Source organism: Nicrophorus vespilloides, unplaced genomic scaffold (assembly GCF_001412225.1).
Source record: "Nicrophorus vespilloides isolate i.1.1-1 unplaced genomic scaffold, Nicve_v1.0, whole genome shotgun sequence".
In the NCBI taxonomy this organism is placed as follows: Eukaryota; Metazoa; Arthropoda; class Insecta; order Coleoptera; family Silphidae; genus Nicrophorus; species Nicrophorus vespilloides.
In genome coordinates, this window is record NW_017100089.1 from 552,138 (window position 1) to 624,226 (window position 72,089).

Sequence of the window (72,089 nt, forward strand, 5' to 3'; positions counted from 1 at the left end):
ATTTGTTTGCCGTCACTATATTTTAGTTATTAGTAGTTCAATTTGTCAATGTGTCGAAAAAAAAATGCGTTTCATAAATGAAATCGTTTCACGTGAATGGGAAATTTTAATGAAAAATTGAAAAAAATATATATATATATATATTGTGAAGTAATTTATCGATGTAAAAGGGTATTGACGTCAAGGAATAATACCAAGAGGAACAGGAATAAGTGGAGCGTGTAGCGTGAGGGCGTAAACGGAAGTCGGAAGTCTCCATTCGCATCTTTCGCTATTGTTTTTAGCCGACATGCACACTGGATGGATGGATTCTATTTGCGTCCCGTAGTTATTTCCAATCAACCCCGAAGCTCCATCGAACCGCGACATCTATAGTGTCTGTCTCTATAGTTCGCTTATGATTGGCCCGAACGTTTGTTCCTTCTGTCGCTTCCCAACTCAAACAAACGTATTAGTAAATGTGTGTAAAGGGTTAACCCCCCCCCCAAATACGTAACATAAAGTTTAACAATCAGAAAGTTTGATTATCCTCGAGTCAATTAATGTTTCTAGTATTGGAACGTATCGGTCTGACGTAAAGAAATACATGACAACTCAAACAATATAAAATGTAGAAATTAGTTATAATTTCACTGAATAAAATTTATTAATAAAGCGCAATACAGTAATGCTAAATTTTAGTAGTAAATTCGCTTAAACTAGTGTTATGTATAACCGTTATTGTTTATATTATGTTAGCACTTATTATTTTATACATTTGAATCTAAATAAGTCATTATGACTTAGTACAAATACTACTTAGAAAGATCCCATAACTAATCATTGTGTAACGACTATTGTTAATCAACATGTTGTGCACAAACTCAAAGGTCCAATCAAGAATGACCACTAATATGTACATCTGACTAATCACTTAGTAATTAGGGAAAGTTAAGTACTATCTTCCCTTACCAAATATTGTACTCCCACTATGCTAAACCAATACTATATAATAGAATGTTTATATAATGCAAGAGAGTCCTAAAGAGTCAGAGTCCAAGTCATGGATAGTCCTAGTTCAAGTTAGTTTTAGTCTTAGAGGAGAGCCCTCTACACATAGAAGTTATTAATAATCTTATAGTGAATAATAAAATGTTTATTATCATAAAAACTCCAACTTCACCTCTAGCATTCCTTATAAACTCCTCTAGGACTCCATAACAACATAACTACGAGATATTCCACAGTGTTGAGAGAAATTTGAATCTCGGGACACGACACTAGGTCTATATTTTTAAAACACAAATATGTATCTTTATCAAAAAAAAAATGGATAAGCGGGTGTATTCTTTCGTGAAAAGTAAAGTTTCATAGTCAAACACATATCTTTTAAGTACCTTAGAGTAGATGTAACAATTTTTTTGATAATATTTTATGATTTAGTCAAAATCATCATTTGCCTATTTCGACACGATTGCAAAAGCGGTTTTTATCCTACCGTGAACTGTTGAAAAATCTATTTATTTCGTATATAACGCTATTAGAAGGACAAAAAAAAACTTCATTTTAATAGATCAAATAGATCTCGGCCATAAATATGGTATAGTTCAGTGATGGTAAAGCTTTTGGGATATGTGTGTGAAAATTGGATACATATAGTGTAACTTCCAATATTTTTTCATATGTGATAAAAATATCTCGCTGTGTCACCTCTAATACTCGTTTAATAGGTTCACTATCACTGGTATAGTTGATGGTTACTTCGCGTATGCGTTTATAATTTAGAAGAAAGTTGCAGGAATATACATATAATAATTACATAAGCTAAATCGAAAATAAATTACATTTTTTTGTTGTGTTACTTTAAAACTAATTTATCATCGGTTGCCTTTGAGCTAACATGTCGTATTTGGTATCGTTTTGAAGCTATGTTAGTAATTTTTCTGTTTTTATTCGCACATATTGGCATCTGCGATATTTATGAAAACATTTTGAATCCTCGAAAGTATTTTAGATTTGTGATTCTCAAATTGTGGGTCACTAAAAATATTTGGGAGTCGCAGAAAAAATGATAACAGAAGTTTTTCTACACATTCTTCGGGTGTCGTAGAAATTGTTTTAAGTGCAAAAGGGGGTCGTGGACCAAAAATATTAAATAACACTGCTATAGATGATTCACAAAAGTTCCAAAATCGTTATAGGAAGTTCAAGGACAACCCAAAATTAGAGAAACCTCTTAAGATCTATAATGACACTTTAAACTCATTGATGGAGTCCGATCCGCGTAAAACCGTCAAGGAATTCTCACAAGACATTGCTGGTCGATGGTCAACAGCGAAAGATCAGTTGAAATGTAATAATTTGATAAATAGACAAGAAATTTCGATGTCGCACGAACTTTCTGCAACTGCATTAAAACAATAATATGTTTTCCACATGTGAAACTAACCCGTTTCTTAGAAGAATTGTTACTGGGTATAAACTGTGAGTCTTCTTCAGCAATTCGAGGATAAAAATGGGTTTCACATTTCTTGTCCCTTCCCCATTGACTTTGAAAAATGCTCTTCATTTTTTGTTTGGTGTGGGGAATAATTCATTTTGAATTACTAAAACCTGATCCGACTATTATAGCAGAGATTAAAGTAAGATTGAAAGCAGAACTGCTTAAAAACTATCAGTTTTAGTAAGCAATGAAAGAATTCTACTGGATTTAGAAGTTCTGCATCATTCCACCTTTTTAAATCGAGGAAACGTTTCTCTTTGTTAAAAAAAAATACAAATGTTGAACAAGTCTAAAATCACTTGGAGTCATAAACATTTTATTAATTAAAAACTACGAGAATTTTATGAAAAGGGTATTAAAAATCTGCTCATTCTCTATATGATAATAAAGTATTTAACTTATTAATATTGTACAGTTTTACTTTAAATAATTTTGTGAAATTGTCATTTCTTTCCGCTTTATCTTATACAATAGTTGATAATAGAAATGAATGTGGGCAACAATGAAAAGTAATGATAATAATACGTGAATAAATTATGTAATTATGTTATATATTCAAATTAAAAACGAAGGTTGCACATGCAAATCTCATTCAAATAAATGCTCTTTTGTTTGTTTGTTTGAAATCTGGATTGTTATATAAGTCACTGCGCTGCATTCAATTGCAATTCCATTTTTTCGAATTATTTCTCGCGCACGGTTACAAAAAAAAATATACTGAATAATGTTATAATACGTATGTCGTTGCGCAATTGATGCATAATAGTTGGGTTTGTTTTCATATGTTTATTGTTGTTTACGTTTATTTATTTCGTTTTATGTGGAGATCGTGTTCTTCTCTCTTTTTGGCTTTGGTAACGTACGTCAGCGGTGAACCAGAACCGCTGCTGTACGTGTCTGGATATGCTCCAGTTGCTGGCTTTATCCCATACGCCGCTCCCTTCGTCGCCTATGGACATTATGGGACCCATTATTATTGAAAACACTTACAACATCGACTGATACCTACATTATTATTTCTAAATTTATTTTAACGCTACTTTATCAAGCAATAAAACAACTATGTTAATTGTTACCTTATATAACATATCGATTTCCTTACCCTAACAAGTAGAGGTAAGTGCACAGCAAACGAAATGTATCAAGTTTCTTATATTTTTTTATATTTCATTAACAAACATTATAAAACATTATAACTTTATAAATGTGTCTTATTCTATCAATTAAATGAATATCAAATGAATATAACTGTGTCATAAATTGATAAATCATTAGTGTCAAATTCAGTGATTGTCAGTCGAATTGCAGCGATTTTTTCTAGGTGTCTAGATGTAACAGTTAAATGTATAACTACTGAAATTGACTGAAAACTGCGCCATCTGGCATCCATTAGAAAACTACATAATTTGACACCTCATTAGTGTCAAGTCCAGTGATTGTCAGCCGAATTGCTGCGATTTTTTTTAAATATTGTTTATTAAATGTCTATAGGTGTATAGATCTAACAGTTAAATGTATAACTACTGAGATTAACAGTAAACCGCGCCACCATCTGGCATCCATTAGAAAACTAGACAAATTGACACCTCATTAGTGTCAAATCCGGTGATTATCAAACGAAGTGCCACGATTTTTTTAAACTATCGTTTGAAAACGTCACAAATTGACACCTCATTAGTGTCAAAACAGTTGATTGTCAAACAAAGTGCCACGATTTTTTTAAACTATCGTTTGAAAACGTCTCAAATTGACACATCATTAGTGTCAAATCCGGTGATTGTCAAACGAAGTGCCACGATTTTTTTAAACTATCGTTATAAAACATCACAAAATGACATCTCATTAGTGTCAAATCCGGTGATTGTCAAACGGAGTGGCACGATTTTTTTAACATATTTTTTGACAGATCATTAGTGTCAACTTCAGTGATTCTCGAACAGAGTGTCGAGTTTTTTAAATATCATTAATTAAATTTATAAATGTCTACCTGTGTCTAGTTCTAGCAGTTAAACAAATACCAACTGAAAATGATTGTAAACTACACCATCTAGCATACACTTTAGTAATTTATACTACATTAATGTCAACTCCAGTGATTGTGAATCGGAGTGCCGCGTTTTTTTACTCTATTCATTAATTATATTGTTATCAAAATTTAAGTTTTCCGTGAGATAGAAAGAAAGTTGAAAAACCTTCTATCTTCATAACATTCATAACGGTTTGAGAAAAAAAACTATAAATTCGTAATAAGGAATAAAATTCTCTATGAGATTTCGCTCAAATTCAAAGTATCCAATGATTTTTTCTCAATACACAAATAAATAATGAATGTTTAAAAAAAACTGCAATAATTTAATATATAAATGTTAATAATTGTAGGTCAAAGTTGATTTAAAGGCACGTTTCTTGCTGCTGCATCTGTTGCCGCAACGTCACACGGAAATCTTGATTCTTTCAGTCTGCTCCTATCGATTTTGCCGTCTTTCCAACAACAGTCCACGTTCCTCGAACTTTGTCCACGTTTACCACAAGTTTCCCCGTTTTGTAAGTTCAATGCAACACGTTTATATTTTGCACGACGTCCCTTCTCGTGTTTCATCTAATTGCCGATTATGGTCACCTGCATGTGCACATTCCTTCGCCCTTCGCACACCCTTGGAATTCCCGCGCCGCACATTTTCTGCATTATTTAATTCTATTACATCATCCATTAAGGACTTTTCTTTAGCCTTGGCCTTACTATTATCTTCCTCGTCGTCCTGTTACTATGCTCAACTGCAACATTGGAATTCGTGGACGATGACCGACTTTCGACAAATGCATCACAAACTGTGTCAAACATGTGAAATATTTCTATTGCACCCTTTTACGTCCACATCTTACAACTGGAGTACTCTTGATTGAACGTCACTAATGCAAAAATCAGATCTGATTCCTTCAATTCGTCAAAGATCAAGATCAACTAAGCCAAATAAGTCAAAAATCAATATTTAGATACAAAAAAACGCAACCAAATTTACACAATTTTTAATTAATTTTACTTTTTTTACGTAAAAATCTATAAAATTGAGCAATTAATACGAATTAGACATCAACAAATTAAATGAGATCATCTCATTAATTTAGATTAATAATTTATTACATTTAATTTTATTCACAAATATGAGATCACGAAATCAATGTCTCTTTAATCCGGATTATTTACTAGATTTAGATCAGAAAGATTAAGCAAAATCGCGCAAAAGCAGTCAATATTACGTGAAAAACGTAATAATTCGTCCGAACATTTTGCAGCATAAGAATTATCCGGATTAATTTAGTGTATAAAATGTAAAACATATATTTTCTATTTCTTTTCTTTAATCTGTAGCAAAATAAAACATCCAATTTACAAGATAAACATAGTTGTTCTCTTTTATGTATAATATCTTTTAATTAGGATTATTAGTGTGCAAAGTGTATATCTCGTCAATTTGCAAGAATACATTTATTGGAAATTATAGAGATTATTATTTACTGATTATTAAAATTAAACGGCAATTTGTATTATTCGAAGAAAGAAGCAAATTATGATTTATTTGTGGGAATCTTCTTTGAGGAATAATGTAATGAAATATCGCTGTGAGAGAAAGTAACATTTCATACGACTCTTTATTATCATAATTCATCCAAAATTAAACGAGAATTATTAAAAGTGAAGTACAAAAATATTACATTTCAGGTCGGATTATTAAATTGTATCAGTAATTAAAATATAATTGTATATTGCAACTATATTTTTATTAAGATTATAATATTTATGATAATTATACTTAGTTATCTATATGAAATATTTGTGCAAATTCAAGCGTCTGTATTTTTATTGAAAGTGTATATAATCATGTTTCATGGATTCAATCAAATTCATTGATGATATCGAATAAACTAAATTTAATATTGCTAGATTACTTCCAATATTTGTTTCTTATTATTTGTACAGTTGACTTGAAATATTAAGTAATTCTACTATTAAATTTATATGTTTTAATATACTTAATGGTAGTTTAAACATGTTGTAGGAAATTTCATCTTTCGATTGTCGTATCAATAATACTTACCGATTTTTGCTGAAAAATGATAGAGGGAAAAGTATAAAATGCAAACAGAGTTTATTTTTCATATTATTATGTATTTATTCATCAGATAATGTTTTTCCTCATGTAGTAGGTATAGTGTTAATTTGTTTCGTACATTATTATTATTATAGGGACAAATGCTACAAGGCACTAACAAGGAGAATATCGTGTGAGTAAATGGGTGCAATCTGTACGAACGGAAACGAGGAAAAAATCGAAAAATCCAAAAAAGTTTTAAACGTACAAAGAAGGGAGAATCTTCTCTTATTCACATATTACAACATATTATTACAGTCGACTTATATATCAGCATAAAATGTAAATAAAATGCAGTGCAAAATCTTCCTGTATATAATTTACAATAAATGTATATAATATATATATAATATAAGATAGATATACATAGATATATATGTTTTGTAAAGAGCAAGAGAAAGAGATATAATATTTGTTTTCATGACCTATCCTATTATTATTATTTTTACAAATAATACCTAAAGTTAATGAAATGATTATTCTTCTCTTTATATATTTTTTTTCTTCTTCTTCGTCTTCTTTGGAACTTACACACTTTACAGAGTGTTTACATGTAAAATTGATTGAGTCCCCTTATGCGTGTGTTCGTTACTTCTTCTTTTTTTTTTCTTCTTCGTTCGCAACAGTTGTTCATGGTAATTTTTACATAGAGTGATAAACATTTACTTAATTTTCTCAATACATCTTTTTCTTTTAATATTTTCATATAAAAAACGTTGATTTATTTACAATAAGTATACAAATAGCTCGTAATTCTTAGGGGGCCAAAATTAAATGGTGTACCCTAAATACAACAGTCTTATCAGTTCTTCATTTCTCGTATTCAGTTTAAACTTAGTCTATTGCTGCGATCACCGATGATGGGGAAAAGGTACCATCACCAAAAACTTTACCAGATCAATGGGAATGCCTATCGGTTGAGGGCTGCCATGTGTTGGACGCCGCAGCCGCAGTTGCTCAAGTACACGCGACTCTGGTTCTTGGGAATCCTCTGGGTGGGCAGACCGGAAAGCCCTTTTACGTACGTATAGGTAACAGGAGACCGGAGGATCTTCTTCGGCGGCGTCTTCTTCGTGTTTTTCCTCTTGTCCTTACTGCTTTCCTTGCTGCTGTTGTTGCAGCTCTTCGAGCGGACGTTCACCGTAAGGTTCTGGAACACTTTGCGGATGCTCTCCGCGGACGTGGAGTGCGTGTGTCTCGGCCTGTCGCTTCCCGACTCGCTCGAACTGCTCGAGTGATGCGGAGATACGGACCCCGATCCTCCGGAGCAGCTGTTCTCGAGCTTCTTCCTGGAGCAGTGCGTCGAGCTGGAGGAATCCGTGCTCGATGATCGACTGTCCTCTTCGCATGTTAAGTCCTCTTGGGATCTTCTGGCGAGTTTCCTGCTGATCGCTCGGAACAAGCGGATGCCTCGCATCTCCCTCGACGGCGATGGTGTCAACGGGGAAACACTTCGGCTCTCCGGCGAAATCGTCATCAGCATCATCGCGTTTTCACTCACTGACATGTTGATAGATTGTTTACGTGTCTTTTGATCGGACGCTTCAACTTCTTCACTAAATTAATAGGAGGATGAGAAGTAGGTCTTTCTGATCACTTTGTATTTACGTGTGTATACGTTTTGCGTTTAGGCTGTATGTGGGGTTCGCAGTGAACTGGAGTTGCGATTCCCGCGTTCACCCTTATATAGGGTGCTCAACGTGCGGCCAACGACGACGCGCAAGTCCTCACGTGAACTTTGCAAAACCCTCGTTGATTTATTTTCATTCGGTAGGTCTTCACGTATAATTCAATAACACCTCTCTCTTTCTCTGTCTCTCTCCACATCCCACTACAACTTTTAAGCTAACATTTGATTACATTCAATACATTGCAAATATCAAAAACTTTACTCATCTGATTTCAGAAAAAAGATTCAAAATAAGAACTTCAAATATTTTTTTAATTAAAAAAATCCAGTGTTTTGATTTTAACGTGTTTCTCCTTAATTAGCTATTATTATCATTCTTTTCATTATTAAATTTAGAGAAATTTCTACTTGCTGTTTTATCGAGATTAAAGAACAATCTGTATTATTAGAGCTTTTAATACATAGAGAAAATTGTGTTTTATTCAAATCATTTGTTAAAAAAAACAAATTAAAATTGTGGACAATTAATCCAATTATTTATAGATTTACAAATATGCGCATCATGTAGTTATTATATAAATCTGAAATATTTATATCAATTGATCAAGTAATGGCAAAAAAAACTACACATGTCAGTCAGAGTAAAGTTGATGTTTGACAGCAAAAAAAATGATACAACTTTATTCAGTTAGTATATAGATGTATGACTTTTATTACATGGCTTATATATAAAAATATGATATTCATACATATTTAAATGTTGAATTAAATAGTATTTACATTACAGACATTACAATCAATATACGAAAATGTTATTGTCAATAGTAATATGAACTTTAAATGTTCTAAGAGTAATGTAGACATGCTGAAAAATCGTTATATACAATAAAAAAAAACAATCTGAACACAATAAACTTGAGGTTGTTGGCTTCCTGTAAAAGCCGTAGGACAATTGATATTTTGCACGCATGTTTCCATCCATCAACCCTCGCGATATGTACATTTTATTTCTCTAAAACTTCTTTTATTTACTTCTTCGTTTCGCTTTGCTTTGCTTAAACAAATCCGCAGAAGAAAGTGCGAAATTCCACAATGGATTGCATACGGAAAGTATTGCATTATTCACTCGCTGGAAGCCCTGGGATACTCGTGGCTTTTGTGCGAGCGTTCGAATGTGCAAGTCTGGATTGGGTGGTGAAGAAGAGATGGGCTGTTGAGGGGTTTTGCGGTGCGAGGTTACGTTGAGAGAGGAATGGGGTTTTGCAGGCTTTGGTAGAGGGGTGAAGGATGCGGTGACGGCGAATCCTGCAGGATGCGGCGGGTCGACGACCCACGGTGAACTGCATTGATGATGCTCCGATGCTGCTGCTGCTGCCGCTGCTGCCACTGCAGAGCCCTTCTGGCCCATCCTACCCTACGCCTGCTCCCGTTCCAATGCATGCAGTTCGCGAGTACATTTTCACGATGTGGGTCACATGAAAAATTCAATGCGGACCCAGAGCGTAACGAGCAAATTCTGCACATTAACTCATCCGACCGACACACACACACACACCTACCCATAGAGAAACGACCCAAAAACTGTTAAAACTGGGAAGAAGTTAAAAGTGGATGAGGGAAAAAAAATGGACGAACACGATGCAAATGTAGGCGGAGCAACGACCCCGCAGTTATATGAAAGTCCATGAAACCGTGCATATTTGATTATACAATTACAAGTTTCACAATTGCAACTGCGAAAGCTTCAAAACTAATTATAAACATTATATTAATAGTTAATTGTTTCATTAAACATTTCACCAAAAACAAATACAGAATTTTAATTTATAAAAATGTTATAATATAAATTCTATTTACTGTCATTTGTGTTTGACATGACATTTAATAATTAATTTGTAAAATAAAAACAACTACAATTTATGATATTTGACAACTATGAATTGATGGTTATGAATGGAAATAACCTTATTTAATTAGATAATTTGACATTAATATTTAAAAATTTGCTGAAAAGTACTGAAAATGCAAGTTTGATACTAAAACTGTTAAATAATTATTAACATTTGGCAATAAAAATTTGAACTTACAATGTAAATTTTATTTACTGACACATGATTTTGATATTGCCATGACGTTTGACAACAGGAGTAATTGTTATTAAATGTCAAAAACGTCATTTATATAATGAAAAGAAAATTATATTTGAAGTAGAATAGTAAATTGAATTTTTAATTTGAATTTTGTAATATGTGACTCAAGAATAGTCAAATATTTATTTACAAACTTTAATTCGAATTACATGTATTTTTCGTAAAAACGAAACTCATCAAGTAAGTTGTACAGGTACCTGCAATAACGTGCAGAAAAAGAAAGTTGTGAATCTGAAAAGACGTTTCACGTAAAGAAACAAATAAGCACCCATCCTTTCTTTGTTAGAATAACCACACCAGTTCTGGTAATTTTATACCTGGAAGGGTAAACATTAAATAATTGACTTAATCATCATTAGTATTTAACTATATTTTTTACAATTTGGAATCCACTTCAAATTGGCAAAGCTGTCAAACGTAACTTTTTTTTTAAATTAATATATATATTAATATCAGCTGTTACTTCAGGACTACCTGCCAACTATCCAAAATGATGTAATGTGAGGGTTGAAAAAAAAAACAGTGGTTGAGAAATACAAAAAAAAAAAAACTTTATTTTGTGAATTGCCAGAAATTATAATTTTGGAAAAAAAAAATGTGTAAAAAGCGAGAGAGATGACGCTGATAGAACTGTAAGCATGTGTCAAATTAATTTAGTGGTTGAGAGTAACTCGTGCATGTGAGCTGTGCGTGAGATGTTAATTAGACGACGAACGTTTCGCAACCTTTAGGATTGTTTGTCAAGTACGTGGTCGGAACATCGAGGATCGCGAAACCCTTCTAAATCCTTCCACTTATCGCGGAATATAACATCTGGATTGCTATTCAATATCACGTGTTTGCAGCACCGAATTGCGATGTTTTCCTTATACAAATCGACGTTCAATGACAACATCAACAGCACTCATCACATTACACGATCAAAATGATTTTTTTTTCAACTTTATCTATCTGTAGTTAACTTGTAATGAAAATATATGGATTTATCTTAATTTAAGGCACGGTTTCACTCATAATATATTTGTTATATTACAAATATCTTTCAAAAACTCTATTACATTTGATCATCTTATCGATGGCCTCCATCAATTGTGGAAACAGCTTGTTTATTACTTCAATGACCTTATTAAAGGCCATCGAGAAATAGTGAATCGAACGTCTCTTAAGACTGTTCAGATAATTCTGAAGTTTGGTCGTTTCCAATAAGCCCATCACCCTCAATTCTTCGTTCCAGCGCGTATAAACTGCGGTCCTAGGATCACCGTCGATTTGCTTCATGTATTGTTTGAGGATGCAAACGAATTTCTTACACTCCATCCGCAAGTAGACCAAGTCCAAATTCAATTCCTGTATAATGTCGTTCTTCGACATCGTCCTCCATTTGTTCAGGGTAGTGTAAATATTCGTTTGCGACGTGATCACCTTTTCCTTCAATGTGTCCAACGGAACGGTCAAATTCTCAACTGTACCAATACTGCATATTTCAATTACTTCCATCTTGCAATCTTATCCACCTTATGCTAAACTCGGGACCGAACTGTATTTGAAGACCGACAATTTAACACTGGTCAAGTTGAAACTTGCAACTTTAAGCGACCATTTGGACATAAAGTACCTGCACCGACCCTCAGTTACAATTGGTGTACTTTTCCCAAAAATTTCTAGCAAATGCCGTTACCGAGAATTTTGGTAATAAAGGTTTTTACTTAATTGAAAACTTACCTACTACATAGTAATTACTATGAATTACATCACAGATGCAAACTATTTCATATTTTTGATATTTTATTATCGTAACTACGATCAAATGTAAAACAATTACTACCTATGGGTCAAAATGACCCGTTTATTAAATATTTAGAAAATACAGTAAAATATTAATTTTTATAATAAAAACAGATTAATTCTTATTATTTAATGAATTTAACATCATTTAAAACTGATATTATTTCTCTAGGTATTTTTTTTTTGAGCAAGTAGAACAAATTGGCCTTTTGCATATATCACAAAACGTTGCTGTTTTGTTGTCGCTCTTGCTTGGACACAAAATATACCTATTTCTTTTCCTACTTGTTTTATCAAAAAATACTTAGAATTCTTCTTTAGAACACATTTGCTATAGACTCTACAATAAAATAAGCATCTCTCGTCGCGTCTATTTTGCTCCTATCGAAAAGTGCACTAGAAAATACTGGAATAGAGAGAACAATTAAATTACAATAAAAAGCGAATCAAAACAAATATCAGATAGATCACTTTGACCCATCCGCAGTACTTACAGGATAATAACGATTTTTTTTTAAATTCTTTAAATCCGCAATTTATTACATATTTACCATAAAACCTAATCTTTGATTTTTCAATTATTTCAAATTTGAAGGATTTCAATTTATATAAAATATTTTATCAGCACAAATTGATTTTTCGTATAACTTAAATCAAATTAATATTGTTTTTAGTAGTTTTTCTAATATTTATTAGTATATATTAATATACTAACATCTACTTGTAATTATTTCATTTATCATACAATAAGCTTAAACGTTAGAAAATCAAACTTTAGAATTATAAGAAAGAAACCTAATATTGTTAAAAACGTATATTTTCAATTGGAATAATATTATTATTTATTGAAATTCGCATTTTCCTTCGTTTTTTTTTTAAATAGTAAAATTAAAATACAAGAAAACATATTGCGGTTTCGATTTGTACGGATTCAATATAGTACGGTTTGAAAATTTCAAAACAAACTAAATTTTAATTGAGAAAATTATGTTTTTTGTATAAAAAATGATGATTTTAAAGTTCTCGATTAGTACGGTTTCAAACAGTGCCGGATAATGTCGGAACCGATTACCAATTTTATAATATAATTTTCTGTCTATGTAGAATAGGATTAAAGTGTACGTCATTGATGAAATTTCTCTTTGTACAGCTATAAACATGAATGAATGGGACACTATTGAAGCGTATTTTGTATTGAAATTAATAGCGTTTCTAAATATACTAAAGGGAATAATATATTAATTACACGTTGTCGAACAATTTCGACGTTGTTGCGTTCGCACGCGTTCATCCATTAATCGCACAATAATAGACGAACTGAAAGGGAAACAACAAATGAACAACATTTGCGTTCTTCGTTAATAAACGAAACGATAATTAGTGGCAACTACGTAGTCATCCGTTTATTGCGTAACCTCACCTCAGTGTTGTCAAACACGCGCCGAATTTAATGCCCTTTCAGGTGCTTCTCCTGTAAAGCCCCAAGACTTCCCCACTCGACGATATCATTATTATTTTTTTTTTATTATTGTTCGCGTCGGGGAAATGCGGAAAAATGAGCGCCCGTGCGTGATGGAATATTTCAAAGCCGCTTTCCCACATCGCCGGAAGAAGAAAACACAGAAAAAAAACACAGAATGGAAAACTTTTTAAATAAACTCTCGAGAAACGAATGAATGCATCCTTCGCAACTTACTCATCTCATACCATACGTGCTTATTCATAAAATCTTATATATAAAATACCTCTTATACGTAAAACTTCTTAAACATGAAACTTTGATTATGCTTTATCAACGTTGCTTATAAAGAAAATGTGTTAAAAAAATAATATTTCCAACTTACTAATATCTAACAAGAAAGTTCATATAGTGCGGAATCATTATAGTACAGTTTGAAAAAACTACTTTTTATAAAATGAAGTCTCTTTCTGTGATGTTTATTTTTATGCGTTTTTTAAGTCCTCAATTAATCCGGTGAAACCTGTTACACCCACTATTCCTTACATTTGTTAATCAATCACCATTAGAATTGATTTGAAATGAGTCTTTCATAATATTTTAAAATGCGCCATCTATTATGTAAAATTTGACCGAAAGACCGTCTATTGAAAGGCCGACGTTCGAAATCCCGACTGTGTATTTTATTATTATAATTTCTACAATAACATTTTATATTATTCTACTATATTTTAATAGGTAGGACGGATACTAAAAAAAATATTTTTAAGACTTAGGACGATGGATCTTTTGCCCGATTATTAATTGTTGTTATTTATTCTTAATAACAATAAATAATATTAATTATTATTGTATTTTTTTTTCGTTGACTTATTCATTATAAAACTTAAGAATAAGAAATATTCTATAATAAAATTAGTTTATGTTATTAACAATAAATAACAAAAATTAATAATCTTATTAAGTTTTAGATGTCGGGATTTCGATATAGTCGGGATTTTGATATATTCGGGATTTCGATACAGTCGGGATTTCGAACGTCGGGATTTCGATACACTCGGGATTTCGAACGTCGGGATTTCGATAGACGAGATTTCGGTTGTCGGGCTTGCGATTGCCACCGGGTGTAAACTTATAGAAATTTTGGAAATCGTCTTCCCGCTCACATATAAAAAGTAATCTCAGAAAAAAGAATGGAATTATAATAACAAAAAGTTTGGAAAACGGAATATATACACATACTACAAAATACTTGTAAAGTAACATGTCAAGTAAATATTTACAAACATTAATACAAGTGTGTACCCGAAGATTTGTAATTAATTTGTACTTAAGAATGTGAATCGATGTTGGTAATACTGTCTCAATTTTTAAATTAATTAATTTGATTTAAAATTAATTTATTACTTATTAATTAATTTCTTTCTACTTACGGTAAGATTTTGATTCACTTAAATCTGTTATTTTGTCGCTTTGTTAAAAAACAATGTTTATTATATAAAAAAGAGCATCGATATTTTGAAATTAGCATGCCGTGCTGGCACTTGTACCAACTTGAAATTAGTTATGTAACTTCATACAGTTGTTTTGTGTCACGTTGTTGATTAGCAATTTGCGTAGTAACGCGTTGTTACCATCTTTAGCACATTGACATCCTGATTTACAGTAAATAGTTCAAATCAGTTGACGAATTGCATCAGACCAGAGACTAACTTAAATTGGTTGAAAAACGTCCAGGATTAAGCATTAAAAGGTAAGGTCGACAAGTTTATTAAATTTCAATCAGAATTATAAATACTATTTTTGAAGAATTTTGATACACAAAACAATGTGTTCTGTTAGGTAACTAATTTAAAAAAGAAGAGAGTGCTTAAAGTACTATTGCTTCTCACATTCTTTATTAGATTTGATACTTAATTAAAAAAAAAATACAACGCAAAGTATATATTTCTTCTGCTTGTCATATTTGACAATCATATTGTTGTATACGTTTCATACGTCAATTTAGAGAAGAAACAATGGTTTTACATTACAAACCCGGATCAAAGATCACCTGGATCAAAATACAATATAGCAAAAGGGCGATTTCCATTAGGACAAAATACTTAATAAGTGGGTCGAGAAGTTTCGAATATAAAAGACAAAAAAAAAATAGCTCCATATAGACTTGTTACGCAGTTCATTTTAACATCATCAATGTTTGTATTGTGCGGTAATTGAGTGATGCAATCGGGTTAAATAAATCGGACAAACCATGAGCTTGTCATCTGCAGTAGCGGCGATTTTTATTTCAATTCTCTCTTGCTGCTTGCTGCTCACTGAAAACAGAGAAACCGTTTGAAACTAATTATTGTGGAACCGCGAAGGTTGCGCAACGGTCGCCGTATTTGACAGTCGTGTCAAACACACAGTTTACGAACAGCTGATGTCCAATTATTTATTGAATGCGGGTAAAAAGGGAAAAACAGAAAAATTGAATTTCGATCGGTTAAATCATCGCTTGAAATAAATCTTTTAAAAGTGTTTATCACGGTAATGAAAAGAATAATAATAATATGGTAGAAGATGAGAGAAACGTCCGCATAAACAACAAAGTAATTAGGGCTCGTCCTTAACATCGGAATTTGTAAGTCTTCCACAACATGTTTTCTTCGCGTCTAATTAAGTACACATTCAACATATAAACCGTTTAATGTAGGTCATTTTGTAACGTTCTATGAATATCTAAAACAATATTTATTATGTCAATTCAATCTATTATTTTTTTACTTTTCAATTTTTGATAACTAAATTAAAATTTATCACTTATGAAACTATGCTTTGAAGTACGTTCCATATGAACTCAGTCAAGAAGATAACAAAAATAATAATTTATTTATAAATAATTTTATCTTTTAGCCAGTTTATTTGTTACAAAAATATATGAATAAATATTTCATTTAAAATTATTAATAGTTTTGATTTTTTTTATAATTTTTTATTTATTATCAATTGAAATATATTTAGACAATCTATATCGATTAAATTCTAATAGTTACATAATATTTTATTGCCGTCGAATGTCAATTTAATGATAGCAATAAACAAATCACAAAACTTTATTTTTGAAAACAATTGAAATGGAACAATAGGAAATAAGTTGATAACTGAAAAAGTTATATTTAAAGTTGTAGACTGCACTTTATTATTTAACAAAACATGACCTAATCCAACATATGTAAACTTAAACCTACAAAGTGTTGTTTGCAAGTACAAAGTTATTATCAGTTAATAACAAAGTCATGTTGACCAAACATTTATATGCATTTGAGATAAAATAAAACGATTTTTGTACGTGAAGTGTAATTATCGTAGTAAATATTGACTCTATAAATCTATAGTAATCTTATTTATGGAATGCTGCAGTGCCAATATGAAATGAAACAAAGATTTAGATTTATGCAAAAATGTAAATTATTCATCTACAATTGGTACACACAACATACACACAAATTGCACATGTTATTAATATAAATTTTGGCTCATAAATATGTTGTCTGTTTTGTTCCAGAAATACTTTGAAAGTGTAACTTGAATTATAAAAAATACAATACAATTAATTTTTACTTTTATGAAGTTATTAATTTACTATGAGGATACTTGTAGATAAAATACAATGTTCTTATAAAATCTTATCTAATTATATTTTTTTCAGTAAATAATTGGATGATACGCGCGCATCAAAAACAACTCTCGATAAACAGCATTACGCGAGAGACGTTCGAGAGGTCAAGAACTTGATCGTCAACGTTCTGTGTTCGTAATTAAAGCGTGAATCAAGAGCGCATAATGGGCTTGAGGTGTTTATTATTTATTTGGTTGGCGGCGAGTGCAGTATCCGCGACGACGATGCCCGTAATTGGGATTTTGAGCCAGGAGGCTAAATCGCTGCAAAAGTACTTCCCTGATGTTCAATATCACAGCTACATTGCAGCGTCTTACGTAAAGTACATTGAAAGTGCCGGAGCCAGAGTCGTACCCATATGGTAACTATAAAATATCAAAATATAATAGTTTCGGTTTGTAATGAGTGTAATTTTAGGATAGGACGAGATGAGCAGTATTATAGCGATATAGTGAATAAAACCAACGGGTTAGTTAGTTTGATGCAACTTTATTTTGGTTTGTTATAAGTAAAGTTAAGAATTCTGTTTCCGGGTGGTGCGACTTGGTTTTACGATAAGAATGGATATGCGGACGCAGGTGAGATGATCTATAGAGCGGCGATCGCATCGAACGAAGCCGGACGTTTCTTTCCGCTTTGGGGTACTTGCCTCGGGATGGAGCTCATCTTTCACGTGGAGTTGGACGGGGTGAACGTTCGAGCGGATTGCGACAGTCACAAAATATCTTTGCCCCTGAAATTTGTCAGCGGTGAGTCGTTTCGCAACAAATTAATCAACGATCGTAAAAATACGTATTTCCAGATTATCGTCAAAGCCGTATGTTCAGAAACGCATCGGATCAGGTGATTGACGTGTTGTCGAAAGAAGACGTGACTGTGAACAGCCACATGTTCTGCATCACGCCGACAAACTTCACCAAGTTCGGGCTGGACAAGTCCTTCAAGTACATGTCAACGAACGAAGACGTTAACGGGTTGACGTTCATATCATCCTTCGAATCTACAAAGTATCCCTTCTACGGAGTGCAATTCCATCCCGAGAAGAATTCCTTCGAGTTCGTCCACAAGCAGGACAGTTACGTGAATCATTCGAAGGACGCTGTAACCGTGGCCCAGTACTTTGCCAACTTCTTCGTCGAACAAGCGAGGAAGAACGAGAACTCCTTCCCGACGCCGCAGGAGGAGTACAACCATTTGATTTACAATTTCCAAACGGAATTTCTGGCCTCGAAGGGCGCCTCGTATCAGCAGGCCTACATGTTCACGCAAGCAGACAACGAACGACGATGAATCGATCGATTACTATAAATAACTTTTGTTCAACATTTCATCGTCGATTTATAATTCGATGTTTGTGTTATGCAATACATTTTTTTGTTCGCTTTTCGTTCGATTATTTATTTTGTCACATCACAATAGTGATGCTGATGGTGACGATGGGGGAACGGATGCTATTTTACTTGTTGTCTGTCGTCGGTAAACGCGTCCGTCAGATCACATGCCCCACGGCAGGAACATGTGAAGGCATCGTTCGTTCCTATAAACACGCATTGAGGTGAATAACGTGTTTCCATATTTCTAAAAATTATATTGAAAAAGTATAAATGTGATCAGCTATAAATGGACAAGCGATTCAATTATATTAATAGCAAAAAAAATCATAGAAAATACCTTGCATTTAAATTTGAAAAAATATTAAAATATTTTCTTATTTATCTCAATAACCATACGTAACACAGCCACCAAAATAATGCTCCAACTAAAGATCAAATTATAGTCTTTAATAGCCCAGAAATTCCTAAATTTATAGTTGTCTATCAGAAAAGTACGTCAACTGTCCATCCTTTGAGATACCAGGTTAATTATTCTTTCCTGGTAATTTTCTAGAATATTATAATAATTCCTCACTAGATATGTTCAAAGTTGGTACATTGTGTGTTAAACAAGAAGAGTTAAAACAAAATTTGTACCTGTAATTAACTGTGAAAGTTGAAGAAACATCATTTAAAAATATCAATTTACATATAAATGAAATAAGATGACTAGAAACTTTATTTTCTAAAACATTACTTAAATAATTATTATTGACTAATATCGACAATTAACTTTAATTATAAATATTTTTTCTATTTAAAATAAATATTGTTATTTTACATCAATCAAGTCAATATATTTTTTTTAATAATCAAACTTATCTGTAAATAAATACGTACTGCTTAAAATATTTTTCAGTCAATAATCATAAATTAAATATTTTCTTCCTTCTCGATATTTATTTCTTTCCTATTTTCTTCCTCGTTGAACACATAGATCTGCTGCATATTGCCACCTAGTAGAGAGTAAAAAAGTGGGTTGTAGTTGTAAATTAAGTTGCGGTCCTCCTCGTCGACGCTGGAAAAGCTGTTCTTGTTCTCCCTGGCCTGGTCTACGAAGAAGTTGGCGAAATACTGCGTGACTGCGACGGCCTCCTTGCTGTGGTTCACGTAACCCGCCTGACTTGCGACGAACTCGAACGCGTTCTTCTCCGGATGGAATTGCAGTCCGTAGAACGGATATTTGATGGATTCGTATGAAGAGATGAACACCAGGCCGTTGAGATCGGTGTTCGTCGATAAACACTGGAAGGATTCGTGCAAACTGTATTCGGTGAACTTTTCCGGTGTTATGCAGAACCTGTGGCTGTTCAGCGTCACGTCTTTGGTTGATAAAATGTCTATTATATCATCGGAGGCGTTGGAAAACAGCTTGCTTTTTTGATATCCTTAAAATATTAAAGAAAAAAAGATTAATAGATGTAGTTGGCTGAAAACATTTAGATGGCAACACTGTCTTCGACAGTACTGTTTACCAATTAGAATTTTATTTTGGAATTTATTTTCTTCTATTGACACTACTTTGCCAGTAACTTAAAAAAGAGTACTGCAGTTAAATTGTGACTTTGAAATACAAAATTAACAATAAAATGATGATAACAAATAGATGGCAGCACTTGTATAAAAGATTGAATTTTTTTTTTATAGATGCAATAGCGACGTGATCATTAATTACAAATACTTTATATAAAAAATACATAAATTAGTATTACATAATGTATTACATATCAAAACCGGTTAGAAAAGCACCCCAATATACTAGCTATGAATTAGTTAGACAATAGTGGTACCTCCCATTGACTAAAACGGTATTACACTCTTGATCTCCCTTATAGATTTTTAAATTAATATTTATTTATATTATATTAGGTAATTTGGATGGTTTTCAATGGGAAACTATTCCGTTCAGTGTTATATTATGTTACAGTTCCAAAACTATTTACTCGTTGCCAGCATTTGGCAGATTGAGAATAATAAATTAATTTTTTTAAAAATTCATAAAATACTTTAAAATTTTAATGTTACAAAATTACCAAAATTCGTGTAAAAAAAATGCCAGTATTGTATGGTAATACAATTAATAATTTATTTTGACAAACTTCTCCAATATTGTTCTTTTCAAATGAAATAAATCGGTTGCTAAATGAACGGAATTTTAGAAATATCAAAAATATTGACTAAGCTTTGTTAGACAAAATACTTGCTTCAAAAGTAAGTCTATATCAATCAGACTAATATTAATATATAATACAGTAAAACGCTGATTATCTGTGGTAACTTGGGAACTTTAAAGTACGGATTATTGAAAAACACGAACAATACAAACATCGTTCTTAATATCTATGTATTAATATACGAAAACCACATTTGTAATCATTTTAAAAGGTAATCTGTAATTTTAATAGTTTTCAATTTGGTTTGGCAAAATTGTAAACAAATAATTTTATTGTTTAGCTTGCTTATAAACCACGGTTAACCCGAACCACGGTAAATTGAGACCTGGATAATCAGCGTTTCACTGTGCTCTCTTCATGCTGAATTTAATCAAATTTGATTGGTTCATTGATTATTCATTGCTATGGTTGCATAAAATTAGGAATGCGTTAGCTTGGTAACGCATAAACAATCAAATTCATCTCTCACCTTCAACAAAATGCAGCGGTAACGACACCCTGAAACTGTCGCAGTCCGATTGGAGTTGTTGATCGCGCTTCGCCTCCAAGTAGAGCATAAGCTCCATCCCCAAACAAATCCCTAACAGAGGAAAATGTTTTCCGGCTTTGTTCTCCTCGACGGCCATCTCGTAGATGAAGCCGCCCGCTTCCCCGTAACCCTTCTCCTCGTGGAACCAGGTCGCACCGCCCGGAAACAAAATTCTGCTTTCATCATCATCCAACAATGATCCAAAAACAAAGTGTTTCGCACACTTACCCGTTCGTCTTCTTCACCACCTGGCGATAGTACTCCCGATCCCTGCCGATCCTGTAACCACACAGACCATCTCAGTAAATAAACCCGAATGATAAGTTCGTTCTTGCTGATTGTTTTCACCAGATCGGGACGACCCTCGCTCCTGCACTTTCGACGAACTTTACATAAGAGGCGGCTATGTAACTGCGGTATAATCCCTTCGGCAGATTCCTGGACTCCAGAGATATCGTCTCTTGACTCAGAATCCCTATGATCGGCATTGTGCAACCACTGATCGCAACACAAACTCAATTAACGCACGTTCAAACAGTATTCGATTACGATGACATAAGCATACGTGATATTATTGAAATCAATTTAAAAAAAAAAAATAAAACAAACAACTTACGCTCTGCACATCTTCAACATCCGAAACACAACCCTTTGAAGATACATTAAACCTAATTTCTACAACACTTATTAAGAATAATAAGAACATCTACAATGGACAATATACAATATGAGTTTGTATAGAACGAATTTCAATAAAAATATTTGTACGCTTTATCACAGAACTTTGAAACTTCTTTGTTTTCCTCTATTGTACAATTAATTTTGTTGATTCGTTAGACCTGCAATTCTCTTCTTATTTATTAAAACGCATTTGTCACGTATCCATCAAACAAAGACTTAGCTTATGGGAAAATACCCAAAAAACGGTTAGAAATTATCACAACACAAACTGGACCCTGTTCGATACTTAAAAAAAAAACTTAGGTAGAAAAACGTCTCCCACCAAGTCAAAACTGATTTCCTTTCCCCGAAAACATACTCCCACCCATCCCCTTTCCGAAATGGACATATTTTGTGTATAAAAATTTAGTCTTAGTTTGTGGCGTTGATTATCGAGGGAAGAAAATTACTCCAAATCTTTAACTGGAGAAAAGTATATTCGTAATTTGTTAAAACAACACTTGTTTTAGTTGATTTCTACAAAAAACATTGATTTTATTAATAAACTTACTTAAATATTGTCGCGGCCTACCATTTTTTTTTTATCATCTATTGTATAATTACATATATATTTGTTAAGTCTACCACATAATTAAGAATTACATATTATATTTCATGTATCCATCAAATACACAAACTGATACTTGTTCGTGATTGTTTAGAATAACATGTGGAATATTCCGAAGAACGGATACACATTAAATCTTATAGTTGCGTCTATTTTATCAACACTCAACAGCCTTCTTCCGCCCTTAAATATTTGGATATGGTCATAAAACTTAGATAAAGAAACGGTTGTATTTTCCACAAGGTCAAAACTGATTTCCTTACCTCCCACGCAGCCCCTTTTTCAAATGGATACGTTTTTGTATTATATAAGACAATCTTAGTTAGGCGTAGTTAGGGCCTCGAACAAAGAAGGCTTAGTTGGAGGGTTGAAGTGTGAATATGGTCTTTCTTGGAGAACACTTGCTTCGTAATTATTAACTTAAAATAATGTAACTTTTAGTTAATAATCCATGAGATCAACTATTGTTCAATAAAAACTCTGATATGTGTAATAAAACTACACAACGACACAACTACGAGATAATCCACGGTGTCCAGAGATTCCTTAATCCCGGGACACGAGAATATATTTGTACCCCTTTAAGATACATTTATGCTTTTCCAGATTTAATTTAAAAAATTATACAAATAAAATGAATATACTAATGTTATTTGTACAGCAAGCAACAAATAATTTTAATTTGCATATAAAGTTAGATGTGAAATATTTCTATTTGATGGAAGAAATAAACGCATACTTGATTTCAACACAATAATATGAATCATTCGTTGGATACGAAAGATATGACATACTAATGATAATACTTAGATAAATAATCTTCTTTTATTAAAAATAATTAAGTTTATTTATTAAATTTAGTAATAATGACAATGACATTACGTTTTTTTGTTTTCAAGGCTTTCTCGAAAAGTAATTTTAGTCTTTAATTACTGCCTTACGTAGCAACTCCTTTAATTCAGCTTTTTTGTTTGGGAAATTATTTTATAAAGTTAATGTACAACAAAAAAAAATATAAGAGAAATTCGGATTCCTTTTCAAAAGATTGCACTAACAATTATCGTCAGTTATTTATTCTGATCATATATATATTTAGAGAGAGTGAGACGAGTTCCTACCTTTCGCACATAACAAATACACTGGACAACAGCTTACAATAAACGTATAATGAAAATATTCACGAGCTGCGATCGCACCGCGCTTGACAATCCTACTATTATTGTTTGCGATGACTTATTTGTGGTAGCATATCAGACTGGTATCAGGATGCATCATAAATGTATAAAAATAAAACACATATTTTTAATGAAAATTTCAAAAAAAAAAAACTTAATTACATGTTTTTTGTTTTAAACATAAATTTTTAAATTATGAATAGAGGAAATTTTCTTGTTTCGGCTTTATCTAAAGTAATAATAATAATACTCTTTATCTGCAATCATTTATAATCTGCGTTTATCAGTTCATTAAGAACTTTAATGACGTAAACCAAAATCTAATTATTTTTTAATACAATTCGACCTTTCCTTTGTGACATGGTTTAATAATACAACTTTTGACCTACATTTATTTGTGCATCAATTTAAATTAATTTAATTGAATGCATTTCAAACTGTAAATAACAATTTTATTATAATTGATAATTTTTGTTTTCTAATGAATTTACATGGAAATATGTTATTATTGGGTTTTTGAATAATTGCATTTTTTTTTGTTAAATTAATTTATTTTGAAAATATGTGTGTAAAATCTGAAGTGAAAGCAAGCTCCATCTAGTGGTTAAAAGTACAAAATATATTGATTGATTGCTGTGAGCTTTGGTTGGTAGTTTGGATAAAAAAAAAAGAATTCAACTAAATTGTTTAATGTTTACAATTAGGATTTAGAACTGAAAATGGCTACTAGTTATGTAACAAATGAAATAAAACAAAGCTAATTACTTTATTGCAGAAAATTAAATATAAATACAAAAAAAAAAGTGATTAGAACGTGCACTAATTACAATTGTTAATAGCTATGTTTATATTGCATTTACATTTACCATAAAATTGCACTAATGTAAAGTAATATCTTTCTTTTTTTTTTGTAGTGACTTCCAGAAAAAACTGATGACGTTCGGATTCGAAGCTAACTTCGTCGCCATGCAAAATAACTCTTGTTGTTTTGCGTTTTAGGTTATGTTATTTTTATTTTTTTTTTTGTTGCGAAGAAAAAGTAATTTAAATGCCCCAAGAAGCGGCGATCTAGATTCACCGCAAACTCGCTTCCGTTTGTGAAAATGCTAGATGGCTGGTACTGCAGATCCCTCGCCAACGAGCAAGCAGCGGCCGAAGAGCAGGAACGCGTCCTGGAGGAGTCCAAGCTGAAGAAGCAATACAAATTTTTAAAGGGCAAACTTAAACATTTACTTTACGTGAGTACGCAGCTGGTAGATTACGTGCGACGTGTTAATTTCGATTGTTTTGTTTTGTTAGGAAAATGAGTGCTTCCAGACTGCCTTGCGATCATCGCAAAAGAGGTTGCTCATGGTCACCAGAGATCGGAGCTTCCTCTTAGATAGACTGGTTTTGTACGAGAAGCCAGATAATTCCTCATCAGAATCTGAAGACACTGAATCTTCGGATGATGAAAATGTTAAAGTTGAACCAACGAAAAAGTAACTTGTTTATTGGTAGACTTAAATCTTAGATGAAGAAAATATTGTTTTTTTTTTATTTTGCACAGGAGGAGAGTAGATTTTACAAATTCACACAATCATGTACAAAGTAGTGGTAAGTCCATGCCACAAGTGAAGAAGAAAAGGCCCCCACCGAAACCTAAAGCTCATTTCTCTCATAACATTGTAAGTATTAATCCATCACATGTAAAATCATCATTTCAAACATTTTTTTGGAATTACCAAAACTTCATTTTTCAATAATTTTACTATAATCATACTAAATTAATGCAGAATAAAACATATTTAAGCTATAGTTGACACGTTACAAAGAAATGATTGGAACAAATTAATTTATGAACAGGAGAACAACAACAAAAAAATCTATAATTGACTTTGATTATGATAAAAATTGAATTCTAAATTTTATTCATGATTGTCTCATTTCAATTAGGTAGTAGAAAACCATAAGAAATGCAGCATAATAGATTGAGATTGTTTACCGTATTGTTTTTTTGTTTCTTTCTTTTTTTTCGAATGCAGTAAATATCCTCACTTCTTTACACACTCTTTATTTTTGTTTTGTTTGTTTGTATCACTGGATGCGAGATGAAAGCCATTAGTCCTAATTTGTGGGCTGTGGCTCAGAAACACTGCTTTAGAATATTTGTTTATCGAAATCCAATGTTTTAGGTGATATAACATTAGCAGTACGCTCGATAACTGTTACTAATTGGAAAATGATTTCAGCTGCATAATATAAACACAACAACCTCGAATAATGTGATTTTATCGGACGGACATATGACTCCTGAGGAGGTGGAAAGGCATCTACAGTCGCGGCAGAGCTTCTTGGAGTTGGAGAGGGCCCCATTGACGGTGCCCACGGAGATGTTCAGCAATGAACCATCGCTGGATAGGTTCGTTTCAGATCCAAGTTGAGTGGTGTTGCCTTACTTTTTTGGTATGTTTCAGCGAATCCAACGACATCGGCGAATTGGAGACCTCGCCCAGCAACATGGGAGAGGAACTGAGTATCGACATGATAAACGAATGAGCGCGAACAAACGTCTTTTTTTATATATATAATTGGGTTTAGTTTAATTTATGACTTATGATGATAGCTAAATAATTGATTAAATGATGAGTAATGAACTGAAAACGATGCATTAGTTTTATTTATTTATTTCATACTTTTTATATCCTTAAGACCGATTATTAAAAATTAAGTCTATGAACTTTCCTTGGATGATTCCTTTCACGGGTTTGAAGCACACTAATATTATAAAAAATACTATTCCTTGCATTGCATTTATTAAGTCGGCGACCATCCAAACTATTTGCTTAGGTCTATTCACCACAAAACTTACCAGTTCTATTAAGCAACAAAATGAGTTTAAGGTCCAAAGCAATGTATTACTTAGTACACTGAAAAAAAAGAAGACTGATAAGGACAATGTTTAATAAATTTGCAGTAGTATTTTGACTTTGTCAGAAAAGGATCAACTATCACCAGTCAAAATACAATCCGCGCATCGCGTTGCTTAACTTTCTAAAGTTATCATGGTTACAAACAACCATTCGTTTTGTAACAAATTCAACATCTATTTAGATGTGAATGGAAATGAAGTCATAAAGAAATGACAGTAATAGCATGAAATAAATGCATTATATACATACATGTTCTTGATTTCATTCTTTTCTGATTCCCATTCATCGGTAGAATTGGCATTAAGAGACCAGATCAGAATCTGCGCAACAGCGCAAATTGACAATCCGATGAGCGAAGACAATGCCTGTGGTCCAATGAAGAACACCACCTTTTTATCAGCTATACGAATACTTTAGTCGATTGCATCAATCATAACGGATACTTGCTTGTGAACCAGCTGAAGTCACTTTCAAATGTCTGATCCGAGAATCTCGGTGGCACAAATCTGTCCACGAGCACGGAAATCATCAAGAATATGCTGGGTACGCAGATTGAAAGTATGAATGTTACCAAGACACGCCATCCCGGTTGGTTTTGGTTGAATTTTCTGAAATCAAAACTATGAATTAAACTAAAAATAATCAATAATTAATTAATAGATTAGTACAATACTTTGTAGAGGCCTTCGGCCATCAAACAGCAGAACCACGTGCATGCGCTCACCAAGAAGAATTGAAAAATATAGCCTGAAAGAAGCTTTGCATCTTGTGAATAGGTCTATTACGATGGACGTAAGTGCTACCTAGTAATGCGTAGTTACCAGCGTCCGGAGGTATCACCTTAGCAGATCCCAAAGAGAAGTACGCAATTGCCTGACACAAGCAGTAACCGATGATTAGTAATCCCCGAACGTTTCGAGCATCCTGTACCAACAGGAACACAATCATCACGAAGATTAGAAAAAAACCAGATACAAACGTTACTGAAAATAAAATAAAAAATAATACTTTTACAGTCAAATAATCCATAACTTACATGCATTGGTACAACCTGTGATAAGATGTGTATTCAACATAATTAGTATAGACGTCTCTTTGGCCTATTCGTATTATCACTTTTCGCACTGACCATCATCAACTTTGATGGATTGACAATTGATTAATTATAAAAGGTGCCGAAGTAAATTGAAACCATAGCAACAACATTTATTTTCTTTTGTTCAATAAACATTTATATTATTTTTTTGACAGTTTCTGAAAGTTAAGCAACGTGTGCGGATAGAACTTGGATCGGTGACCAGAAGTATTTGGCAAATCGTGAATAATCGATAGGTAAGTGATTATATTTTATTATAGTAATCACCGATAATTTATAAAGAAAAATTGTTACAAAATTGTATCTATTTATAAATTATAAAAAGTGCTTATTTGAGTATTGTATAGAGTTGTAATGGAAAGGTTTTAAATAATCAAATATAAACCATTAGATTTTACAGTCAACCTTTCTATTCGTCTGCCAAAGTATTCGAGGTAGATGTATTAACTAATACCATTCATTCCTTTTTATGTAAACGCTAAAAACAACGCTGTCGCGTTATAGGATGACTACAGTGAGTCCCAAAGTGGTCTATATCGACCCCCAGGGGTCTATGACAACCTGCAAGGGGTCTACGTCAGCGAAAAAAAAATTTGGGGGTTCATGAAATGAAAATGGGGGTCCACGATAGTGGATCTCAACCGGTGGCAATCGAAATCCCAACAATCAATATCCCGACGGTCGAAATCCCGACTGTATCGAAATCCCGACTATATCAAAATCCCGACAACCAACTGAATCAAAATCGCAACTGTATCGAAATCCCGACAGTGTGTTTTATTATATATGACCGCCAAAACAGAAGATTAATGAGTTATCTTCGCGGAATAGCTCATAGTGTTTCATTATAATTATTTTATACATTTTTGTTTTATAATAAAGATAATATTAAAAATTCATCGCTCGAGTTTTTTATTTCTAAAATATAACGGGGGGAGTTGAGATTATTAATTGTTATTGTATTTGATTTCATTGAATTATTCATAATAAACTTTGACAATTTGAAATAATCTGAAATGTAATTAGATTATTAATTGTTGTTATTAACTATTAATAACAATATACATTTATTATTTTATTTGTTTTCATTGACTTAACAAAACTTAAAATTCAGAAATATTTATTGTTATTAATATTAAATAATAGTAGATGGTGACATGGCGTTTCGGAATAATTTAAAAATGTTATTGTATAAATTATAATAATAAAAGATACTGTCGGGATGTCGTTACAGTCGGGATTTCAATAGTAAAAGTATCTATGAAGTAAAAAAAATATTATATATGTTTATAAAATTGTGTAAGTTGTAGGATGTAGGCATTCGCTTTGTGGTCGCAATACATTTTGAACTCGTAAAAACCTGCACATAATGATATACCAGTATCATCTTGTTACAAGCATAAGCGCAGTCTCAGAGCAAAGATCTTAATAATTATAAAGATGTCCCAATATAAATAATAAATTTACAAAAAATCAATATCAGGTAAGTAGGGGGTCTACCCAAAACCGAAAAACATGGCAAGGGGTCTACGACACAAACAAGTTTGGGAACCTCTGCTTTACTATATATGACCGCGTTATGAGAGGACCGTGTTATAAGATGCTTTACTATATATACTTTGTTAATATTAGTGTTCAAGTAGGTAAGATTAAATAAATACACAGATAAATTAAACTTTTTTTATTTATAAATACATTATATTTACGAAATCTTACAAAATTAATATATTAATATGGCACGCGAAGATCGCATTCTCACTATGGATTCAGATGGGTCATTTCGCTGGGCGAGTAGGTTTCCTTAATTGGACTTTTTCCTATCAACTGATTCCACCGGACCTTCAGTATTCCAACGACCGGATTGTGCAGTATAAAGATGATGAAGACGAACAGACCTTGCAGGGACTGAATGACATCGAGTGCGATCCAGATGCCGGCACCAGTATCGTAAAAGTACGAAATCACTTCGGCGATCCAGCATGCGGTCATTACTGCCAAGAGTAGATAACATGACCGGAACCTGAAAGTTAAAAAAGACAGTCACAGTAAATGCAACCGATAATAATCCACGTCATCGTTTTCCGCTTACACATTTTTGATGCCGTTTCCTACCGAAGTCCACGAAGGGTGCGGTCTATTGTTTTCAATTTTCCTGATTTTGTAATACGTCAACCCGGTGAATATTATCCCAAAGAGTATTGATAAGACAATAGGAAGATAATAGAAAACGACCTTTTTATCAGCTAAAAAATAACATTTTTTTTTGTAAGCAAATTAAGAAGATCGAACGTAAGTAAACTTACACCTAAACCAGCAGGAATCTACACTGTATTTGGGGTTGGAGAATTTGGAAGGCACTATATCGTTTATTACCAACGAGAGAAGGAGAAACAGAATGGGAATACCGACCGCAATTATACCGTTGATTAGGGTACGCCACTTCCAGTGATGATTATTGTAGTTTCTGTAAATAATTGAGTTTATGTAAGGATTAAGTAAAGTGATGTTGATTGATAACTTACACAACTTGGTAATAAGTTTCCACGATCAAACAGCAGAGCCAAGAGAAAGCAGACACCAGGCAGATTTGGTAGACGTAACCTAGCACGTTAAATCTTGCTTAATATTGTTCATAAATTTAATTTAGTTTTTAGTATTTCAATTACCAACTCCCGAGCAAAATTTATCGTTCATATCAATTAGTTTGGCGGTGGAAAGACATATGAAGGATAGAGCCATGGTTATGCTGTAACCCACGACGTTCAAACCTCGCACGTCTCTGGCGTCTTTGATGAAGATGAAGATTCCGCTGGTGATAATTAAGAAGAAAGCAGATACGTAGATGCCTGAAACAAGTGGAATGTTTCAGATTTAATGCATCGAGATGTCATTTGTCCTATATACTTACAACTTGCAATGAGGATAGCTACAAATTTGGGCTTGTTCTCTTCGGGAAAACACAGAAATGCTGTCATTATCCAACGCGGTTCGCCGGTTTCTTGATCGGAGAACTCGAGCGGATCGAAACAATACTTATCCTTTTTATATAGCTGATCTTCTACCAATAGTTCACCGCTCGTGAGCAGCCGGAATTCTTCGCTCAGAGGATCCAAATAATACCTGAAAGCAAGCATCTAGTAAGTCAATAATTTTAAACGTGCAACGTCTCGGTTATCTCTCACATTCCGCTCGGGCATTTTGGCTGATACGTGTACGATCTGTACATTACATGCGGAATTGCTTCGTCGTCGAAGATTGTATTGTTACCTTCATGGTAATCGGGCATTTGGGGATCGACGTTATTGAAAACGCAACCTTTGGGGCTCTTCACGTAACCCTCTTGGCAGCATCTCTGCATTATCGCCACTCTTTTCCCGGATTCCTGCGCAGGTTAATCGATTAACGAAATTATTTGCTAATTATATAAGAAAAACTTACACTTTCTAGGAACATTTTCTTTGGCGTGATTTGATCAACATTGATTAAGTTGGTGTAACCGAAATTATGTTTATATTCGATACACCATACACCGAAGTAATCGATATTCTTGACTGTGATACCTTCGGGAAGACGGATCAGAACATCTTCGCCGTTGTAACTATTCAACGTGTCGCGTGAGTCATGCTCGTTAGGAACCAAAATCCCGTTCTGGTCAGGACCGGAAGATCCGTTTCCGACCCAGAAATGAGCATCGGGTCCTTTACCATCGTAATGAAGATTCGTCACGAAGAACGTTTTCTCGTCCAGGATTAATATCGGACCTGATTTCAGTCCGTGTGCCAGTTGACTGAACGGAGGTAACATCCCAAAATTAGAATTGGAACCGATCTGCCTCTATATGAAATGATTTAATCACTTGAAATATTGCATCAATCGTTGAGAGAAGTACCTACGTTTCGTTTAATACTTTTTGGTATGCTCGTATATCCGAAATTTGCACTGAACTCGATGCACCATAGCCCTATGTAATCAATGTCGTGGACCGTGATTCCTTTAGGAAGATTGATGACGACGTCTTTTCCTTTGTATCCATTGAGGTTGCCCATCGAACCATTTTCGTCCGCCACTAGAATACCCTGCCTGTCGGGACCTTTAGTACCATTTCCCACCCAGAAGTGAGCGTCCGGTCCTATTCCATCGTAATAAAGATTGTTTATGCGTATGGAAGTCTCGTTTAAGATGAAGACGGGACCCGATCGAACTCCGTGCTGCAAAGAACTTAGAGGTTCCAATTCGAAGAGAGCCGCAAATGCCTGCCAAAGAAATACAACATATATGTGAGGAGATTTACAAACATATTTGAAAGTTCGTATACTTTTGAATGCAAGTTAATTGAACCGACATTGCCCCTAAGCGGGCTCCAAATACCAAACACATCGAAATCCTTAACCTCGAGCCCATCCGGCACGGTCAACCAGACATCATCACGACTGAAATTACCGAAATTCCCGTCGTAGGGCAACAAATAGTTCAAGTTGGATGGTTCGAATCCGAACCGAAACTCGCCATCTCCAATGTAACTCAGCTCTTCTACAAGCAGGACGTTGGGTTTCATGATTTGAACGCTCTTCGATTTGGCGAGACCGGAGAGACCGGGCAACGTCACCGGCTCAAAACTGAAGACAGAGTCTACGTCCAGAATGCTCTGCAAGAAATACAAGCCCCGAGTAATGAACGTTTAATTCGCGGTTTAATCAAAGTTACTTTATCGGCTCTCTTAAGCCGTACGTGACCGATGTCTTCGTTATCGAGAACGCAGATGAGTGCGAAGAGATCGAATCTCGATGCTTCTTCGGTGACGGCCAATTTTATGGTATCGGAATCGTATCGGTGCAGCTTATTATCCGAACCGTTTTCATCCAGGAGAAGAACACCGGATTTCACGTCCGGAACATCTCCGGTGCCAAGCCAGAAACGGACATCTGGTCCTAAACCATCGTAGACGAGATTCGTCACCAGTAGGGTCTTTCCATCATTCACAAATTGCACGTTGCTCGCGCTCAATTCGTGACTTTTCCCTATCAACCTGAACACATCTTCCTGCAATTATCAATTTGTAAACTTCTACAATCATCTCATTGCAACTCCTCTATCACCTTCCAATCATGAATCAACGTTTTAAGTTTATTTTTTATTTAAATGAATTTCAACTGCAAACCCAAACTTATATGCATTTAATGTTTCAGATAAGAATATGTATATTACTTAATCTTATCCGCTTTTCTAATCCAACTTAATAACTGTTTAATTCTGTTGTTAAACAATATTCGCAGTATTTATGTTAATTAATGATAAACGTAATTTGATTAGAATTTGTTAACTGTTTAATAATATTTAATTAAGTCCAAGTCGAATTCATTAACAATGATTCATAGTTATTTATTTCAGTTTTCTATGTGTAATATTTAATCTAGATGATAAAAATAGAAAGACGTCACATATTGCTGCACTTCCAGAACGTTTATAGATTGAATTAAACAAAAATCCACATGGCAAAGTGGACCAAATTCAACAAATTTGCTTTGTTAGTCATAAAGTGAGTAATCCATGCAATAATAATCTTATGTTAACAAATATTGTAATAAACGATGAAATAGGATCTTCAGTTAATTAATTTTAACACTAATTCGTTATGCAACAAAAACACTTTTATGCAACCAACATTCTTGATTGTAACGATTGTCTTGTATATTTTAGATCTATGTATAGATATAAAATCGTGCAAGATAGATCTGAGATATTTTGCTAATTAATTTCTCTGCTTCCATATATATTGCGTAAACAGTATTATCTACATCTGTATATTATCTATATGCAAGCATTTTCAAAAAGTATTTGTTATATAACAATTATTGCGTAACACATCAAAAGAAGTGGAAACTGGACTGCGAGTTAATTGGTTAGGAGCAAGTGAAAACTTTGATCTAATCGCACACACTTTAACGCTATAAAAAAAACTAATAATGTAATTGAAACAATTTCAATCATGGCTTGTGATCATAATTAATAAACGTGCTGATGATACTCGTAACTACACAATCGATCTATGTTTTCGATAGCAACGCGTTTCGAAACAGAAAACAAAACAGAAAACGTGATTGGAAGGTGAGAGTCGCCGCCGTGCATTGTGTTGTTGCTTCAATTGAACAAATCAAAGGATTCACAAAACATCACGTCATTGTAGTAAGTCGAAACGCGTTTCGCATTTGTTTGATTTGTTTTTTTTTTCTTCCAATTTTTTTTTAATATGGTTGACTCACTGACTGGATTTTCGGGATCACCAACAGAAGTAGTAAAGTAAACACGATCATCGCGCACATTCGATCAATCCGCAACTGAAGGCGAATTGTATATGAAAATCGTCGATATCTGATATATAGATAACTCGATAAGATTGGATTGCATCATCATTCCAATTAGGTGTTTTTCTCTAATACATATTTTACATGTTAATCATCGCAAGTATATAGCTGAAAAAAAAATGTATTGCAATGGGAAAACCGTTTGAGAAATCTGCACAACATTTTTCTGTGTGTTTCATACTTTGTATGGATCTTAACTGAGAATGCTACAAATCGGTGATCCATACATACTCAATAGCGATTTTATGTTTTATCTACCCCTTTTTTATGTCGGGAAGTTTATCTGATAGATTGTATGTGGAATTTGTATACAGTAATGTATGTTAATAATTTGTATACAAAATAAAAGTTGCAAAGAAATTCAAATAAGCAATAATTATTGGATAAAAAACCAAATTATGTAACATTCTTCGTTGGACACAAGTTTTTAGTTTTACTAATTATTTTTCTAATGAATTTCTATAATTAAACGCAAAATAATTCGAATTTTACAAATTCTTGAGTTTATGAATTTGTTCTCTTCCATTTCGACTTACGAATTGCAGACTTCACGGATTTGTTCTCTTCGAATTCATACATAGGTTTGGACAGCAGAACGGATTTTGAAATCAATGAACGTGTTTCCGATTTACGAAGTCTCGAGTTTGCAAATTTGTTCTCTTCGGTTTGGACGATTTTATAATTATTAATCAATTTGGACATCACAAAAGAAGGACAAACATTTTCAAAGAAATTAGAACTGATTATGAAATGAATGAATATGATTAAAATTAGTTTCCGATTCACAAATAGTCCACATTACTTTTGTGTCTTTTCGGGATTGGATGATTTTATAATGGTTAATCAATACAACGGTTTGGAAAGCAAAAAAAAATTAAAATTGATTTAAATAAATTTTCAACATACGAATTGCCGAGTTTACGAATTTATTCTTTTCCATTTAGTTATTTTGCTAAGTAATGAACCAAAATACAATTTGGAAAGAAGAAAACAAGGAGAAACATTGATATTATCAAAGAAATGATTATGAAATTAATGAACATTATTGAAATTAGTTTTCGATTTACGAATTCTCAACATTATATTTGTTTTTTTCGGGTTTGGACGATTTTATAAGAATGAATCAATCAATGCAACAGTTTGAACAGCAAAAACAAGGAAAAATTTTGATTTTACTAAAGAAAACTGATTTCGAAATGAATTAACCTCATTTAAATCAATTTTCAACTTACGAATTGCCGAGTTTATGAATTTATTTTTTTCCATTTAGTTATTTTGCTATGTAATGAACCATTATACAATTTGGAAAGAAGAAAACAAGGATAAACATTGATATTATCAAAGAAATGATTATGAAATTAATGAACATTATTGAAATTATTTTTCGATTTACGAATTCTCAACATTATATTAGTTTTTTTTCGGGTTTGGACGATTTTATAACAATGAATCAATCAATGCAACAGTTTGAACAGCAAAAACAAGGAAAAACTTTGATTTTACTAAAGAAAACTGATTTCGAAATGAATGAACCTCATTTAAATCAATTTTCAACTTACGAATTGCCGAGTTTATGAATTTATTTTTTTCCATTTAGTTGTTTTGCTATGTAATGAACCATTATACAATTTGGAAAGAAGGAAACAAGGTAAAAAATTAAAACTCATTTCGAAATGAATGAACATCATTTAAATCAATTTTCAACTTACGAATTGCCGAGTTTACGAATTTATTCTTTTACATTTAGTTATTTTGCTAAGTAATGAACCAAAATACAATTTGGAAGGCAGAAAACAAGGAGAAACATTGATATTATCAAAGAAATTAGAAATGATTATGAAATGAATGAACATAATTTAAATTAGTTTTTGATTTACGAATTCTTAACATCGCATTTGTTTCTTTTAGGGTTTGGACGATTTTATAACATTGAATCAATCAATACAACAGCTTGGACACCAAAAACAAGGAAAAAACTTTGTTTTTACCAAAAAAATTAAAACTGATTTCGAAATGAATGAACATCAATTTTCAACTTACGAATTGCCTAGTTTACGAATTTATTCTTTTACATTTAGTTATTTTGCCATGTAATGAACGAAAACATAATTTGGAACGCAGAAAACAAGGAGAAACATTGATATTATCAAAGAAATGATTATGAAATGAATGAGCATTATTGAAATTAGTTTTCGATTTACGAATTCTCAACATTACATTTGTGTCTTTTCGGGTTTGGACGATTTTATAATGGCGAATCAACAGTTTGGACAGCAAAAACAAGGAAAAAACTTTGATTTTACCAAACAAATTAAAACTGATTTCGAAATGAATGAACCTCATTTTAATCAATTTTCAACTTACGAATTGCCGAGTTTACGAATTTATTCTTTTCCATTTAGTTATTTTGCTAAGTAATGAACCAAAATATAATTTGGAAAGAAGAAAACAAGGAGAAACATTGATATTATCAAAGAAATGGTTATGAAATGAATGAGCATTATTGAAATTAGTTTTCGATTTACGAATTCTCAACATTATATTTGTTTCTTTTCGGGTTTGGACAGTTTTATAACGATGAATCAATCAATATATCAGTTTGGACTGCAAAATCAAGGAAAAACATTGATTTTACTAAAAAAAAATAAAATTGATTTCGAAATGAATTAATCTCATTTAAATCAATTTTCAACTTACGAATTGCCGAGTTTACGAATTTATTCTTTTCCATTTAGTTATTTTTCTATGTAATGAACCAAAATACAATTTGGAAAGAAGAAAACAAGGAGAAACATTGATATTATCAAAGAAATGATTATGAAATTAATGAACATGATTTAAATTAGTTTTCGATTTACGAATTCTCAACATTATATTTGTTTCTTTTTGGGTTTGGACGATTTTATAACGGTGAATCAATCAATACAGCAGTTTGGACAGCAACAACAAGGAAAAACTTTGATTTTACTAAAGAAAACTGATTTCAAAATGAATGAACATCATTTAAATTAATTTTCAACTTACGAATTGCCGAGTTTACGAATATATTCTTTTACATTTAGTTATTTTACTAAGTAATGTACCAACATACAATTTGGAAAGAAGAAAACAAGGAGAAACATTGATATTATCAACGAAATTTGAACTGTCTTAAAATTTGCAAATTTTACGTATTTGTTCTCTTCTATTTGATTATTCGAATGAATATTCGATGAATCAAAATACAGATTGGAAAGTTTTTCTTCGATTTCACGAATATAATATATTCTATGAATCTAAAGAGGGTTTTTTACATCAGGAAACAAGTAGAAATATTGAAATTGTCAATGAATTCAATATTCATTTCTAAATGACTAAACGTGATTACAAGAACTTTTTAACTTACGAATTGCACTTAACGAATCTGGTTATTCATTCATGAAATACATTTTTGACATCAGAAAACAAGGAGTGACATTGAAATTATTCAAGAAATTAGAAATTTTCAACCTACGAATTACATTATTATTACTGAAATTTATTAACAAAATAATAAAAATGATTCTCGTATTAGAAAAAAAAGTTGGTAACTTCAATAATATGACTAACTAATATGTGCTTTACATCTGTCATTATACAAACAATATTATGTTCTTATCAATTTATTCGATAAAAATGTAATATGTCAGCAGCAAATAATTGTATTTATTCAACGTATGCAATATTTGCTAAACATCTACAACAATACCTCGAATAGTACGGCTTCGATCAGTGCGGATTCACAGTTGAAAGATAACAAAACGAACTAAATTTTAATTGAGTAAAAGACAAATTGGTACAATTTCTTTTTTATATTATCGTATTTTTTTCCTCCACGCATATAATGTTCTCGATTAGTCCGGTTTCAAACAGTCCGGGTTATTATCGAAACTGATTACCCTCAATATACTTCACATTACATGATTTGTATTTTCCTGACTTTGATGAAATGTTAATCTAATTGTACAGTTCTTTGTACAATATTAATGTTCTGAACAAGAAGCGTGTATTAATATTCCGTGGACAACGTTTATTTGCAATCAATGGCTTATATTTATTGATCAACGCGTTCTTTATTTCGCGTTTACATGTTCTATGAATAGTCCTGATTTGTATCAGTAAACGCGACGAAAATATAAACCAATTTATTTATACAATCTGTTCCCCAAAATGATTTGTTGTAATTCAGAGAAAGGCTGTACTTTTTACCAAAATATTTAGTTTATTACGTAGAGCAAATATTTAATATTACAATCATTGTTATACTATGGATTTTCAGTTTGTTTAATATAGGCTGAAAGCGAAGATAAATATGGGTGAGTTTGATTATTTAAGTAAAAAAAAAGATGGGTAAGGCAGTAGTAGTTCAGAGATAAACTAAAATAAATTGTAATTAAAATTTCCGCAAATGCATCTCACTAAACAATTTGGTTTTAAACGTTAAACAAATATTGCAATGTTATTACTATTGTTATAATTATACTCACAGAATCTGTTGTTTACTCAATTTAGATTAAATAATAAAGCGTTTGCTTATTCAACGTACAATGGATAGTTTGTTATGTATAACCGTTATTGTTTATATTATGTTATACCTTATTATTTTGAAGATGTATATGTGTATAAGTCATTAAGACTTAGTACAAATACCACTTAGGAAGGTCACATAACTAATTATTGCGTAATAATTATTCTTAAACACTATTGTTAATTACCATGTTGTGCACAAATTCAAAGGGCTAATCGATAATGTTTACTAATATGTACATCTGCCTAATCACTTAATGACTATGGAAAGTTAGCTACTATCTTCCCTTACCAAATATTGTACTCCCACTATGCTATTTCACTATTATATAATAGGATATATATGTAATAAAAAAGAGTTCTAAAGAGTCCGAGTCCTAGCTAGTCGCTAGTCCAAGTTAGTTTTAGTCTTAAAGGAGTGTCTTTCCTAGTCCTAGTTATACTCATAGAAACCCTAGTAGCAAACCTAGCAACTGGAATCTAGACATAGAAGTGATTAATAATCTTATAGTGAATAATAAAGTGTTTACTATCATAAAAACTTCAACTTCACCTCTAGCATTCCTTAAAAACTCCACTAGCACTCCACAACGACATAACTACGAGATATTTCACAGTGTCCAGAGATATTTGAATCCCGGTACACGACAATTTAGTCTGGATAAGAAAATTAACGTTAACTTTAGTTATTTTACTTACGTAAATATTATTTAATAGATGTGACGGAATCAATTAAATTGTTGAACTTTTGAACTGAGATGCAAACTCTGGAGCGTTTCGGGGAAAATTCCGAGCGTGCTTTAAACAAAATCTGTGCGATAACAACTCTTTTTATTATTTTTTTTTTATTTTGTGCATAATGAATTACTCACCCGAAGGTCGAATCAGTTTTGCATTTATTAAAGCAACGTTCATTCATCATAATTTTATTGTTTGCAGTTATACGAAAAGATGCAGCAATAAAACATCACGAGTTTGACAACTTTCATCAATAGTCGTGACATATATCGTTCTGACTAACTGGTTATTGTTGATAGCAATGATAGTGACAGGTACTAAGTCAGTATATAAATACTTTCTGAAAGTTATTTGCTTAAGAACAAGTAGTTTGTGATCCGATACGAAGGCAAAGAGTTGGAAACTCAATTGAAACTTAAGTAAATCAATACGATGAGCAGCAATAGGGTCGTAATAATTGCAATAAAAGTAGTTTATCTTTACAAACATAAGGAACTAAATGTGTTTCTATGTATACAATTTAAGTTGATACATATGTCAGTTGAAAATTTATCTATAAACAATAAATTTGAACAAGTGTTTATTTATTTAATATAAATGACGTAGAACATCCACAAGGCAAGCGTTTCATCGATAATCGTGACGTATATTGGTCTGACCAAATGGTTATTCTTGACAGCAATAATATTGACAGGTACTAAGTTAAAAAAAATGTCACACTATATTTTCTGAAAGTTTTTTTTTTGCTTAAGAACAAGTAGTTTTTGTGATCCGATACGAAGGCAAAGAGTTGGAAACTCAGTCGATACTTAAATAAATCAATACGATGAGCAATAGGGTCGTAATAATTGAAATAAGACTTTCTATGTATACAATTTAAGTTGGTACATATGACAGAACGACAAATCATGTATTTTTTTTAGAATTTTAACCCTTTGACATACGAATAAAATGTAAGTTATGCAAGGGAAAAAATACAGTTCCTTTAGTTACTAATAATTGTTTCATTGGTAAATAATTCAAGAAAGACTTGTATCTTTTACTATCTATCTGAAATGTCATTATTTAGTAGTTGTAGGACATAAATTTCTTTGCCTGTGGCACCCATACATCGAGATTCTTGAGATCAGCATTATCCAAATGGTTCCAAACGGTTTTTTCGCTAATCTTCAGTTCCTGGACAATTGAATAAGTACTCGCATGCAGGTCCTATTCGACGATTTCCATGATTTTATTAACATTTTCGACGATTGGCCTACCAGAGCATGTCTCTCATCTTCGACGTCCATATTACCAGAACAGAAGCGTTGGAACCGACTCTTTGCTGTTGCGATCTATATATGGACTCAATATCAATACTTTTTTTTTGGTCATAGTGGCACTGAAGGATGTATCGAATTTTCTATTTTTTGTCTCTATTTTGGAACTCTCTAACACACAACTGGATTCACTAAACACAAAACAGCCAATGAACTTTTTTTTAAAGCGTTATGTCGCCTGTAAGTCGCAGTATACATCGTGAAATATGGCACACTAAAGCCATCTAACGAAAAAGGCTCAGAACTTTTTACATCAACCAATATAATAGAAAATCTTCGAAATTATTCAACATAATTTATGTACTCTTTAATTATTCATTACAATTGCATAAAAAAACGTAACGTAAATACAGTATGCAATCATTACATTATTTAAATATAAAAGTAAAAAATCATTTAGATAAAAACAACATTTAGTTGAAATTTTCAAATCGGACTATAGCAAATCCGGACTGTTCGAAGTTGCAATATTTCTGAATTTGAAAAAAATAAATGATAATATAATATATTATGATTCAATTGGATAGGTCAAAGTAGACCTTGAAAAATAAAACCAGTAATATTCATTTTGTTTCGTCACGACTTTATTTCATTACTTAAATCATATCGTAAAATATGCATTTGCCTTGCCCCACATGAAATATAGGGTGTCCCAAATTTCGCGCAAGATATAATTTTGATAAAACATAGGTTTTTAATTACAAATTGTTATGGAAATTTGTCATGACCTATTTACATAAATGTGGCTGAATATCGTTGATACAGCGCTCAATTTCCTCCTTTAAGATGTGGCTGATCGTGATCTTGTTGTCATAAACCCCCAAAGAAAAGAGTCTAATGGCGTTAAATCGAATGATCTGGGAAATGACTCACAATTGAATTGTTTCTCGGGCTGTATGGCACGTGACACTGTTTTGTTCTAACTACGTATCGTCCACATCCATATCTTGTAATTTAGGCAATAAAAAACTGGATTATCTAATTGATTCAGGCTCATTGATTTTTTCAATTAATCTTTTTTTCGACCGTATTTTTGTACGAAAATGCGAACTTTAGCTGCCAAACCTTCATTATAAATAAAACAATTACAATTTTCATTTAAAAACATGTCTTGCGTGAATTTTGGGACACCCTATATATACATATTCCATTTATATTTTATATTATTGTCAGAGGTGTTCATAAATGAGAATGAATCATTATAAAAATCTATACTTTCTTTTGTTAATCTAAAACTTCAAGACAAACTAATTTTATATAGTATAGTAATCATCGATTAGTCCGGTTTCATACAGTGCGTAATGCGAGGTATTGCTGTTTTTATTTCCTGAACTAACGCACAAATCTACGTACTCAAATATACAGCTTATCAGTCTTATAATATATGGAGCAAATGTTATAATTAAGTCAATATGTACACACTTCGAATATGACGTTTAATATGTCAGATTGTCTATGGACAAAAAAAAACAAAAACACAACCGTATTCGTTATTTTTTTTTGTCTGTTTGGCCCCAATTTCGTTTTTGTTAATAATATTTTAATATGTAAATGTGTTACATGTAGTCAGTTGAAGTAAGTACAGACAATCTGCACAAGTGTTTATTTATATTAAAATAAAAGTAGAATATCCAAACAAGACAAGCGTTTCCGGAGAATTGAGCACTTTCAAGAATTTTATTTAAAAACAATCGTCTTATTACGCTGTGTAACGAAATAGTACATTATACTTCGTATTGAAGAGTAAGTGGAATATAAATTTGATCAGTTATTTCTAAGTAATTTCTTCATCTGTATGAATCGTTTCATATAATTAATTTATCTAAATAATTATATTTACGTTTTGTTGATTGCTTTCTAGTTTTAGCTAAATGAATGCAAACAACTTAGTTATAAGGTGATTATATAGTTTACTTTGTCTTATAAATACTTAAAATTAAAAAAAAAATGTACAAAAACCAAATATTTTTTCTACATCGATCTCCTTGACAAAAAAAGTTTTCAATCGAATCATAAATTTAAGTTTATTAAACAATTTTACTACTTTGTTTGACTTATATAATAACTATATTAGTGTAGCGTAACAGACAATTGCAATAAATTTAGAAAATATCAGAAATCATTTCGATTTAATGCAGATATAAGCAAATCAATTTCAAACAATAATGTAATTGATCGAACTTCAATGTGATTCACGTTTTTCTTAGTAATTTTATTTTGCATATTATTAAATAAAGAAAACAATCAATTTTGTTACCACAGGTTTATCAATTTCCAAAAGCAACTCGATTACAGAATTATAGAATTCAATGAAACGCAGTAAACCATTGCCTTTTGACTTTTCTATGTAGTAGCGAATATTTTTCATTTGAACTTTGGAAAAGTTGTGATTATATTAATTTATCAAAAACAGTCCAAATTTCTGAAGAAATTATGTAATTAATTTTCGAATTAAATTTTTAAAAAGATGTAGGTAACAAGTTTATGATCGATTTATATAGAAAATCTAAATGCTCTAGCTATTATATAAAATATCCAAAACTAAATTATCTTCTACTTAACAAGTTGAAGTAGTTATACTTTTTTTATTGTTTTCAAAGGTCTTTTGCTAAATCATAATCAATAAATTGATAGTTAAATTAACTATTAATCTAGTTTATCTTTTGTTTATAATCCTTACTTAACACTAAAGCTATCTACACTTCTTGTATACCGTGTATTATTTACGTTTAATTATTACTGAATGAATAACTACCATAAAATGACGATTCAAATTTATTTTTTATATAATTTCAATTAATAATACAGAAATATTTGAAATTTGTACAAAAGTACGCATATGTTAAATGTAGTTATAACGTATGCATTCATTGCTACTTAAGTAATAATTTATGTATGCAACCGAGAGATTAACCAAATTGTTACCAAACAAGAAAATCAAGCACATGTTGGAGTGGCAATTGCCAAACGGAACAATAAAAATAAATGCTGACTGCTATAGTCTAGACCAGAGGCGTCCAAACTTTTTGCTGCGAGGGCCAGTTTAGTATTTAAATTCATTAGCGGGGGCCAAGCATTGTAAATATGTGAATTAAAGAATGCGCTCTTCATCTGCGCCAGATCTAATGCCGACGTGCGACGCTACATTTATATTTTACGAAATTTTTCAAAATACTTGGCGGGCCGGATAAAATCGCCTGCCGGGCCGGGTTTGGCCCCCGGGGCGTAGTTTGGACACCTCTGGTCTAGACTCTACACATTCCGTCCCACATACGAAAATACACCAAAAAAAAAACCAAACTAAGTTCAACTAACTTGCATTCGATAATCAGTAATTAAAAGACGCACCTCGATGAAATTGCATTTTTAATCGAAAGAAAACGCAATCGATCAAAACCTGTCTTACTCGGTCACGGTCAAAACATTTCAATTAAATAATAATAATAGGACTAAAAGTGTAAAACTTACAAGTGTAACTTGCAGTGCGGCGGCGACGACTGCGATAATCCAAACGCGCGACATCTAAAACTATGTTCACAGCACGATTGGCAGCTCATAACTGTTATTATTTATTTGGTGTGCCGAGCATCAGCGTCGACGGATTCCTAAGTGGGAATTGTTGGAATCTTGCGCGTCCAGCGAACTTTTCGATTGAAGAGATCATCAGGTAATTTCGTTCGGTTCTCGGACACGTCCAGAACCGCGTGCGCGTACGCAATCACATCACAATTTTACTATTTGGGTCACTACCGCCGCCCGGTGGATTGAATGAATGAATGAACGTTACGTTTTCAAATAAATTATTAAAGGATAAGTTCGAATTCGAGAAGCCTTGTAATAGGTCATTGTGAAAGCAGTTTTGGCGCTCGCCCATTCGGATTCTTGGAAAATAATTTGGCAATGTTCAAACGTAATACACCAGTTTTACCTATTTATCGTTGAGTACTTTTACGCATTCTAATTAGAAGATCGTGCAACACCGTTTATTACTTGGAGTAAATGTTTTAAAATTATCGAGATTTGACATTTGATTCATTATTTATTTATATCTTACTGAATAATATTTAAACGGAAACAATTTAAGCGGTCAATAACCATTTCATATATATAATTTCCAATAAAATGTACTTATTGACAATTAAAATTTACAGGTATAAATTTATTTCATCATATTGTCAAACTTTAGCTGTCAATTTTGACGATCATCGAACTCAATTATTTTTAGCTGTTATATCATGTATACTTCAATTGTTATATGAAGAATTAACGATCTTTGCTATTTGTCTATAACAAGTCGTTAATTAATTGTGTCTATTCAAGTTGTTGTTATTAAACGTCAAATTGCATGTCACTGACCTTTTATTTATGTTGCCATGATTCTAGATTTCATTAATTATTATTTTGTTATAAAATTAAATGTCATTTTTTTATAGATTTCAAGTGTCATTTTAACTGTCAAATTTATTTTTTTACTAATATGCAAATAATTCATTTTTATCATCAATAATTCATGAACATATTTATCTACTTTAATTACATTTAGAACCATAATTAAGAAATGTATTTTCTATAATTACTATTACTATTAGTGTCATTAAATTTTATGTCTCAAATTGTTAGTTTTTAAAATAAGTTTCATTACTTTTTTTATTAGACGTTTAGCAATAATTTGTTCACTGCTAAGTTTCTTATAAATATGTTGAGACAAGAAAATTATAATCGTAACTCATAAATGAATTTTAAACATTAGTCCTTGAGAATGTCAACAACTTAACATTATTCACATTAAACACATTGTTTGGTATTTATCATAAGCTAGAGTAAATTTAGAATTATTTTTCCAGTCTCAGCAATACCAGTGAATTACATAATCATAGCGAATTACGTAAATTAATTGCAGAAAACCCCCAAGTACCTGATGAAGTATCCAATGGGAAAAATAAATCCATTGCGAAACTCATTTTATTCATCGCATTACAATGACATTTACGCACCGGAGTTCTTCGACAAGTAGTTTTTTTTTACTTTCCCATTATATCTTTCAAACCGGAAATAATTATCGCTTGATGTTGTTGTTGTTGTTGCAGATTCTATTACAGTGTTGTTTTTTTACTTAAAAATAATGTGAGTAGTGATTTTGCAGACAACCTTCAATCTTTTTTTTTTAAATTTAATTAAACGATTCTATTTTAAGTGTTTTTGTTACGTTGGTGGTATTTCGGCGGACATTCGTGGTAAAATTATCAGTATTAGACGCATGTTTGTTTTTTGATTAAATTTGCATTTTTCCCAATCCACATCCGCAGGGAAACACTTTTTATTGGTTTATAATCGCCGTGCAAAGCTTAGGATATTAAAGTGAATTAATTAAAATGACATTTGTCGTGTTTACAATCACTAATTGTTGTGTAAATATTTATATGAATGTAAAACTGTCAAATTAAATTTTACTTTAAATACTCTATTGGATTGTATGTAAAATTATGGTAGGAGTTTAAATTGCACTGTCATTTTGACATTTAAGTTAGTAAATGGGACAAAACTACTCTTTTTAGTTTTTAAAATGAAATAAAGTTGGTGGCAATCGTAAGCCCGACAACCGAAATATTGTCAATCAAATTCCCGACGTCTGATATGCCGACTGTATCGAAATCTCGACAACCATAATCCCGACTATATCAAAATCCCGTGTATATTAAAATCTCGACAAACATAATCCCGACTGTATCAAAATCCCGACTATATCGAAAATGTTTACAATAACATTTTTAAATTATTTCGGAGCGCAATGACTTTTAAATTGTTATTAACAATAAATAAGAACAATTAATAATCTAATTGTATTATTCAACAAAATCAAATAAATTAATAATAATTTATTGTTATTAATAATAAAAGTGTAGCACAAGGTGACTACGCTCCGAAATAATTTAAAAATGTTATTGTAAAAATTTTCGATATAGTCGGGATTTTGATACAGTCGGGATTATGGTTGTCGAGATTCTGATACAGTCGGAATTATGGATGTCGAGATTTTGATATATTCGGGATTTCGATACAGTCGGGATTTCAATAGACGGTCTTTCGGTTGTCGGGTTTGTGATATAGACCCAAATAAAGTATACATACGTCGTATAAACGTTTATATGATTGTAAAATTGTCAAATTATATTTAGATTCTATATTTGATACTATGTTTAAGTTGCAGTGTCTTTAATGTCATTTTGACAGATTATTTATTTAAATCGGTAAATAGAACAGAACTAGTTTTGTTTTAGTTTTTAAAATGACATAAAATTCATCATCTTTTGTCGTATACACGTTTATATGATTGTAAACCTGCCAAATTATATTTAGATACTGTATTAAAATGTATGGAAAAACTTGCGCTGTCATTAACTGTCAGTTTGACAGGTTGGTAAAAGGAACAGAACTACTATCTTTAGTTTTTAAAATGACTATCATTAATGACATTAACTTATTTAGTAAATTGAATTACAAAGTTTGGATATGAAAGGTTGAGTTCAAATCTCATAACTGAACCAAATAACGAAAATAGGGTCTTCTTCTTTTAAATCTTTACTCCCTTCACTTAGCTTGTGTCATATGTAAATGTGTATTACGGGTCTATAACACAAGCCCGACAACCGAAAGACCGTCTATTGAAATCCCGAGTGTATCGAAATCCCGACGTTCTAAATCCCGGCTGTATTAAAATCCCGACGGTTGAAATCCCAAATATCATAATCCCGACAATCAAAATCCCGATTATATCGAAATCCCGACTACCATAATCCCGACAATCAAAATCCCGACTACCATAAAAATGTTATTGTAGAAATTTGTACCAAACATATTCTACTCATTGCCAAAAATTGGCAGGTTGTGAATAACATAAAGGATACAAAAAAAATAGGAATTTATAATAATTAAAGACACTGTCGGGATTTTGATATAGTCGGGATTTTAATTGTCGGGATTATGGTAGTCGGGATTTTGACATAGTCGGGATTTCGATATAGTCAGGATTTCGAACGTCGAGATTTTGATTTAATTTATTAATTTATTTTAAATTATTATATTAAAATAAACTATAATTTGTTTTATATAATTAACAACAATTTTAAAAACTATTTGTTTATAAAAAAAAATGTTGTGACAATCTGTCACTAGGCCCCGGGGAGATTCGAACTCCCGATCTCCTGTTTACTAGACAGGCGCTTTAACCAACTAAGCCACGGCGCCTTCTTATACATTATAGAGTTTTTACAGAATTTAAATTCAATGCAATTAATAATTAGATAATTAAGTAAATTTCGCCTAAATTTTCCATCTCATAACAACTAATTTACTTAATATAATCTTTTTCATATATTATAGATATGCAACCAAATAAATTCTATTAAATTCATACAAAATTAACAAATCTATGAAATCTATGGATAATTATTTTGTAAAAAAAACAAGTTGACTATGACTCAAACTACTGATATTTGCGAATAATGACTAAATTGTTATTAATTTTTATACTAGAACAATTATAATCAATGTGTAATCAATCTCAATGAAACCGTAAAAATTTTGAATCATTCCATCATGTTTACAATTTACGTCGTGTTCGGCAATTAACGTACATTATTGAAACGTTTCTTTGAAGAAGCACGTAATTTATTCGAGGCAAACGCGAATACATCATTAGTAAGTGCTTACGTCTCGCATACTTATTTTGCTCAATGAACATTACTCTCTTTGGTCTCACATTGTATAAGAATCGAATTGGCGCCAGTTATTTAAATTACAATATTAATAACACTAAAATTCCGGGCAATTCCAGCGAATTACTCAACTTTATGCACGGTTTTGAGACAGTGACCTTAAACGCAAACTCACAGATTTAATGGCTTGAACAAATTCGAGCCAATGTGCGATAAAAACAATCAATTAACTTTTTTTTTTCTACGTCTCAAATTCAATTTATTGTTCAAAACAATTTAGATATTTTAACAGAAAATTATTAACAATGAATGGAATTTACTACAGAATTCATTTAGCTGAAATAAGTGTAGTTTTTTTACGTATTTTTTTTTACAAATAAAAAAAATTGTTATAAAATTTACAAAATCATTTAATTTCAATAAAACATTTGCATTAGTTAAAATGTGTTTCTTATATCATGTGATAAACAATTCACATCAATAGATTAACATTTAAATTTACATTTTCGTTTTTTTCTCAATAGTTGTTCAGAATTTTTATTATTGTTATTAATGGAATTACAAATATTTTACATAGTTTAAAATCTCGTTTCTTGGAAGGTTGTTTCACTGTACTTGAATTCACCTCACCTTCAGAACGCATTTTATTTTTCATTATATAATTTGTTTATTGCTAAGCAACTTAAATTTTAAAACAAAATAACAATAAAAAAAAGATATTTTAATAGAGTAATATTTTCTTTACAAATACTTACAATATATGGAAAATTTAAGCTATTTGTTTTAATATTTAAAAAATCTTCAATTTCTATTTCGATAGAAAAATTAATATTTTCTTTTGATCAAGTGATGAAGAAGTTCTTTACTGCTGCTGTGGTAATTTGGTTGCCTACATCAAGTAGAATATATAACCCGTAACTATTACGGAGAAATAAATAAAACACAAGTACTACCTATGGGTCAAAATGACCCGTTTATTAAATATTGTAGAAAAAGGACACAATAATATTTTTTTAAACAAACACACAATAATTCTTATTATTTAATGAATTTATCAACATTTTAAACTGATTTCATTGCTTGAAACAGACTGGGCATTTTTTTGAGCAAGTTGAACAAATTGGTCTTTTGCATATGTAACAAAACATTGCTGTTTTCTTGTCGCTTTTGCTTAGACAAAAAGAGCACTTCTTCTATTTCGATGTAGGAATCCGTTCATTAGGTTGTGTTTCAACTTGCATGATATTTGCAATCAAAATTCTAAGATTTCGGGAAATCTTTTGGTTGTACAATCGATCATGCTTATAGTACCTTTCCAACGGTGAGGATTAATATGTAACTCTGCTGGGTGGGTCATTCTGACCCATCCGTAGTACATAAGGGTTAAATTACAGTTTATGAAAAGCAATGAGCATCATAATAAATAATCAGGAATAATTAACATTAATTACTTGAGTTTTGCGTATTAAGATAAAATTATTGTTTTAATAAGTAGGTTTCCGATAACGTTAATATTTACATACTGAACAATAGAATAAATAAAATATGATGCGCTTTCATTGTTTGAGGAGAATTAATAATATAATAATAATCCTGAGAGACTTTTCCAGATTATAACTACGGTATTTATCCGATACTTTTGGCCTACATATAGTTCAATCTAAAAGGTTTTTGGGGCATCCTATACTTTTTTGTATCCTAACCGCTAACTACTAAATAATAAGGTTCAAAATCAGTGAAGCCATCAGTTATATAACTACTTAAAAAAAAATCATAAAAAAAAACAAACAAACTAAAACAATGTATTTTTGTGAATCACAGTGTTTTGGGTTTCGCCACAAGCAATTTAATTCTAACCACTTCACAAACTAATAAGTTAAATACTGTAACTTACAGTTATCAAAAGTTACTATTAATTTTTTGTTTCAAGCGTTGCGACTATTTGCAAAATATTATTTAATCTTTTTTAATGAAGGTAATTTATATAGTGTAAATTATATTTTTTTAAATTGTATCCAAAATGTTATATTTACAGACACAACATCTTATATAACTTTGATGATTATTCAACTAATTAACTGTCATTTTACTGACATTTGAGTGTTTGGTTATAACATCAAATTGCTTTGCATTTTGTGATACTCATTTATTTTAAAATATAAATGAATTACAAGATTAATGAATTTATCATTTGTTTATAATTGTTTGAAATTCTTCTAAAACTGAAATTATGTTGCTTCATAGCACTTGATTAATCAATTTTTGTGCTTTTATATTTAATTGCTTCCTCTTGTTATGATGCACGAAAACTATGACACATACATTTCGCATATTTTTGTTTCCATGTGACGCAACTATGACGTTTCAGAATCATCAATCAAATTGACAGCTTGTATGACGTAATGTTCAATACAAATAGAAATTACGCAAGTTCACTAAATATAGTGACATAAATTATTTAGTTGACAGTTTAATTTAACTGTAAAATTAAATCAATGATTACCGCTCTAATGGTAGTTGTTGTTACCAAATATAATTAAATGCATTAGATAATTCTTCGATTATGCCAAATCGAGTATAATTTAAACAATCGTTAAGTTGGCAATAATCCAAAATAAGTGTAACAATGTGTAATAATCGTTTATTGTATTGTTCAGTTGATTGCAATCGTTGCATTTCCGGTTACAACTTGGACTTGCAAATGGTGCTAACACCTTCTTGGACCAGTTGGCAGGCGTCTTTCGCGCATCCCACGCACAGCGTAACTCCGCTACCGCCGTGCCCGTAATTATGGACGATGATCATTGGCTTTCCATTCACAATCTTCCTCTCCATTTCGATGCGGACCTTTGGACGGCCCGGACGCAGACCGACCATATGCTTAAGAACTTCACTTTTCTGCACAAACAGTGAAAATTTCCAATTGTGAAGTAGTTTTATTTATAAATTTATAATTTCACCGACCTGCAGTGATGGCACTAGATTGCAGCAACCGTTGAGAATGTGACGTTTGTCTTCGTCTTTTGGGGACAAATCGAAATCATTTTCCTGATGCGTTCCACCTAGCACAACGCAATCCATGCTAAAAGTATTGCAAATTGTTGAATTAAATACATAATTAGGTAATAATACTCACTTGACAATGATGTAATTTTCGCCTTCCATGATGGTGTTGAATTGCCACGGGGCTCTGACCTGGTCAAGAAAAAGATGGTGCAATTAATTCCACGAATCTTGTGCATTCTCGTTGGAATCAAGTTACTCTTGCCACTTGACCACGGATGGCCTGCATTTGTTTATCGCCCAGAAGATCTTGCGCTCCCAATCCGGCGCAATTCACCACGATCTCGTGCTTACCGGCGAACTCCTCCAAGTCGTACACCTTCCTCATGATCAGCTCACCGCCGTTCGACAAGAACTGCTTCTGGAGGAACGGTAGGAGCTTGCATGGTTCGCAAGTGAACGACACAAAAGTGAATCCACCCCTGCAAATCAAACAATTAGATTACTAATATCAAAAGTTCAACAAGTAAACAGAAATATTAATATCAACAACAACATTATACGCCACATGACAGATATCAAGTAGTTTTTTTTTCAAGTGCCTCACGCTTTTGACTGAGGGCTACTAACAATAATGCATAAGAAAACCTATAGTCCATTTATCCCAGTAGTTAGAGTCACTCTGCACATACACAAGTACTTGTACAAGTACCATTACTACAATATACTTGATAAATATGTCTTATTTTTGACAAATATTGCATAAAAGTCATTTTGACATAATGACTCCGTTGCTTAGGCAACATGTTGTTAAACATAAATCTCGATGACATAAAGTGCTTTGTCAATGTAAATTAAACATCAATTAATGTACGAATTATCTGCTAATGGGAGAAGTTAAGCTATAATTGCAGAACAAGACAGGTGATATATGACAATTAACGTAAGTACAAATTTCAATAGAATTACTTAAATCTTTAAATTACATCGATTTGTTTAATTAAATTAATTTTGAGTAATTTGCATAAATTATTTAGTACTATAAATTTGATATTTCTAAAAAATTTCAATGTATGGTATATTATATAACAGTTTATAAGTGTAACTATACATTTTTATGAAATATATGGTTATAATACATTTAACAGTATATTTAATACTGACTTAGTTAACGGTTTAAATGTAGTTTAAGCTACCTAGTATTTCATTATTTTGAATAAATAACTACTCATTATTTTAAATCTCAATACTTTATCTTTTCAAGCAGACTTGATGCATAAAATAATTAGTTAACCATGGTTAATGAAGTTCGCGGTATTTCTATAACCGTTTGAATGTATTGTTACGTATTATAAGAACGAAATTGTATATAAATTTAAGTTTGCTAAAGTGTAAAATGTTTCTGTTAAAATCAATATATTTAGATGTTAGTTGCACTTTACTTAAGAGAAACGTTGTTGGCAAAATTACTCTAATTTACTAAGTGTATTTAAGTGATTTTTGATGATAAAATAAATCGTTAGTTGCAATTCGAATCTACTATTAGTGTTATTAGTTTCGCTGGTAAACATTCGATTACTGATAAAATATTAGAATGTATCGATAAAATCGCTTTTAATCTGTGTTTAAATAGAATCTAAATAACGTGTTAATTTTCATTAAGGCAACCGGAATTTACGCGTAGTATTTCTTGTGCTCTGATCCCAATTGGTCCAACTGTTTCCTGGTCAATTCAGTGAAGCCGAAGGCGATGTTTCCCCATCCAGGCAATTTTTCATTGGCATCAGTGATCAAGTGGATCATAGACTGAAGAGAAATACCAGCTTCTTCAGCGAATCCCGTTTTCCAGAGATCGTGGATATAATCGTGCATCACCTTAGACCATCTCCTAAAAAAAATTACAAAATTTTTCATTTTTGAATCACACAAAAAAATCAATATTTTGCTTAAACAATTTTATTCAATGAATTTTCTATTATTTTTTTTGTCGTTTAAATCTGTTAAATGCAATTTGTAACAATAGTTTCCAATTTATTTAAGAAAAATCTTTTATCACCATATTAATTATTTGTTTCAATAATTTAGTTTAATCACTGTTATTAAGTATGAAATTCGATTTATTTGAGACAAAATTAGTTTGTTGTTTCATAATAGCATTAATTATAGCAATATCTCTGTGTGATAATTGTTAAGGACGTTGAAGACACTAGAAAAATGGAACTTTTTGACACCCGAAATAATAAACTGTCTTTTTCATTGAATAAGAACAACACCTTTATAATAGATACAAATTATTTATTCAAATCTGTTTCAATAATTTAGTTTGATCACTTTTATTATGTATGAAATTTGATTGGTTTCAACCATATTTAGTTTGTTGCTTGTTTGTTTATAGCTGTTTCTCTATGTGATAATTGTTAAGGTCGTTGAAGACACTAGAAACATGGAACTTTTTGATAACCGAAAAAGTAAACTTTCTTTTTTATTAAACAAGTAAAATATCTTTATTCTTGTTACAAACTGCTTCAATAATTTTGTTTAATCAATTTTATTATGTATGAAATTCGATTGATTTGAACCATAATTAGTTTGTTGTTTCATAACATCATTAATTATAGCATTATCTCGTTATGATAAATGTTAAGGTCGTTGAAGACAACCGAAAACCCAACGGATTCGTGCCCCTCTTTACACAAATTCGTCATGTGTGAAGTTCCCATATTTTTTATTACAATTTTCGTTGATATTTACATGACATCCGTTTCCGGCGTTTCCTGCAGTAAGTAAGGGGTCCAGAGACCCGCGGAAACGTCCCCGGTCGTATTGGGGCTGACGTCGCTCGTGTATATCGTCACGGCAACCCTGTGACCTAACTTCTTCTGGACTTCGAGGGCCGTGGTAAGGCCGATCACGCCCGCACCAACAACTGCGACCTTCAGCATGTCTATTCCGATGATGATGTTAGAGAACCACTTGGTAAAGTAAACGATGATAAACTGAGATCCAGAAGGTCGTCGCGCGCTGAACTGTTTCTCTCATTATCTTATCAGAAGCCAATACAAATAATTATTGCATAATTACAGTTTCGGTATCGATTTCCGTCGCGTTTTTCGGACGAATATTCTTGGCTTCGAAAGAAATGGTAAAAAGGTTGCGAAACGGAAGAGTTCTGCGCTCACACGCTTTGGAAACTGGGTGAGGAAAGATCTCCAGAGGATAAGTTTGTGATTTAATTTGATGTATGATAGCTACGTGTTGACACGCTCCAGCTATTCGAGATCTTCTCCCAGCTTTGGACACAGATTACGTGCTCTTTATTTCTATATATTTGGTATTTCTTAACTCTTACTTCACGGTCTCAAATCACAAATCCAAGGAAAAGCAAATAACATTCCTCGAGACGGATAATCGATCCATTAGCAATTTCATGAAGTAATTAGCGAACATGCGGTGAAAAATCTTAATAGATAATTATTGTTATTACAGCCGTTCGAAGGCAAGAAGAAACGTTATGTCACAGCGGAGATAAAGAAGTCAAACAAACCAAACCAAACGACGACAAAGGCTGCTGCAGTGGAGAAAAAAAAAATACGTTACGCATTCGGACGATTAAAATCTCTTTCTCTCGGCCTGCACAATTACCAAGTATTAAGTGTTTTTAATGTTTCCCGTTCGCTCACGAAATTCATAATTAACTACCGCTACGTATGAAAACTGTGAACATTACTGCCGCTACTCTTCGCCTTTTTTTTTCGTTGTTGTTGTTGATGATTTATCATTTAATTATTTCTGTTACTTTGTCGTGCTTAAAAATATATTATTCATTTTATGCAATCTGTCATATCTGCTAAATCCTATAGAAACATAACGTAACGTAACGCACCGTTACGTACTATATTAATATATATTAATTATTAGATTTTTTTAGTATATAAAAAAAAAACAATTTGATCAAGGCATATAAATAAATATAGTAATACCTCGCATAGTGCGGGTAATCCAGGACTATTTAAATCGATGAATAATTACATAAACCTCATGAGACTGGAGTATATAAGGAAAATAAATTTATGTATAACAAAATAATTTTCCTTACTAATTATTAAGAATTTATTTTGGTCAATAAAAATTTAGATTCTTTTGAAAATTGCAAACCAAATTATAGTGCATCAGCACTATTTGAAGCCGCACTATGCGAGGTATTATTGTATTATTATTTACCATCACTAATTACTTACGTAATTGTATAATTCTTGCAATAAATATTAATATTATTAAAAAAAAATATGATTATTCCTTTCTTTAACTGTTCTTCTAGTGTTTAATATGTATCATACAGACATGATGGTTTAATGAAACTTCATTTGCATATGTGATTTATATGCATTCATTCACAAGATATTTTTAGATTTGTTTCCATTAATAAAGAAAGTTTTTTGAATTTTCTGAATTATCTCTTCTCACATTCCGTACTATAACAATACTGGTGGTACACATGGAGGTTTTTAAATTCAATCAATAAATTTGTTTTCATTCTAGGGCAAAAAAAAAGTATGTTTATTTTCTCTTTTGTTTGTTCTAAAATAATTAAATTTATATTAAACAATCTGTTTAATGTGAACATTAAATTATCTTAGGTAATAAATGAAATAAATCATTATTGACATTGTCAATATGACAAAATAGGAAGAATCAATAAGAGCTATAAAGTTTCTAATAATTACAAAATATTCAAACAATCAGAATGCATTTATTAATTTCTTAGTAGGCTAACAAATTTTTTTTTTTGTTTTTATTATTTACAACAAGAAATCTATTATAATACAAAGTAATTAACAAGAAGCTTTTAATGTAAATTAAATAAAGAATATTGCAGATTGATCCAATGATCAAACTACACTGATAAAACATAAACAAAGTACATTACATCAGAAACGAGTTGTAAGATCGTGCGGTTGTATTTGTTTCAGTCTACGTAGATTATCATCTGTGTTGCTCAGCTCTACAGCAACTTGATTCGGATGATCCTCCAGCCGATGACGATATCTGGTGCTGGCTTTTGAAATCTCTTCTTTAACGAAGGCGATACCAGTGGACTGGTGGATAGAGTCATTGGTGGTGAACCAGGGAGAATTGGTCAATTGCCTCAATGTTTTTGACTGAAATCTCTGGATGATGTCTATGCTTAAGTTGCATGCAGATCCTCATAGTTGAATACCGTAGAGCAGCGGTCGGGGGTAAATTACCCAAAATGGGATAAAAATGATTTTTTTTTGGGTAATAGGGAAATTTTTCTAATTTCATCTTACCAAACTCAGAGAGCGGTTCTCTGACTACTTTTCAGATCTTGATGTACAAACTGTGAATTGGGTTGTAAATCCTTTTAAATGTGAAATTACTAACATACCAGAAGAACCTCCAGGTTTGGCAGAGGCAATTCTTGAACTTCGATCCAATACTGAAGCACGTATTCAATTTGAGACCAAAGCAAATCTGTCGTCTTTTTGGTTGTTAAAGACTGCAAAGGCTTTCAAAATTGCACATGACGAGACGGTAAAAAAATTGCTGCCATTTGCAACAACCTACCTTTGTGAACAAGGCTTTTCCACTCTAATGAACATAAAAACTAAAAACAGAAATCGATTAAACGCCGAAGACTGTATTCAAATTGCTCTTACATCAAAAAGTCCCAATTTTAAAGTAATTATATCAAACATGAAGCAACATCATGTTTTCAAAACCTGAAAGGGGAAAGTTTTCAATTAATTTTTGTTTGTTCCAATTTAAGAATTTTATTTTGTTTGTCTATTACTATTTGTTACTATTTTCATGTAACTTTTTTTTATAAATATGTAAATGCAAATTAATTCAATAAATAATGTTTATTTAAAATTTACATTGATTGTTTCATGAATTCAGAATGGGGGGGGGTAATATCGTCTTACGCAATAATATTTTGGGGTAATGGTTAAAAACGTTCCCCGACCGCTGCCGTAGAGTATTAAAGAGTTTATTTTCAGCTGAGATCCCCGAATATCTGCCCAGAAGCCAATGCAGTTTTTTAACCGTCAGGCCGAGCTGTTTCCTTTCGGTAGCTATATGCTTCTTCCACATTAAATGTCTGATGTCAAGATGCATTCTCGAGTATTTGGTTTCATCTACTTGCGGTAGAATGCCAGTTTGACTACACATAAAAGTTATGAAATTTATTTCAATAAAAATGCAAAGTACAACAATACCTCGCATAGTGCGGTTCCATCAATAAAATAAAACCGCATAAACATAAAACAGCACAAAAATAGACTTGACTGTATAAAGTGAACAAAGCCATCATTTTGTGAATGAAACAATAATGTTATGTACTTTAATTTCTAATAATAAAAATCTTTATAAACAAATATAAATAAACTAAACTGAACTTATAATAATAATAAAACAAAAGGTTAACTGCTATTTTATTTGATTTTGCTCAATATTTAATATGTTTTGAATGTTTTCAACCGGACTGATCGAAGCCGGACTATGCGAGGTATTGCTGAAACATTGAAGTCCATCCATAGATAATCTTCAAAATTATATTGGACAAAGTAAATTCTCTTCTTTTATCAAATTAAATTTGATGTTAACTACTTATGTCACAAATTCAATTTAAATAATGACTGGAGAAGTATGATGATATTCAAATATAAGAAATTTCCATTTACCTCCAACTGAAATTTCTGAAGATTTAACAGCATATCTTATGTGTACACAAGTTGTAAAGGGTAACAAGTTGCGAGGTATTGCTGAAACATTTAAGTCCATCCATAGATAATCTTCAAACTTATATTGGACAAAGTAAATTCTCTTCTTTTATCAAATTAAATTTGATGTTAACTACTTATGTAACAAATTCAATTTAAATAAAGACTGGAGAAGTAAGATGATATTCAAATATAAGAAATTTCCATTTACCTCCAACTGAAATTTCTGAAGATTGAACAGCATTACTTATGTGTACACAAGTTGTAAAAATGATGTAGCAGGCGCGCAATCAGGGACTTCTTTTCTCATCGTCACTCGTTATGCGAAACGTCACTTGTTAATCGAGTTATTTTTCTTACAATTTATTAATTAATTAACAAAAGCGAAATACTCAATATGTGAGGTGCTTGTTAAGTAATGTTCTACTGTACTTTGGTTTAACATGATATTAGAGACCGGTATGGGCTTTAGTCTCTTTTGGTCTTCAGAAGATTACGGATAGATACACAAAGAACAAATAATAGAGTGATTAGGTACGAGATAATAATAATAATAACAGCAGGACATACTATGATAGAATACTTAACATTATAGAAAATATAACATAGAGTACGCGGTTAATAGAAAAACATGACATAGTAAGGGAAACATAATGTTGTTGCACTGAATTCGCGGAAGTCATCATAACATTGTAGACTACAGCACAACATAACAGAGCGAAATAAGTATAGGCCAGAACTGAATAAAAGGGCTGTGGCGGTGTGGTTTAGATCACTGGGGTCGGAGGTAAACAATTTGGATTAATGTCTACTAAGAGTTGGATGAAGATCCAGTCATCAGAATCAGCGTTACGTGCCAGTACAACTGAGGAGTGAGGGATTTTGGGTCTTTCAACTAAATGAGGAAAATGAAATTAATTCAACTGAACTCATAATTTGTTCATATATAACTTTCAATCTTCCTACAATAATTTCAATTACAATAACTTGTTGTAAGTTGTTAAAACTTATATGATTTGGATAAGTGTACATGTTTGTAAATGTAAGTTTTCTCACAACAATAATATCAATTTGAACTTAACTAATTGTAAAATGAGTAGAGTACAAAAGTAGCAATTAGTGAATGTAATTAGCAATCATACTTAGATTAATTGAATAACAATAATTGTATTTCAAGAAACATCAAAGATGTTGTAATAAAGTAAAAGAAAAGTAATTTCAAGTGTATTTAATTATCTGTTAGTTTTGGATGTGCGTACGTTAAAAGAAGTATGTTTATTGAATCAATTTGTAGTTTATACCGTATTCAATTTAACGAATGTGCGGTGCTTGGAAGTAGGATGAATCCCTGTGTAACGTTAAGAGATTTCCATAACAGTTTCCTTTGTCTCCGAATGCGATTTCAAAGGAAAACTATTAACGAACTGCAAATGGGAACAGCCGAGAGAGAGACTACAAATGGAAATCTCATCTGGCGTCTCCGACAAACGAACGAACAGTATGGATGGACAATAAAAAAGGAATAAGTGTGTGCTTGTACAATACACGCAATGCAACAATAATAAATCTGCGAATTGTCGTCGCGGAATGCAAATGCGAAATGCGTTGTTTTCAGAGCGTTTGGAAATCCAGTTTGCGTGGAAAACTGGATCACCGCCGACCGGCTCGACGGATCTATCAAAATTGATATATTATCGTCGTTGCATGTGCAACGTGTACGAGCCACACGCATGTATTCCGTTACCGTTAAACAATTCCGTCGTCGGCCGCATTCGTATGCAATTAATTATTGCATTCATTATTTTTGCAGAGTGCCGAAGAACGCTTATTATTATTATTAGAAAAGGAAGGATACGAGATTAAATATATATATATATGGATCGAAGGATGCCTTGGAGCATCAAGTCTTTTAACTATTCCGAGCACGTGGCTTCTTCGCGGAACCTCTCTCAACACTATTACCATTAAATCCATTTCATACTGCATGCATTACTTACTATTTTATATTATTGTGCACCATTAATTGCATCATTAATTCTATAGCGTAAGCACACACAAAAAAAAAGCAGAATCTTGTCTGCATAAACGCATACATTTATCTATTATGGAAATCGTTTACCATTTCATTAGCATCTCTACTTTTCTTTGCTTTGGATGTTTTTATTAGGTAATGCCCATAGTAAATCTGTCAATATTACATTGGGTCGGCAATTTTATCCGTTTTTCAGAAAACTTCTGGTCATTATCAGCAAATAACTGAATAAAGTGGGATTTCATATATTTGCAAACTTCGAAATAAATCTTAATCTAATGGTATAAGGCAGGGTTTCCCAAACTTTTCATGCAAGGAAACTACTCGTAAATCCTTGAATTGTCAAAAAAAATGAGAAAAAACATTAATTATTTATTTAGTCATTATTTCATTCTAAGTTTTCACGGAACACCTATTAACTATCAGGGTTTGGGATACGCTTGTGTAAGGTTGTGTAAGGATATGGGGCATGTGACATCACTTTCTAAGTAACGTCTAATAGCTGTTACCAAAGATGTGTGAGGATTTGCATTGTTTTGATGGATTTGGAAGTTAAAAGTGACATCTTTCAATTGTCAAAACATTGACAGAAGTCTTTCAAAACTAACATATCTATTTATAAAAACCTAAATTACATTCTTGCCTACGCAAAATTTTAGGTTGCTAAATTTATATTTTAAGTTTCTGCATGTACCAAATTTATGTTAAGCAAATACATCAATAATTGAAGAAAATACTAGAAAAGTTTTCTAAACCATAATATATATCACATTAGAATAAGTTTAATTCTTATGTATTATTAAAGCGTATTATTGTAGTGGGCAAGAAAAAATAGTTTGCGATGAAAACAAATCTATTTTTTTAGTTTGAAGATGGAAACATAAGAATTTTAAAATATATTAGTTTATACGTCGACATTTATAAAAAAAAATCAGCTGATAAAACTGTCACATTTGTTGACATTTCATGAAAATGACTTTAATTGTAAGATTGAAGTAGGTAATGGAAATCGAAGACAGAATAAAACAAAAGTAATTGTTTTAATTAGAAGTTAGAAACGTCAATTTTTTGAATTTGTGATTGATGTACAAAAGTGGTAAAATCTTTTAAATGAAAAGCAACTGGTTTATCTTGAGAAGAAATAACATCTTCATTACAAGGTATGTAATAATATTCATATATTATTTGCAAATATTAGTTTCGTATCGTATTTCGTGATACATACAACAAATAATTGAAATCAATATAATCAGGAAGTAGATTTATTTGTTGGAAGATGTCACTAGAGACAAAAGTATTTGAACTACTTTTTAAACTTTGTAGCAATTTTTTAGACCTGAAACAAGACGTTGTATTATAATATTTACAATCAAGATTTCCTGATCATCTACAATTTGAATTAAATTTCATGTCATAATAAAACATAGAAAGATCTTCCACATTTATAGTATTATTACTGTAGTATTTCTTTGATTCTTCATAAAATGTCAAAATTTATAGTACTTTTGTATTAATTAACTCGAGGCTGTGAATTTATTGTATTATGAGTTTAAATTGTACAAGGAATTGAGTTGAATTTACTTCAACAACATTCGTTTGTATTCATAATTCGTCAAATGCATGTAAATGTATACAATGCGTAGCTCTACATACATACACATCGGAGGCGCTAAATGCAAGTTCACCTGTTCTTACATAACATTTCACTGCTCTCATAAACAAATCATCTGTGTCAAACTTCAAATCACAATTTACCAAGCAAAATAATAATTTACTTTTTTATTTGTTGTCTTTTGAAGAAAATAATAAAATAAGTTAAGTAATTGATCATAATTAAACACATTTTCGTTTAAAACAAAATAAAGTAGTCTCATTAATTAATGTTGTTGATGGTTGTAATTAATACTAAGAAATGACACATAATTTACTTTATTTTTTTTTTATATAAAAAGTTTTACTAAATCTATAACAACTATGTCAAATATCAAAATAACACAAATTTGATGAATTTAACATTATTTAACATTGAATTGACGATGAGAAGACAAGTTCGGGATTGCGCGCTTTCCACATTATTAAAACTAGTGTACACTTATCATGTGCATTTTTGGATATGTTTCACTATACAAGTATTTCAAACTAATTAAACTCGTTAACCGAGGTTGTATTATATTTATATGATGATTGAACAATTAAGATTTGTAGATAAATATTCGTTATCCAATCAGTATTCATAATTGGTAGTTGAAAGTTGTTCAATTGGTTTTAAAATGTTATTACTATTATTACAATTTGATAATCTTGTAAGAAGATCTATCGTTTGATAATTATGAGGTGTAGATGCAAGAATAGATTGTGAATAAATGGAGCCATTGAAAATGTGCATTGATATTTGGCTTTTATTATGTGGCACTTAGAAAGCACGGAGAAGGAATGCTGCTCCAGTTTTTCCGTGCAATCGGATCAGATTTTCATCTAAATAATAATAATAAACCCGATCGAAGCCAAAAAGCAAAAAGAACGACAAGTCTGCAGTGTAGTGGAGGAACGATCTAGATTAATAACCGTAGGTTTTGGCACGAACGTATTTATCTATCCAACGGCGATCCGAGCAAACACAATGCACCAATTAAGCGCACCATCGAATCCCCCTAGTTCCACCTAGTTTGCATGCATTCCCACAGCAGTCCTAATCGATTGGAACTCTTTGAATAAATAATACAGACGAAACTGCGGAGAGAAGAACAAGAGAAAACTTTGTCTTCTCACTCTTGATTCATTGTGTCTGTAACGCACAATGAATGATCGCCTCGACCATTTCCACAATCATCATCATCACGACGATTTCCAAACAATCATCACTATTGTACATTGTTGCGTTCTGTAGAAGAGTGCTAGGTGAATGCTGCCATCCAGCCAGAAGAGGAGTTGACTCTGGCCGGTGTGATCTAGTTTACTTTTGCGGATCGCCAATGTCGGTTCGATCCGTTAGAACGTTCATTCATGTCCCTTGCACACAAGCAACAAAAAAAAAGTACAGAAGAACTGTTGGAGACTGCCGTGGACATGAAAAGGAACATGCGACAAGGAAAAACTCTCCGGCGATGGATAATCATATGCGTGTACCTGTTTATTTATTCGGGTTACCCGAAGAAACATTACTTTGTATGCAAATTTCTAAGCGCTCCGCTTTTGGTAGGAAGAAGAGGGACGACATCTCGACGGACGACATCTTCAATAGACACATAAAACATTCTGAAGACTTATTCCAGGCGCTCTCGATTTATGCTGTTCCTCTTTAAAAGGCCAACTGGACGCGAACACAACCACTTAAATACGTCAATTATTTTTACGAATCGGAATTTATTCCGTCGCAAATAAAGCCGATTCCATCCACAATATTCAACTACTAATTAGAAATTGTAATTGTTTATACAATTATAGTTATATTCAATCCAGTTACATACAAATTTACAAGAGTGATGAATAGTTCAACAATATAACCGCATTGTCGATGGTAATTCAACAATGAAATTGTTAAAATCATTGTAAATAAAATGGAGTTATTGATTTTGACATATATATTAGATTATGAGTGTATTTTTCAGGAGTAATCGGTGTTTTCCGATGAAAGCTCTATAAATTACTCTCAATAATTTCAAAATTAAAATTTCAAATATGAACAAAATGAAAACTAATATTTTTTTTAAGAAAAACAAATGTTTAAAGTTATTTTTATTATTCCATAATAGTTACAAAACATTTCTAGTAAGTGAATCATAAAAAAATCTAGCTGCAAAAAAAAATATAATTGATCATTTTTTTTTTTCAAAAAGTAACTAAAAAGTGGTTCCCAATTGATATAATCATAATACTGAAATACCTCTCATAGTGCCTGTAATTATTTCCATCCTGTTGAAACCGGACTAATTGAGGACTTTAAAACTAGGACTTGTTGTACATGTATTTAACTTGAATTTATCTTTTCATTACAATTTACACATCAAAGTTTAAAGTTATTTTTTCCATCTGAGATTTAATTTTCACACATTTGTACAATATAAAATAATTCCGCAGTGGATGAAAGATAAGTTTAACACAGTCAATAACACAGTAAATCCTGATTTGGAATTGAACTGGCCTACTTTATATAATCCTCGATATTTAAAACATTAAATTGTAATCGCTGGCAAACATCTTCTGGTCTCCATGTCTTAAACAGCGGAGACACAACCATCTAATAAGCTTAATGTGCAGAAAAGTCAACATATTCGATACAGCTACCGTTACAATCTACTGCACACTGCTTCGAATAAACTTTATTAATAATCACATTTGTTCCCATTCCTGGACGCACCTCGGAAAATCTCATCCTTGAAATAATGTACTCAATATCACTGAACTTGTCCTTCATTCCACTTTATATTTCATACAAAAAAAAACGAAAGGAATTCAAAAATTTTGGATTTTTCTCGTCTACTCAATGCATTTATTTAATGACACAATTCATGCTTATGTATTATTTATATATGGTCTAGAATTAACTAAAATTTTATAGCTTTTTTTTGCTTAAATCTCAAAACTAGTTGTAGCAAGAAATTCTGGTTACTTTAAAATTCTACATAAACTCTAGTTTACCTAAATATTCCTACGTACAATTCCGTAACTGAAATAATTACTGTATAATTATTCCTGTTCTTCAAATTTATTATTGCTATTAAGTAACAGGATTAAGTTATAATTAAAACAGTTTTTGAAGCAGTTTTGCACTGAAAATACGTTATTTATAATTATCAACTAATCGTTTTATGCGTACTTAACGTACATTTTTATTATTGGTGAGGTTCGAACTTTTATCATGACGATGGGTTCATGGTAAATTACATTAATTTTGTTGTATTTGCAAACCATTATTGAATTGTATGTTTTTTATGCTCTCATTAGCAATAGATTTAATTATTAAGTAGATTAAGTCGACAACATAAATAATAACGTAATAGTTAAAAGCGCAAATGAATAAGAGGAAAAGTTGACATGGTGGAGACGAGGAAACGGTAATGCGAATAGCATGTCGCCTTAATTGTATTGTGTGCAAGTGAATATAAGAGGAAAAACGAGCAGAAGGAAGAATATAAAAAGAAGAAGACGAAAAAAAAAATGAAATTAGTAATTGAGAGTAAGCTGAGACAATTAATTTTGCCGTCTCCAATCTGCACCGAAGCAAGTTTCCTTTCTTCTTCCAGTAATCACCGCAAATTAATTAATTTCACTTAAGTAATAAGCTGAATGCATCTGCTGCTTCTCCGCGCGATATTATCTATTTGCAATAATAACTATAGATTAGGAATAAACAACCTGCATGCGCTTTTTCTTTACTTTTTGACTTGTTCCATTACAAAAGGCCATTAAATTACCATAATTTGTGTTTATCATCTCTATTGTTCATATTTCAATAAATTTCTTCTATTCTGCTCATCTCTGTTATAGATCAATGTTAATGTTAATTGGGTTGAATGCAAAGTTCTGTATTTTTCTTTTCATCCAGAGTAATGCAATTTAACAATGAAATATTAACGAATTATTCAATGAAAGCTATACCTCGAATAGTGTAATCGGACTATAGTAAAGCCGCACTATGCAAGGTATTGTTATAATTACGATTGTAATCATGCATACTTGCAAGAAATTTTGAAAAATCCAAAAGTAATGTAAAATATTCTAAATTATTCATTCAAAGAAAATATTTCTGTTACATAATTAACAAATTCAATTGATCAATGGAGATTTGTAAAGAAATATAATAAAGTTTAGAGCTATTCAATTTTATTGTTATGAAATGTATCAGAAAGAAATATCATAAATTATACATTAATGTTTTAAATGTTAACAGAAAATTAGGAAAAACTATTATAGTTTCAAAATGAATAAGTAAGATAAAAGAAAATAGAGTATAGCCAATGATTGAAACATCCTCCAATAATATTTTATTAATATTTGTCCCTTAGACATATAGGATTTTGTTAATTATAGAAAAGTAATCATCAATTTAGTGAATGGTCTCTTTTGTAAGTGATATGTATAGATAAAACATAAGAAGCAATTAAGTTCTATGAATATATTTGAATAAGAGTAATTGGTTTGGCATATATTTCTGTAAATGTTCGTGTGAAATGTGTATCGCCAGTGGTTAAATTACTGTTAATCGGTTATAGTTGAGTCCACCCAGCTATCTTCGATCAATGAATCAGTTATGCCTTATGCCAATTAACGCGTCGAGGATTAATTGATTTTCAGTGTAAGTCTAATTAAATTTTCGCGCACTCCTTCTTCTTCTTCTTCTTCTTCTTCGACGGCGACGAAGGGGAAAAAGTGCATTGCACCATTCAATACCGGGAGGAAACTGTTGTTTTTTTTGCTTGCTTGTCTGTTTGTTTCAGTTTGCGCTTCTTTCTGTTCTTGTTCATATTGTAAATACGATTTCGCGTATAATTAATGGACTTTTAAATGCTCCGGTTGGGAGCGGTCGTAAGCAGAAGGAGGAGGAAGCGGAATAATGAATACGACGACCTACACAAACTGAAAACCCGTCCTCGTGAGGTAAAGAGTCCAAAAAATGTATCATCGGAATCCACCAGTCGCACAGGTAACGATGATGATAATATCGATGCATTCGATACGTTTCCGGATCGGGTAACGTTGGAAACCGTACCGGATCGAATCCGAAATCGGAAAGGCACGGTTCTTCTTCTGCTGTCAACAGTTTCCCATCGACAATTACAGCAAGAAGAATGGATCCAATTAGGCTGATTAATATTGGTTTGGACGCCTTTAATCCGTTATCTCGGATTCTGGATCATATGCGCCTCCAACTCAGTTGGCTTTTGTGTTCTCGAGAACAGGCAATTATCGAAGATAATATGCAAATGGGCTTCCACCACGGTTTAGTTCTTTTATTTCTCGATAATTACGTTGTTAATAAGATGATGCGCGAAGAGGTCGGATGCATGATGATGATGATGATAGTGGTTAGGTGGAGAGGGAGGAGAGGAAGAAAGGGTATTCGGTCGTAGATCGGTGGCGCATATCTTATGACCCATATGGGCAACAAAACGGTTTTTTTCTCTACATGTTGTAGTGTTTTTTTTTCATTCTGCTCCTCTTTCGGCTGGTACCCATTGCCGTTTTAATTTCGACATTTGCAATACGACCACGCTTATTTGTCACGATCGAATGATTGATTTCATTGCCCCCCTTGTTGTTATATACATCGCTCATTATTACTTAATTTGTCTACTTTTTGTTTGTTTTACAAATATTACTTACAAGAAATATCACCTAACGTATTTCAATAACCGTTTATTGAATGGACTCTGTTTCTACTAATTACGCAGTACTTTACAAGTAACTTGTAAAACGAACAGAATCACAATAGAAATACTAGTACTTCGAGTTTGCCAAACTATAAACTATATACAGCAATACCTTACATAGTGCTGATTATTGTTTTCGTCAATATATCGGACTTTTTGAAACATGGCTAATCGAGGAACTAAATACATACAAAAAGTTCATTTTTTTTGTTACTTCATAGTTCCTCGACTTTGATTGATTTCATGTTGAATTTAACTTTTTAATATTTAATTTTGAAGTTTCTGCATATAAATATTCAATTTTAGTTCATTTTATATTTAGAATTTATATAATTTATTAGTTTGTCGAACGAATTATTTGAACTGTTTAAAACCGGACTAATCGAGGAACTAAATACATACAAAAAATATATAAAAATAAACCACACTTGGCTTGACAAAAAAAATCATTGTATATTATAATGTTTAGAATGTACTTTCTTAATTACTTAATATATTACTGCAATTTTTTTATCATTGACTCTTGGATTCAATTGATTCCATACAAAAAAATTACGGAAAATTTACAATGATTAACATATTCTATTTATATATGAAACAAATCTGCATAAATTATGTTAACAATTAGTTTAGTAACTATTACTAATTACATTTTTAATGAATTTCTTAATTATGATTTCTAGGAAAATTGTTTATATTTATTTTACTTAATCATTTGGTATATTCTGTGTTTTTAAGTACATTAAATTAAGATTTTTATCTTTTAATTTAATAATTTGTAAGTTCATTATGTTATTATCTTACGATCTTTTTAATCATCACATTTCAACTATGATATTTATAAATTCATTAACATTGAAGCATTCAACATACATTTGTTATTTCGCAGTTTCATTTAGAATTTATTGTTTTAATTGGTAGTGATGATAGTTTTTGCATGAAGTATTTTCCATAAACATATAGATTTTCTTTCTCGTCTATTTTATACACTCACTTTTCAAGTGTTCTTGTTTTCAGGCATTTTTATTCATCTTTGATGAATTATTTATTTTGCGCATTACATCATCCTGTCTGTCACGTTTTATTTGTTTCACGCAGAAAAAAGCTTAGTTTCAATCGATTTCCTGCGAAATCTTTCTCCAATTAATTAGATTATTTCCTTCCCGAGTTTCTTCTACTTTTATTATAATCACATATTCTTTCTTTTCGTTACTTCTTCACAGGTTTTATGCTGGTTTTGCTTTAGTTTTATATAATTAATATCCAGTTTCTTAATAAGAATATTGCGATATTATTATTTTATTGATTATTCACTTTTTTTCTTTGAATTGTTCTATTTTTATTTGAAAATTATCTTTTTCTTATATTGTTTATCGATGAATCATTGAATACCAGTAACCTTTGGGCCTTCCGATTTAAAATTATTTTTTTTTGTTAAAGTTTTTCATATATGTTTCAATTTTTCAAAATTTTCAAAACTTATACAAAATTGACCCAAACATTAGTACATTTAGAGAGTAAATCAACTTTTGATTCTTTCAATTGTTCTATTTTTATTTGAAAATCATCTTTCTCATGTCTTGTTTATTGATGAATCAATGAATACCAGTAACATTTAGGCTTTTCCGATTGGAAATTAGTGTTAAAGTTTTTCATATATCTTTCAATTTTTCAAAATTCTCAAAACTTATTCAAAATTGACCCAAACATTAGTACATTTTGAAAGTAAATCAGCTTTTATTTCTTTTAATTGTTCAATTTGTATTTGAAAATCATCTTTCTCTTGTCTTGTTTATCGATGAATCATAGAGTACCAGTAACATTTAGGCCTTCGATTTAAAATTATTTACTTTGCTAGTTTTTCATATATGTTTCAATTTTTTGAAATTTTCATAACTTATTCCAAATTGACCTAAACATTATTACATTTTGAGAGTAAATCATCTTTTTTTTCTTTCAATTGTTCTATTTTTATTTGCAAATCATGTTTTTCTTGTCTTGTTTTCGATTTAAAATGATTGTTTTTTGTTAAAGTTTTTCATATGTTTCAATTTTTTAAAATTCTCATAACTTATTCCAAATTAACCATACATTAGTACATTTTGAAAGAAAATCAACATTTTTTTCTTTCAATTGTTCTATTTTTATTTGAAAATCATCTTTTTCTTGTCTTGTTTATCGATGAATCATTGAATACGAGTAACATTTAGACCTTCCGATTTGAAATGATTGGTTTTTGCTAAAGTTTTTCATATATGTTTCAATTTTTCAAAATTTTCAAAACTTATTCCAAATTGATCTAAACATTAAAACCTTTTGAGAGTAAAACAGCTTTTGTTTCTTTCAACTGTTCAATTTTTATTTGAAAATCATCTTTTTCTTGTCTTGTTTATCAATGAATCATTGAATAGCAGTAACACTTTGGCCTTCTGATTTAAAATGATAGTTTTTTGTTAAAGTTTTTCATATATCTTTCAATTTTTCAAAATTTTCATAACTTATTCCAAATTAACCATACATTAGTACATTTTTAAAGAAAATCAACATTTTTTTCTTTCAATTGTCCTATTTGTATTTGAAAATCACCTTTTTCTTGTCTTCTTTATCGATGAATCATTGAATACCAATAACATTTAGGCCTTCCGATTTGAAATGATTTATTTTGTTAAATTTTTTCATATATGTTTCAATTTTTCAAAATTCTCAAAATTTATTCCAGATTGACCTAGACATTAATACTTTTCAAAAGTAAATTATAAAATTCTTTGATTTTTTGATATTTGTAGATTGAATTAATTAAATATGTGTTATTTTATAATAAATTTAATAATTTAGTACAATTTTAAAGCAAAATGTTTGATGAATTATGTAAGTGTTATTAGAAAGCAACATTGAAATATGATTGCATGCGATTTTCCTCGGTTAATTTGCGTGCATCGTATGTAGATTTAGCTGGCAATTGTCCGACACTCTTCTTTATCCGGTAGTTGTAGTAAAATAGTAGTAGTAGTAATGGTTGTAGCATAAAAGGAAGAAGAAGTAGAAGAAGAGGGAGACCTTCACCAATGCCAGTAAATAGAGCTGTGGGTCTAAAAATCTCCGACACAAACGTAACAGTACCGGTAACTTCTTGTAGCGTAACCTTGCGGAACAGCCACAGTCGTCGTCTAGCATTTAACCGAACAACAACAACAACAACAAATCAAGTCTTCCTGCTCCTCATCCGAAGACCGACGCACGCACAGACCAACAATTCGGCAAATATTTATTTTTTTTTTCATTGCGTTCAACAACAAAAATCTCTATACCGCAAAAGTGTTAACATTAACATCGAAACTATTGAAAGAAAATAAATCAAGATGCGCGCTTTTAAAAATAATAGGATTATTACTGTTACGTGTTTGCTCCTAATCCAAACGGTAAGTTTACACAAGTTGTACGAGTTTTTTTTTGTTTCTTTTAAATTTATTTTTGTTGTTCTGTTTCTGTAAATTCCCTCGCGCCAAATGCCTTCTGCTTTTGCATGTAATTACGACTAAACAGTTTCAAACTGTTAACTTTTTCTTGTAATTAAATTATGAAAAAAAAATGTTCACTAATGAAAACGTTTCTTAACAAAATGTAATTTAATTTTATGAACAATTAAATGGTATTAATTGGTTTTAATAAAGAAACAAAATAATCAACGTTCTTAATTTTGTAATTAAATATTAGATATTCATCAAATTAAAGGTAGTAAATATTGTATTCATTAAATTAGTGAATAATAGATTGAAAAATTACAAATATTGCATGAAAATGTATATAAAAAGTACCAATATTGCAGTATTTTATGTATTTCAGAATTTAACGGAAATTAATTGATTTAGAATTTTTCTATTTAATAAATCGAAGTAAACAAATGTTAGTAAACTTTTTTATTTTATGTATTTTTTTCTTTGCGATTTTCTGAAAATCTTACATTTGTTATATAAATTATGTTTTCTTTTTTTTTCATACATTTCTTCATTTTATCTTTTCAATTTTTTATATTTTAAATCAATATTTTATTATGTACAACATAATGAAAAAAAAATATAAACAGTAGAATTGAAATTTTACATTTAATATTTTTTTCAAATTTAATTTAATTCCAATAAATTTTGAATTGTATCTTGATCAGTTACTCATAATGTGTTATCTTGTAACTTGTTCCAATCTTCCAATCTTCTGGTATAAATTTGATAGTGAATATAAATAATCAGGTTTGAGAATCTTCGTAATGCATGTCTGTTCATAATCAGTTGAATTGAGTGTGTTGAACAGAATAATCTCTTGTATTGCACATCCTGGTTATGCTCCGAAGATCCGATTTCAAGGTTGTCTTCAGGATACTTCCTCAATTACCAAAAGAA

The 72,089-nt window shown here is 31.5% G+C and overlaps 7 protein-coding genes and 1 non-coding gene across 10 annotated transcripts; 2 read left to right on the plus strand and 6 right to left on the minus strand.

Moving 5' to 3' along the window:
• Nucleotides 1–7,147: 7,147 nt before the first annotated feature.
• Nucleotides 7,148–8,270, minus strand: LOC108567523. The gene has a single exon (XM_017928034.1). The coding sequence runs from the start codon at nucleotides 8,138–8,140 to the stop codon at nucleotides 7,544–7,546; it is 597 nt and encodes a 198-aa protein (XP_017783523.1). The 5' UTR covers nucleotides 8,141–8,270; the 3' UTR covers nucleotides 7,148–7,543.
• Nucleotides 8,271–15,338: 7,068 nt separating this feature from the next.
• LOC108567519 (gamma-glutamyl hydrolase A-like) lies at nucleotides 15,339–18,707 on the plus strand. Of its 2 annotated transcripts, none has more exons than XM_017928031.1 (5): nucleotides 15,339–15,410; nucleotides 17,352–17,682; nucleotides 17,739–17,789; nucleotides 17,841–18,070; nucleotides 18,124–18,707. In XM_017928031.1, exons 2-5 carry the CDS (start codon nucleotides 17,486–17,488, stop codon nucleotides 18,609–18,611), a joined length of 966 nt encoding a protein of 321 aa, XP_017783520.1. In that variant the 5' UTR covers nucleotides 15,339–15,410; nucleotides 17,352–17,485; the 3' UTR covers nucleotides 18,612–18,707. The 2 variants fall into 2 exon arrangements, with proteins under 2 accessions (XP_017783520.1, XP_017783519.1); XM_017928030.1 differs by lacking the exon at nucleotides 15,339–15,410 and adding an exon at nucleotides 16,177–16,283.
• An 833-nt stretch (nucleotides 18,708–19,540) lies between these two features.
• Nucleotides 19,541–24,798, minus strand: LOC108567547 (gamma-glutamyl hydrolase B-like). 2 transcript variants are annotated; one of them, XM_017928086.1, is made up of 5 exons: nucleotides 24,727–24,798; nucleotides 21,746–21,895; nucleotides 21,626–21,676; nucleotides 21,338–21,570; nucleotides 19,541–20,082 (listed from the first exon to the last, which is right to left on the minus strand). In XM_017928086.1, the coding sequence occupies exons 2-5, from the start codon at nucleotides 21,883–21,885 to the stop codon at nucleotides 19,568–19,570; spliced, it is 939 nt and encodes a 312-aa protein (XP_017783575.1). In that variant the 5' UTR covers nucleotides 21,886–21,895; nucleotides 24,727–24,798; the 3' UTR covers nucleotides 19,541–19,567. The 2 variants fall into 2 exon arrangements, with proteins under 2 accessions (XP_017783575.1, XP_017783574.1); XM_017928085.1 differs by lacking the exon at nucleotides 24,727–24,798 and adding an exon at nucleotides 23,804–23,893.
• A 43-nt stretch (nucleotides 24,799–24,841) lies between these two features.
• LOC108567549 lies at nucleotides 24,842–26,506 on the plus strand. The gene is made up of 5 exons (XM_017928088.1): nucleotides 24,842–25,098; nucleotides 25,160–25,341; nucleotides 25,410–25,527; nucleotides 26,092–26,261; nucleotides 26,317–26,506. Exons 1-5 carry the CDS (start codon nucleotides 24,964–24,966, stop codon nucleotides 26,396–26,398), a joined length of 687 nt encoding a protein of 228 aa, XP_017783577.1. The 5' UTR covers nucleotides 24,842–24,963; the 3' UTR covers nucleotides 26,399–26,506.
• A 33-nt stretch (nucleotides 26,507–26,539) lies between these two features.
• Nucleotides 26,540–27,734, minus strand: LOC108567548 (probable G-protein coupled receptor Mth-like 1). Its single transcript, XM_017928087.1, has 5 exons — nucleotides 27,576–27,734; nucleotides 27,441–27,519; nucleotides 27,220–27,380; nucleotides 27,022–27,172; nucleotides 26,540–26,769 (listed from the first exon to the last, which is right to left on the minus strand). Exons 1-5 carry the CDS (start codon nucleotides 27,718–27,720, stop codon nucleotides 26,547–26,549), a joined length of 759 nt encoding a protein of 252 aa, XP_017783576.1. The 5' UTR covers nucleotides 27,721–27,734; the 3' UTR covers nucleotides 26,540–26,546.
• Nucleotides 27,735–29,581: 1,847 nt separating this feature from the next.
• Nucleotides 29,582–34,229, minus strand: LOC108567537. The gene is made up of 12 exons (XM_017928070.1): nucleotides 34,129–34,229; nucleotides 32,573–32,908; nucleotides 32,184–32,513; nucleotides 31,762–32,121; nucleotides 31,307–31,702; nucleotides 31,051–31,250; nucleotides 30,777–30,988; nucleotides 30,535–30,714; nucleotides 30,391–30,469; nucleotides 30,172–30,332; nucleotides 29,958–30,111; nucleotides 29,582–29,888 (listed from the first exon to the last, which is right to left on the minus strand). The coding sequence occupies exons 1-12, from the start codon at nucleotides 34,186–34,188 to the stop codon at nucleotides 29,627–29,629; spliced, it is 2,730 nt and encodes a 909-aa protein (XP_017783559.1). The 5' UTR covers nucleotides 34,189–34,229; the 3' UTR covers nucleotides 29,582–29,626.
• Nucleotides 34,230–48,003: 13,774 nt separating this feature from the next.
• Nucleotides 48,004–48,077, minus strand: Trnat-agu. Its single transcript has one exon. It is a non-coding gene; the product is annotated as a tRNA-Thr (tRNA).
• Nucleotides 48,078–51,174: 3,097 nt separating this feature from the next.
• Nucleotides 51,175–54,586, minus strand: LOC108567539 (D-aspartate oxidase). The gene is made up of 6 exons (XM_017928072.1): nucleotides 54,302–54,586; nucleotides 53,229–53,438; nucleotides 51,810–52,032; nucleotides 51,684–51,742; nucleotides 51,512–51,629; nucleotides 51,175–51,445 (listed from the first exon to the last, which is right to left on the minus strand). Exons 1-6 carry the CDS (start codon nucleotides 54,490–54,492, stop codon nucleotides 51,230–51,232), a joined length of 1,017 nt encoding a protein of 338 aa, XP_017783561.1. The 5' UTR covers nucleotides 54,493–54,586; the 3' UTR covers nucleotides 51,175–51,229.
• Nucleotides 54,587–72,089: the final 17,503 nt, after the last annotated feature.

Excerpts from the sequence above, each read along its gene's own strand:
- LOC108567523 (XM_017928034.1), bottom strand. The coding sequence starts at position 8,140 with ATGTCAGTGAGTGAAAACGCGATGATGCTGATGACGATTTCGCCGGAG.
- LOC108567519 (XM_017928031.1), top strand. The coding sequence starts at position 17,486 with ATGGGCTTGAGGTGTTTATTATTTATTTGGTTGGCGGCGAGTGCAGTA. Across the intron at positions 17,790-17,840 it reads ATAGTGAATAAAACCAACGG|AATTCTGTTTCCGGGTGGTG; the intron begins GTTAGTTAGTTT and ends AGTAAAGTTAAG. Across the intron at positions 18,071-18,123 it reads GCCCCTGAAATTTGTCAGCG|ATTATCGTCAAAGCCGTATG; the intron begins GTGAGTCGTTTC and ends ACGTATTTCCAG.
- LOC108567547 (XM_017928085.1), bottom strand. Across the intron at positions 21,571-21,625 it reads GTGGTGAAGAAGACGAACGG|AATTTTGTTTCCGGGCGGTG; the intron begins GTAAGTGTGCGA and ends TGATGAAAGCAG. Across the intron at positions 20,083-21,337 it reads ACCGCTGCATTTTGTTGAAG|GATATCAAAAAAGCAAGCTG; the intron begins GTGAGAGATGAA and ends TAATATTTTAAG.
- LOC108567549 (XM_017928088.1), top strand. The coding sequence starts at position 24,964 with ATGCTAGATGGCTGGTACTGCAGATCCCTCGCCAACGAGCAAGCAGCG. Across the intron at positions 25,342-25,409 it reads AAAGTTGAACCAACGAAAAA|GAGGAGAGTAGATTTTACAA; the intron begins GTAACTTGTTTA and ends TATTTTGCACAG. Across the intron at positions 25,528-26,091 it reads CTCATTTCTCTCATAACATT|CTGCATAATATAAACACAAC; the intron begins GTAAGTATTAAT and ends AAATGATTTCAG.
- LOC108567548 (XM_017928087.1), bottom strand. The coding sequence starts at position 27,720 with ATGATTGTGTTCCTGTTGGTACAGGATGCTCGAAACGTTCGGGGATTA. Across the intron at positions 27,173-27,219 it reads TGACTTCAGCTGGTTCACAA|CTGATAAAAAGGTGGTGTTC; the intron begins GCAAGTATCCGT and ends GTATTCGTATAG. Across the intron at positions 26,770-27,021 it reads AAGAATGAAATCAAGAACAT|TGTACTAAGTAATACATTGC; the intron begins GTATGTATATAA and ends CTTTTTTTTCAG.
- LOC108567537 (XM_017928070.1), bottom strand. The coding sequence starts at position 34,188 with ATGTGCGCGATGATCGTGTTTACTTTACTACTTCTGTTGGTGATCCCG. Across the intron at positions 30,989-31,050 it reads CCAAAATGCCCGAGCGGAAT|GTATTATTTGGATCCTCTGA; the intron begins GTGAGAGATAAC and ends GCTTGCTTTCAG. Across the intron at positions 30,470-30,534 it reads TAAATTTTGCTCGGGAGTTG|GTTACGTCTACCAAATCTGC; the intron begins GTAATTGAAATA and ends TTAACGTGCTAG.
- LOC108567539 (XM_017928072.1), bottom strand. The coding sequence starts at position 54,492 with ATGCTGAAGGTCGCAGTTGTTGGTGCGGGCGTGATCGGCCTTACCACG. Across the intron at positions 53,439-54,301 it reads ACGCCGGAAACGGATGTCAT|GAGATGGTCTAAGGTGATGC; the intron begins GTAAATATCAAC and ends AATTTTTTTTAG. Across the intron at positions 51,630-51,683 it reads GAAAATTACATCATTGTCAA|CATGGATTGCGTTGTGCTAG; the intron begins GTGAGTATTATT and ends CAATACTTTTAG.